Below are 72089 nucleotides of genomic sequence, written 5' to 3' on the forward strand. Positions count from 1 at the left end.
TGTATTATATACATAATATATTATAATACCTATAATATAATACATATAATATATTATATATATCCAGGTGCTTCTCACAAAATTAGAATATCAAAAAGTTAATTTATTTCAGTTCTTCAATACAAAAAGTGAAGCTCATACATTATATAGAGTCATTACAAACACAGTGATCTATTTCAAGTGTATATTTCTGTTAATGTTAATGATTACGGCTTACAGCCAATGAAAACGCAAAAGTCATTATCTCAGTAAATTAGAATACTTTATAACACCAGCTTGAAAAATGATTTTAAAATCCAAAATGTTGGCCTACTGAAATGTATGTTCAGTAAATGCACTCAATACTTGGTCAGGGCTTCATTTGCATCAATTACTGCATCAATGCGGCGTGGCATGGAGGTGATCAGCCTGTAGCACTGCTGAGGTGTTATGGAAGACCAGGTTGCTTTGATAGCAGCCTTCAGCTCCTCTGCATTGTTGGGTCTTGTGTCTCTCATATTGCTCTTGACAATACCCTATAGATTTTCTATGAGGTTAAGGTCAGGCGAGTTTGCTGGCCAGTCAAGCACAGTGATACTGTTGTTTTTAAACCAGGTATTGGTACTTTTGGCAGTGTGGACAGGAGCCAAGTCCTGCTGAAGAATGAAATTTCCATCTCCAAAAAGCTTGTCAGCAGAGGAAAGCATGAAGTGCTCGAACATTTCCTGGTAGATGGCTGCACTGACTTTGATCTTGATAAAACACAGTGGACCTACACCAGCAGATGACATGGCTCCCCAAACTTCACTCTAGACCTCAAGCAGCTTGTATTGTGGCCTCTCCAATCTTCCTCCAGACTCTGGGACTTTGATTTCCAAATGAAATGCAATGTTTAATTTCATCTGAAAACAACACCTTGGACCACTGAGCAGCAGTCCAGTTCTTTTTCTCCTTGGCCCAGGTATGACGCTTCTGGCGTTGTCTATTGGTTATGAGCGGCTTGGCCCAAGGAATGTGACACTTGTAGCCCATGTCCTGGATTCATCTGTGTGGTGGCTCTTGAAGCAATGACTCCAGCAGCAGTCCACTCCTTGTGAATCTCCTCCAAATTTTTGAATGTCCTTTTCTTAATAATCCTTTCACAGCTGCACTTATCCTGGTTGCTTGTGCACCTTTTTCTACCACACTTTTTTCTTTCACTCAGCTTTTCATTAATATGCTTGGATACAGCACTCTGTGAACAACAGCTTCTTTTAGCGATGAATTTTTGTGGCTTATCCTCCTTGTGGAGTGTGTTAATGACTGCCTTCTGGACATCTGTCAAGCCAGCAGTCTTCCCCATGATTGTGGAGCCTACTGAAACAGACTAAGGGTACTGTCACACAGTACCATTTTGATCGCTAAGACGGTACGATTCGTGACGTTCTAGCGATATCGTTACGATATCGCAGTGTCTGACACGCAGCAGCGATCAGGGATCCTGCTGAGAATCGTACGTCGTAGCAGATCGTATGGAACTTTCTTTCGTCGCTTGATCACCCGCTGACATCGCTGGATCGTTGTGTGTGACAGCGATCCAGCGATGTGTTTGCTTGTAACCAGGGTAAACATCGGGTAACTAAGCGCAGGGCCGCGCTTAGTAACCCGATGTTTACCGTGGTTACCAGCCGTAAACGTAAAAAAAACAAACAGTACATACTTACATTCCGGTGTCTGTCCTCCGGCGTCTCAGCTTCTCTGCACTGTGTGAGCGCCATAGCCGGAAAGCGAGCACAGCGGTGACGTCTGACGTCACCGCTGTGCTTTCCGGCTATGGCGCTTACACAGTGGAGAGAAGCAGAACGCCGGGGACAGACACCGGAATGTAAGTATGTACTGTTTGTTTTTTTTACGTTTACGCTGGTAACCAGGGTAAACATCGGGTTACTAAGCGCGGCCCTGCGCTTAGTTACCCGATGTTTACCCTGGTTACCGGGGACTTCGGCATCGCTCCAGCGCCGTGATTGCAACGTGTGACCGCAGTCTACAACGCTGGAGTGATAATCATACGATCGCTGCGACGTCACGGATCGTGCCGATTAAAATGGTACTGTGTGACGGTACCCTAAGGGACCTTTTTAATCACTTAGGAAGCCTTTCCAGGTGTTTTTGTTAATTATTCTAATTTACTGAGATAATGACCATTGGGTTTTCATTGTCTGTAAGCTATAATAATCATCATTAACAGAAATAAACACTTGAAATAGATCACTATGTTTGTAATGATTCTATATATGAGTTTCACTTTTTGTATTGAAGAACTGAAATAAATTACATTTTTGATGATATTCTAATTTTGTGAGAAGCACCTGTATATTATTTTTATTTTACTATGTAGTGGCAAACATGTTACAAAGATTTTTTTTTTTCTGTAGTGGACCTCATGCATTTTATTTTTTTCTCCTCAACTGTATTGATACAACTTTTAATTAATATGGGCATATGCTGTATATAATTTCACAGATGTTTTATATCTAGTTTCCATAATGGGGTCACTTGTGGATGTTTTCACTGTCTAGGTACATCAGGGGTACTTCAAACACGACATGGTGTCCTCTAATTGTTACAGTATATTGTTACAGTAAATTTTAAATTTAAGTGGCGCTTCTTCCCTTGCAAGCCCTGCCTTGCACCCAAACAGTAGTTTTCCCTCACACATGGGGTATCTCCATGCTCAGGAGAAATTGCACAACAAATTTTGTGGTCCATTTTTTCCTGTTACCTTTGTTAAAATATAAAAAAAGGGTCTAAAGTAAAAATGTTTTTGAAAAAAAAGTTTTTGCCTTCCACATTTCATTACTTTTTGTGAAGCACCTAACGGGTTAATAAACTTCTTGAATTAGCTGCCGTGATCATATGAAATGAAGAATGTTGGTCCAAGAAATGCACAGAATAAAAAAAGTAAATAATTTGCAATTGTATCAGCTGTGATAAAGAAAGGGTCTGACTAAGCTATTGAAATAAATAGGTTGCCAGCCCCTTCACACTGCTCTACGGTCATGTGGCAATCCAAGAATATGCTGTCTGCTATTGAGCACAAAACTGAATGGACAAGCTAATGACGCATCAAGGCACCTATCCCTTAAAGCTCGAAAGGTAAATTACATAGCTTAGTATTTACAGCTGATGTAGGCAAATTTTTCCCCATAAAACCCCATTTTAGGGTATGTGCACACGTCAGGATTTCTTGCAGAAATTTCTTGAAGAAAACCGGAAATTTTCTGCAAGAAATCCGCATTTTTTTTTTTGCGTTTTTTTTCCCATTTTTTTCGCTTTTTTTTAGCATTTTGCAAGCGAAATTATCTTGCAGAATGCTAAAGTTTTCCAAGCGATCTGTAGCATCGCTTGGAAAACTGACAGGTTGGTCACACTTGTCAAACATAGTGTTTGACAAGTGTGACCAACTTTTTACTATAGATGCTGCCTATGCAGCATCTATAGTAAAAGATAGAATGTTTAAAAATAATTAAAAAAAATTAAAAAAATGGTTATACTCACCTGCAGACAGCGGATCTCCTCAGCGGCGTCCGTTCCTATAGATGCTGTGTGTGTGCAGGACCTTCCATGACGTCGCGGTCACGTGAGCGGTCACATGACCGGTCTCACGACCAATCACAAGACCGCGACGTCATCGCAGGTCCTTCACAGCACACCAGCTATAGGAACCGAAGCGGCAGCATGCACCGGAGAGGTGGGAAGACTCCGGAGGCCATCGAAGGTGAGTATATGATAATATGACTATTTTTTATTTTAATTCTTTTTTTTTTACCAATTATATGGTGCCCAGTCCGTGGAGGAGAGTCTCCTCTCCTCCACCCTGGGTACCAACCGCACATAATCTGCTTACTTCCCGCATGGTGGGCACAGCCCCGTGCGGGAAGTAAGCAGATCAATGCACTCCTAGGTGTGCAGAATCCCCGCAATTCCGCATTTTTAATGAACATGTTGCTTTTTTTTCCGCGATGCGATTTTTTCGCGGAAAAAAATGCAACAATTGCACAAAAAATGCGGAATCCACTGTAAATAATAGGAGGCATATGTAAGCGTTTTTTTCGCGTTTTTATCACGTTTTTATAGCAAAAAAAACGCGAAAAATACTGAACGTGTGCACATGGCCTTAAGCCTATTTATAAATTCTGGACAATTCAGGGATACTCCAGAAAAAACCATACTGTGTTGGGGTTGGAGTCATGATACTCCTCTTTGTGCCCCTACTAAGCGGTGTCTTCATTTTAAGATATCTTATTAGAAGGACTTGTTTCTAATTAAGCCACATGGATACAGTCAATCTTCGAGTTACATGCAAACAAACAAAATAACTTACGAGCAGATAATTTATAGACAAAAGCCTCAAGAACATCACAACCAGGGTCAGAAAATGAAATATCTAGTCCGACCTTTCATAAAGAGCGGGCTGGTGTAAACTAGTAAAATCTCTTTTTATTAAACATCTTTAAAAGATCACCACCACAGATGCGAGCTCCAACATCTACTTTTCCTGTGTATTACAGCCCACCATCTGTAACTGTGATTTCTTAAAGATGTTTCAAGTGATTACAAGTACATTCATATTTGGGCGTTTGGGAACATTCTACCCCCAGTGCATTTACATGTGTTCACCACAGGGTGATCACATAATTCATACATCAGGAATACACCATGTGGTGAAGGCCAGCAAACAAATCACGTAAATGAGCCCGAGTTTCCTCTTTTTTTGCTTTCCTTTATGTGCCTCTAATTTTATTTCGAAACAAGTTATAAAGTTAAAGCATTGATAATAAAGATGTAAGTAAATGAGATACTAATCTCAACTATCAGTACAAATCTTAATTCTATTTTTACTTTCTTTTATGTTATTATTGTTACATGTTGTAACGGTAGACCACAATTTACAGATGAAGACTTCAGTGGAGTGACTATTGCCACCTGCTGGTAAATAACCTGGAAGCAATATAGACTGGAAAGGTTATATATCATAAAGTAAATGTTTCCTGTACTTCAATGACACACTCATAAACCATGTATTATTATTTTGTTACACACTTGGGATTGTTTTTGCTTTTTTATGGCTGTATATATGGTTTTCTCCATTTTTGCACTGGTTCATTACAGAGTTGCCTACTGAATTGAACCCAGATTATTTCGTTTTTGGAAACTTCTATAGAAAACCCATTATAAAAAGTACTAGTAAGTAATTTAGATTTTAAAAAGGGGTAATCTCCCATGTGGCATCTCAATATATTCACCTGGGTAGATAACCGACACAGTTCATCAAAGCTTTTATGCCAAATAACTGTTATAAGAGTCTTAAAAAGTTAAAATTTTGCAACTGTTGGCATTTTAGTTTGAATTAGCTCCACCCAAATGGAAAAAGCTGAGGAGGGAAGCCCACCCGTCATATTCATTATAAATGCAGGTGTTTTATAAGCCAGAAATACTACTCCAGTCTCTGACTGGAGTAACATGTTTAGCACAGTGCATGGAGGTCCACAGCTTTGAGAAGATGCACTGAATTCATAAATTGGCGTGTGCCTCAATGAATTCAGTCCAACATTTTCCAGGGAGCCCTTCATTGAGGCTGATGTACGCTATGCCATTCTTAATGACTTGGCCCCAAATGATCTTGAAACTTGTGTTTTGAATGAAGTGTTCATTGAGTTGAAAGTGAATTGTGAAATGCTTCCTTTCATCTGGTGGTGACACTATTGGAAAATTGCTGGTTTCCAGCTCTAAAGAGTGTAATTAAGTGTAAAAAAATATTTATATATTGGCACTTTAATGAATGGGCACCAGTGGCCCTTATAATCTGAGCTGGGCTCTAAAAACTTTGGAGCCATGATCATACACTAGACTGCAGAATAGTGTAGTTAGACACTGTGAACTTAGACTAGATCATTTTTAATATGCACAAAATTTATCACAGATGCTCATGCTGGATGAAAATGGTGAATTTTTTTTAGAATGTCTAGTCCAAGTTTACACCACCTATTAGTTGACTTATTTTTATACCATTTTTTAAGCCAAAGACAGGGTACACCTTTGGAAAATGTGTGCATAAAGCCATCACTAAACATGGGACACGGCAGAATGCTGGTTTTACGAGGTGATCAGGAATGCAACTTAATTCCTATCTATTGAATGCCATAATCTAAACTATTTTCTAATATACTAGAATTACAAATTCCCTATCCTCCCCTAATTACACTATCTAACCACTTTAGTTTTTTTACAACTCACCTTTTGATGATGCTTCTTTTGAGAATCCTAGTGCATGCTGGGATACTCAAACAAATCTTCATCAGAGGGCAGGGGTTGCGGCAGGGACCCCTCCCTGAAGTGAAGCATCACTAGTGACACTCGTTTTAGGGGCTGGGCTTGTACCTGCACTATGTGCACAAAGACAGTGTGCTCCAGGGTTGCCTAATGTCCAGACATTCCAGGACAGTCTGTAAAAATAGGTGCCCTGTCCATATAAAACATATACAGCATCTGTCATTTTTTTTTACGTTGAAGAAACTTTCAAATTGTTTTAACTGTCATTAGGTGATAGAATTCTGGGCTGTAGATATGGATCAGTTATAATCTTAATAAATGTGTCTGTAAAGAATTTTGTCTGTCCGCTTGGCACCCCTGGTGCACCTTATCACTAGCTCTGATCAGTAGTAATGAGCCAGCATCATGGCGCGATGTTAGTGTGTGTTGTAAGATGAATAATCGGCTTGCAGAGACCAGCACCGCCGCTTTAAGTGACATCACTTGTGGGGGTTGTGCTGGTCTCTGCACACTGTGTATACTGACAGTGCCCTTTGGTTCCAGCTTGTACTGATGATCTGAGCCAGAGAGAAAGCATGCTATCTTTGTGCACATTACGCAGGCACTAGCAGACAGAGCCTCTGAAACAAGTGTCACTGATGACGCTTTGTTTCAAGGAGGGGGCAGAGGCTGGAGCAGCCGCTCTGTGGACTAACAATGCGCTCTGCGTTACCCTAAAGTGACTTTTACAGTGTAAGGGTACTGTCACACAGTGCAATTTTGATCGCTACGACGGTACGATTCGTGACGTTCTAGCGATATCGTTACGATATCACAGTGTCTGACACGCAGCAGCGATCAGGGATCCTGCTGAGAATCGTACGTCGTAGCAGATCGTTTGGAACTTTCTTTCGTCGCTTGATCACCCGCTGACATCGCTGGATCGTTGTGTGTGACAGCGATCCAGCGATGTGTTCGCTTGTAACCAGGGTAAACATCGGGTAACTAAGCGCAGGGCCGCGCTTAGTAACCCGATGTTTACCCTGGTTACCAGCGTAAACGTTAAAAAAACAAACAGTACATACTTACATTCCGGTGTCTGTCCTCCGGCGTCTCAGCTTCTCTGCACTGTGTGAGCGCCTGCCGGCCGGAAAGCGAGCCCAGCGGTGACGCGGTGACGTCACCGCTCTGCTTTCCGGCTATGGTGCTTACACAGTGGAGAGAAGCTGAGACGCCGGGGGACAGACACCGGAATGTAAGTATGTACTGTTTGTTTTTTTAACGTTTACGATGGTAACCAGGGTAAACTTCGGGTTACTAAGCGCGGCCCTGCGCTTAGTTACCCGATGTTTACCCTGGTTACCCGGGGACTTCGGCATCGCTCCAACGCCGTGATTGCAAAGTGTGACCGCAGTCTACGACGCTGGAGCGATAATCATACGACGCTGCGACGTCACGGATCGTGCCGTCGTAGCGACGAAAATTGCACTGTGTGACAGTACCCTAAGTCTATAGAACATTAGAACGCAGCTGCTTAGACTTACATTTCAAAGGAGACTTCTTGCTCACGCATAGAATGAATAGTCTAAAGAGCAGTAATGTCACTGAGAAGAGGAGCAGGCCGGTGCTGGATCCTGGAGAAAGTGGTGGTAAGTGAGCATATTAAAACATTTTACACTACACTATATGCACATATACACTGATTTAAAGAGGTTGTCATGGACTTAAAATAAGTCATCAATTTCTGATCAGTGGGGGTACAACACTCAGAACTCCCGCCGATCAGCTTTTCTCACTGTCACAGTGTGCTGGAACTACTTAGTTATTACTTAGCTATGGAGTTGCACAGTACAGCTCCATCATGTGAAAAGTGGCCACGGTTGATTTGAATAGGGAGTCATTGTGCAGTACCAGACCATGGCCATTATAGAGTCAAATGAGCTGTGCTGTTTGGCGAAGGTGTCGGGCGTCGCACCCCTATCGATTCTACGCATAGGCCATCAATGTTAAAAACCGTACAACCTCTTTAACCCTTTCACCCCAAAGCCTACTTTGACCTTCCTGACCAGGCCAATTTTTTCTATTCTGACCACTGTCACAACTCTGAAAAGCTTCAATGAATCCCACTTTTTCGGAGACTGTTTTTTGTGACTTATTGTACTTCATGAGAGTGGTAACATTTCTTTGGTATGAATTACGTTGATTTGTGAAAAAAATTGAAAAAATTTAGAAAATGTTGCAGTTTTCAAACGTTGAATTTTTATGCCCTTAAATCAGAGAGTCATGTGACACAAAATAATTTATAAATAACATTTCCCACATGCCTACTTTACATCAGCACATTTTTTAAAACTTAATATTTTTGTTAAGAAGTTAAAAGTTGACCAGAGATTTCTTGTTTACAACAAAATTTACAAAACCATTTTTATAGGGAACACATCACATTTGAAGTGACTTTGAGGGGCCTATATGACAGAAAATAAGACAGAACATACCCCAAAGTGACACCATTCTAAAAATTGAGCCCCTCAAGGTGCTTAAAACCACATTCAAGAAGTTTAGTCACCCTTCAGGTGTTTCACAGGAATTAATGGAATGTGGAAGGAAAAGATAAACATTTAACTTTTTGTCAGCAAAATTTTCCTTTAGACCCATTTTTTTGCAAGTAGGACAGGAGAAAATAGATCTCCTAAGCATGTCGATACCCAATATGTGGGGTAAAACCACTGTTTGGGCACGTGGCAGTGCTCGGAAGGGAAGGAGCGTCATTTCACTTTTTGAAAGTAACATTTTCTGGCATAATTAGTGAATGCCATGTCACGTTTGGAGAGCCCCTGATGTGCCTAAACAGTGGAAACCCCCCACAAGTGACACGATTTTGGAAACTAGACCCCTCAAGGAACTTATCTAGATGTGCATTGAGCACTTTGAAATCCCAGGTGCTTCACAAAAGTTTATAACTTTGAGCCATGAAAATAAAAAAATCACATTTTTCAAACAACAAATGTTTTTTAGCTCCAAATTTTGCATATTTATAAGGGTAACAGGAGAAATTGCACCATACAATTTGTTATGCAATTTCTCCTGACTATGCCGATACCCAATATGTGGAGGAAAACTACTGTTTGGGTGCATGACAGGGCTTGGAAGGAAAAGAGTGCCATTTCACTAATTTAATGTAAAATTTCCTGGCATAATTAGTGGACATGTCGCGTTTGGAGAGTCCCTGATATGCTTAAACAGTGGAAATCCACCATAAGTGATACTATTTTGGAAACTAGATCCCTCAGGGAACTTATCTAGATGTGTATTGAGCAGCTTGCCCCCCCCCCCAGGTGCTTCACAGAAGTTTATAACGTTGAGCTATGAAAATAAAAAAATCTAGTTTTTCCCACAAAAATTTTTTTTAGCTTCAAACTTTGCATTTTCATAAGGGTAACAAGAGAAATTACATCGTCAAATTTCTTCTGAGCAAGCCGATACCCCATATGTGAACGAAAACCACTGTTTTGGCACACGGCAGAGCTCGGAAGGGAAGGAGTGACATTTGACTTTTTGAATGTAAAATTTGCTGGAATAATTAGCACATGCCATGTTGTGTTTGGAGAGTCCCTGATGTGCCTAAACAGTGGCAACCTCCCACAAATGAAACCATTTTGGAAACTAGACGCCTAAGGGAGCTTATCTATGTGTATTGAGCGCTGTGAACTACCAAGTGCTTCACAGAAGTTTATAACGTTGAGCCATGAAGATTAAAAAAATCACATTTTCCCACAAAAATGTTTTTAGCCCCAAATTTTGTATTTTTACAAGGGTAACATGGGAAATGGACACCAAAATATGTTGCTCAATTTCTCTTGAGTTCACTGATATCCCATTTGAGGCACAATGCAAAGCTCAGAAGGGAAGGAGCGCCATATTTCAATGCAGATTTTGCTGCACAGGTTTGCTGGTGCCATGTCACATTGGCCGAGCCCTTGAGGTGCCAGAACAGCAGAAACCCCCATAAACTACCCCATTTTACAAACTACACCTCTCAACAAATTCATCTAGGGGTACAGTAATCATATTGACACCACAGGTATGTCACAGAATTGTATACCATTGTGGAGTGAAGAAAGTATAATTACATTTTTACCACCAAAATTTTATTTATCCCCAAGTTTTGCATTTTCAAACAAGAAGTGGGTAAAAATGGCACCACAATTTGTCCCACAATTTCTGTTGAACGTGGAAATACCCCATATGTGGCTGTACAGCACTGCTTAACCATACGGCAATACTCTTGAGGGACATAGTGCTATTTGTCTCCTGAAGCGCAGATTTTGCTGGAATAGTTTGCAAACTCCATATACGGAACCCCTAAGTGCTAGAAAAGCAGAATCCTCCCTCAAGTGACCCCATTTTGGAAATTATACCCCTTTGGGAATTTATCTACAGGTGTAGTGATGATTTTGACTCCATGGATGTTTTCCAGAAACAAGCAGTAGTGGATGTTGCTAAGTGAAAACTGCAAACTGCCGTTGTAGTGACCAGTACGCTATAGTGACCAGTATGTTGCAGTGACCAGTGCGTTATGCCAAGCTCATGCTTCTGCAGACAAGCACCCATAAATTAGACTAGCTCTCATCACTACTGAAATGCCAAACATGTGGGCCTTAATTGTGGTTTATACACACTGGGGCTCAGAAGGGAGGGGGCATTTGGATTTGGGAGTGCAGAATTTGCTGAATTTGTTTTGATGGGCGAGGTGCCACTTTGCTTTTCCAGAACCTTTGCGCTACCAGTATCGTGGAAGACCGCTTGATTTCAATTAACAGATGACGAACCCGAGTGGGGACTTTTTTTGTGGATTGAGTTGAAGCTTTTGCTAAGAACATTTTACATAACATTTAGGATCACATTTATCTGGCGCTCTGCACTGAGCACTTACACAGGGGTTTACATCTAAATCTTTTAGGCCGGCATCACACTAGCGAGTTTTACGGACGTATGAGAGGCGCAGAAAATACGCATTGCACACGGTACAATGATCCTCTATGGCCCAGCTCCTATCTGCCGTATTTTACGCATCAGTATTTTATGGTCTTGTACGGCCGTAGAAAATCACAGCATGCTGCGTTTGTCAGCGTATTGCACAAAAAATACACCAATAAAAGTCTATGGGGGCGAGAAAAATATGGAATGCACACAGACCATGCGTGTGACTTGCGAGAAATACGCAGCGGTGTTCTATAGAAAAGCGGGTAATTCAGTGCGGTGTACAGTAAAATCACACTGACATGTTAGAATAGAATAGATAGAATAAATGTCTACACATAGTATAGGTATACATATGTCATTGAGACACATATATATATATATATATATATATATATATTTATGTTTAATACAGCGCAAGATAGCTTAAAAGCCGGTAATTCAATTGCCGGCTTTTGCTATCTCCTTCTCAAACCCGACAGGATATGAGGCATGGATTACATACAGTAAACCATTTCATATCCCTTCTTTTTTACATATTCCTCTTTACTAATGTTAGAAGTGTATGTGTGTTAAATTTGGGGGTTCTAGCTGTTTAAATAAAGGGTTAAATCACGGAAAAAATTGGTGTGGGCTCCCGCGCAATTTTCTACAGCAGAGTGGGAAAGCCAGTGACTAAGGGCAGATATTAATAGCGTAGAGAGGGACCATGGTTATTGCCCCCCCGGCTAAAAACATCTGCCCCCAGCCACCCCAGAAAAGGCACATCTGGAAGATGCGCCTATTCTGGCACTTGGCCACTCTCTTCCCACTCCCGTGTAGAGGTGGGATATGGGGTAATAAAGGGTTAATGTCACCTTGTTATTGTAAGGTGACATTAAGCCAGGTTAATAATGGAGAGGTGTCAATTAAGACACCTATCCATTATTAATCCAATAGTAGTAGATGGTTAATAAAACACACACACATTATGAATAAGTATTTTAATGAAATAAAGACACAGGGTGTTGTAATATTTTATTATACTCTCAATCCAACTGAAGACCCTTGTCACTTTCAACAAAGTTAAAATAAAAAATCAACAATATCCCATACCTTCTGTCGTTACAGTCAAGTCCCACGATGTAAATCTAAATTCTTCTCCAGCTGCAGTGGAGTCTGCTCAGCGGAGACATCGGTCCCAGCATCTTGCTCAGTCTCACTCTGTGCATAGGGTTATTGCTGCTTTTCCAGCTTCTGCCATTGAAGCCAGTGCTGGGCAGCGGCGAGCAGACGCTTTTGGGACTAAGTCCTGCTTTTCCCCTTCTGAGCATGCCCAGGGCAAGATCTCCCATTGGAGATCAAGGGTCACATGCTCAGATACTGCAGCAGATCCCATTGGTCCTCCAGGAAGGTCCTGAAGGTGCTCAACTTCTGTGGCAGCCTCCCATTGGTCCTTCTGGGAAGGTCCTGTACATGCTGCAGCTATAAAAGGTTTGCATGACAGACGGCCATGCGCTAGTGTAAACGTCATTCATTAATTATCCCCTCCCTTGTGTATGACTGCTCGCGTAAGGTGGATGATTGCTATCTAGCGCCCGACTTAGCCATCAGCAGCACGTAACACACAAAACAGCGTCTAATTGCTGTGACCGCCATTGCGGCGCCGTGCGCTTTCACAGCGCTTTCCTAACCCAAGCCTGGGTGGTTAGTGGGGTCCGCCAGTGCGGTACCGCACACACTCTCGTGCATCTTTATTATAATTATTTCTTTCACTCTGACACCCCAGTTGCGGGATCGAGCGCAAGAGGTCTATATGAACTCAAATCCTCTGTCTTGGGATTGAGTTCTGAGACTCCTTGCTTGCGCTCTTGGTGCAGTACCGCGGCCCTGTGGCGCAACAGGGTTCGCTTCCTTCACACAGGGTGAAGTTAACCCGTGTGTGTATCCACATTGTACCGCCATATAGTCCGTCATTACTTGGCAGCAGGTTCCATTTCTGCACGGTAGACCCCGGGCTGCGAACGCACCTTACTCTATCTTTCTTATTATTTGGTACGTTCCGCTAGCCCTAACACATTGTATGTCCGTTTTGCAAGCCGGCGAGAAAATCTTGCCGTACAGATGCCATACGGATTACATACGGAGGTTTACATGCCCAAAATACGCTGCCACACCCTGCCTACGGATGACATACGGATCACTATTTTGGGAACATTTCTGCGTATTACGGCCGTAAAAATCGGACCGTATTTTCATACGCCTAGTGTGACGCCGGCCTTAGTGATGTGACAGATGAAACTCCCAAGGTATCCATTCACTATGATGAGACAGTAGAGTTTTTCTGGGCACTGTCTGGCCTCTGTTCATTGCTGTCCTTCTTTTCAAAAGTGCACAAAACTGTGGTCGACCGTGCTTTTAGGCATGCCTAAAAAGACAGACACCACAGGATGACAGGTCCTATGGCGTCCACCGTGCCAGTGGTTTCGTATGAATCACATATATCAGAGATTTACACGGAAACCCCAGTGTAAGTGCTCAGCGCAGAGCGATCTTTGGGAGGCAGAATGAAAAAATCAACAGCATGTGAAGAATTGGTTATATTTATTTTTTATGTAGTTCTTTGTGCGGTATAAGTGATATGGCGACTTTATTCTTCGGGTCGGTGCGATTACAGCAATACCAGATTTATATCGGGTTGTAGTGTTTTGCAGATGTCACACAATAAAAGATGCTATTTATTGCAAAAAGTAGCTGTTGCATCCCCATATTTAGACAGCTATAATTTTTCCATATTTTGACAGTCATGTGAGAGCTTGTTTTTTGCCAGATGAGATGATGTTTTTTATTGATACCAATCTCAGGCACATGATATTTTTTGATTGCTTTCTATTCCTATTTTTGAGAGGCAAAATGAACCAAAACCAGCAATTCAGGAATGTTTTTTTTTTTATATATACTGCTCCGCTTGTGGTAAAATTGATAAAGCATCATTTTATTCTGAGAGCTATAACTTTTTCATTTTGATTGAGCTGTATGGTGGGGTGTTTTTTGCAAGACAAGATGACATTTTCAGTGGTACTATTTTTATTATCATTTGTCTTTTTGATTGCGTTTTATTGCACTTTTTGTTCGGTGGTATGATGATAAAGCATTGTTTTTTGCCTTGTTTTTTTATGGTGTTCACCGAAGGGTTAACTAGTGGGACAGTTTTATAGAGCAGGTAATTCCAGACATGGCAATACCCAAATATGTGTACTTTTTTTGCTTGTTTTTTTTTTTTACATACATACATACATACATGTATATATTGGATTAGTTTTTTGGGGGGGGATTTTAAAAAAAACTATTTTTACACATTTTACATTGGTCCTAGAATGGGACACCATCCTTATACTGACAGATCGCTGATCTGATACTCTGCACTGCAGAAGCATCAGAGCAGCATCTGAAATGGAGGGAATGGGGCGTGTCAGCTCCTGCTCTTAGCAAGCACTGACAAGCCACCATCCCTGAGGGACCCCACAGCCATCTTCTGGCCAGGGGTCACCATGGAAACCATCAGCACAACGTAATCTCCTCGCGTTGTGCTGGTGCAAGCACACAGGGAGCCCACTCCCTATGCGATGACCCGTGATGTCGCTGTCACTATTGCTAGCACCGATAGTGGGTGTTGCTGCAGGGTGTCAGCTCTCACATTTAGCTGACACCCGCACCCGATCGCAGCGGCGCTCAGAGTGAGCACCCACGATCACGGCGCTGCACATGTACTGCGGTTTGTGGGAACGCAATGCAGTACATGTAGGCTGCTTGTCGGGAAGGGGTTAATAAATAAAAAAATGTATGTATGTGCTTCTTTACTAGGTAGGTATCCATTCACAACCGGAAATTAACAGTTTGTTTATTGTGAAATAAAGAAAATGCTGTTTTCTAGATCCATGTTACTAAAAAAGCTGAGAAATGAAAAAAAAAATTCTCCCACATAAAACAAGGTTTCCGTCAATGACAAGTTAAAAGATGTGAGTGAAAAGCAAAAAAACTGGAATGATTAATGTACATTCATGTCTGAGCATAAAGGGGTTAAAGCTTTTCATATGGACTGAACGAAACGTCGTACCAGATTGTTAATCAGACGCATTTCTGTTTGCACATAAAAAAAGTAGTGTATGAAAAAATAGGCAGTGCATGTAATGGGAAAAGTGGCATAATTGCCATACTGCTGAGAGGTTTGCACTCTTAAGTAATAAAAACAAATCATTAAGCTAGCTATGCACTGTCAGGAAGTATAAAACAGTTCTTGAAACTCTGCAGTTACTATACAAAAGCTTTTCATAAACTTTGTTTCCTGATCTTCAATAAACATTAACATCAAGCTGCCACATGGCAATTAGCTGCTCCTTGAAATCAATAAAAATACAACAATTTAGAAAAGCTGAACAGTAAAAACAATCCAATAATTATTCCTTCCCAGTAGTGTGTCAAAACATTCTTAGAGATTCATGTGCTCAAAAGGCAAAACACCGCAAAAAAAAATCCTTTAAGGAAGGTGAACTATGGAAACTGTTTTCCTATTTCAGGTTTTGCAGTAATAGATGGGAAGAAAAGGGTATTTTTAAATATTTTGGATAGTCATTTCTTTAAAATAAAAGATAAGATCTTGAGCTTTAGAATTAGGTCAAGTGAATAGCTTAATCAGTGAAAATACCAGTCTTCTCAAAGGGAAGTTGTGGGAAGAAGGAATTGTGCAACCAAGCAATCAGCAGGATTAAGATGGGGGTTAAGACAGGGCACAGTGGCATAGATAACAATAGGATTCACTATCTCAGGGGAAGTGATAAAATGTTGTGTATAAAGGCAGCAGAAAAGTTGTATTGTAAAACAACTCAATTCAATTCAAATGAGCTTTATTGGCAGGACTAAGTACACTTTAGCATTGTCAAAGCATATGGTAAAAATACGGGGGTGGGGGACAACTCACATGGTCTGAAGAACTTTGCGAGAACTAATGGTGCTGATAGGATATATAGAAATGTAGGATATTATCAAGATCCTGGTGGAGGTACTTAAACATCGACTAGCTAGGTTTTAGAAACCATCTTAATCTTTAATGCTCTAATTAGCATTATTGGTTTTCATGGCACTACATTGATCAGCACATAATATAATCCATGGAGGTCACAACTCAGCCAATATGACCAAAAGTGTTCTTTCAGCATTAAATGACTGTTCAAACCAAGCACACACCCAAAGTGCACCCTTGACATGGATGAGCAGATCAGTGCTTATTCCCCTCTTGCTTATTTTTTTCACCCATCTCTGGCTCCCGGAAAACCATAGCTGTAAATTAAAGCAGAGTATATCAGAAAAAGGTGCAAAACCAGAAGGAGGAAAAATGCACCAAATTGATCATACAATTGATATCCCGACCACCTCTGCTTGGTTTGTACAGTCATTTTGTGATGACAAATTGCTTTTATGGAATTGTCAACTATTTTTTGTTTTTGTAAAAAAGGTCTCACTTCACTGATAAGCTGATCACATTATACCGCCCTCCTGGAACATTCAGCAGTTAGGTCAATGGTAGACACAGACAGAAGAGAGGCCAGTATATGGGCCCTCCGAAGTCTAATCACTCATAATAATGCAGAATTCCACCTGCTTTAGGAGTATAATTGAGCCCTGTTACCTCTTGGGCCCCTCGGCAGCTGCACAGGTTTCACCAATGATGTGTCGGCCCCGGCTCAGGTATAACCCATGGGGAAACCCATCAACAAGTTTAATTTTGCCGCAGAGCTACGAAAGGGGAAATTAAAGTATGACTAGTTTCATAAAACCTTCTGGCTGTGAAGATCCCGTCAATCAGTAAAATGAAGAGTCAGAGTCATCAAGCCAAGTGCTAGCCTTCTCCACGACTGAAGACAGGATCACAGACTTTGTATTGAGCCCATCATCTTCAGCGTGGGAGGCGAGCACCAGACTTCAGCAACTGGACCAAATCCAAACTTCTGACATGTTTCTACACAGTTTCTATTGAAATTAATGTACTGTCTATATAATGTGAGCACATATGTGTCTCTTCTTACTTTTCCTCTTGGCTAGATATATCCTGGGTGACACAAAATGATAAAATAATCCAATGATTTTGCAATACTCTGTCCCATGAGGTCTATGCTATATGTGTATTTGTATTTGTGACGTGACAGTTTTGATAGTAAGTTGTGATATTGTATTAAACTTGTTTTGCGATAAATTATAGAGCGTGACCCACCTAAAGCACAGGTAAGGGTGGGCACATTTATACAGTCTGGATCCTCCAGACAGGAGCTGCTTACACTCTACAAGCTTTATGTAAGTTATCTAGCCATATTTATCATGGATAGAACACATACCCTTCATAATTAATAGTGCAATTGAAATGTCCGTGTTTTTACAAGGACCATGTGTCTGTGCAAAACTCAGGAAGACATGTCTGTTTTTGTCTGGGATCACGGATGAAAAATGCTAATATAAATCTATGAAAAGCGTACAGGATGTTATACGTAATCTGTGTGCTGTCCTTATTTAACATTACAAAGGATAGAAGCTTTGTAATTTGTCTCTTTAAAAGGGAATCTGTCAGCAGGTTTTTGCTATGTAATCTGATGGCAGCATGAAGGAGGGGTTAAAACACTGAATTAAGTAATGTGTCACTTATTGGGCCATGAGCGGTTTACTTACAATGAAGGTTTTATCACTTGGAGATTATCAGTTACTGGACTAGGTCTCACACTCCTGCTAGACGAGTCACGCCCTCTCGTTTGATTAGCAGTTCACTGTCAATAGACAATGTACATGAAGAGCCTCCTGTGGGTGGGATTAGCATTATGAGCTCTGCCACATGCTACATCTAAGAACTCTGATTGTATGGCAACCACTGCACCCAGTAAACTATGTGATACACCCTTGGGATCACTTTGCCTACATCATGCTGCTCTCAGATACGGTATCAAAATCAATGTCAGATTCCCTTTAATCATCCATCGAAAACACTGATGGTAAAAACAGACACACGGACCATAGACAGATGACATACTAATCCAAAACATTGATGACATCAGTATCACTTTTTAATGGATGTGTCAATAGGACCTAACCCAGTATGTGAAAATCATTTTATCTTAATCAAATTACATCCTAGTACTTACAAGATGTCTTCTTGGAGCAATACATGTCTGTTTATTAACGGAAGTATCCAGTTTACCATGCTCCTCAAGAAGTTGAAAAATTTTCCACAACTTTTCTCGATTGGCAGCTGTAGGTAGATATTTATGACCTTTAATGCTGCAAACCTCTGACTTCAGTTTGTTTTCCACTCTTTTTGGTTGTCAAGTTTAAATAGTGCATTGAAAATTAATTTAAAACAAAAATCACAAATCTTATGTGGAAAGGCGATTTAAAGAGATGATATTGAATATTTGGATTGCTATATCTAAAGGACAGCACTACAGATACAGTGGGGGAAATAAGTATTTGATGCCTTGCTGATTTTGTAAGTTTGCCCACTGACAAAGACAGGAACAGTCTATAATTTTAAGGGTAGGTTAATTTTAACATTGAGAGACAGAATATCAAAAATAAAATCCAGAGAAATCACATTGTATAAATTATATAAATAAATTTGCATTTTGCCATGAGAAATAAGTATTTGATCCCCTACCAACCATTCAGAGTTCTGGCTCCTACAGACCAGTTACACACTCCTAATCAACTCATTATCTGCATGAAAGACTCTGTCTTACATAGTCACCTTTATAAAAGACTCCTGTCCACAGGCTCAGTCAGTCAGACTCTAACCTCTACAACATGGGCAAGAACAAAGAGCTTTATAAAGATGTCAGATACAAGATAATAGACCTGCACAAAGCTGGAATGGGCTGCAAAACCATAAGTAAGATTGTGAGTGAGAAGGAGGTGAAATAGTAAGAAAATGGAAGAAATACAAAATGACTGTCAGTTGACACCAATCTGGGGCACAATGCAAAATCTCATCTCGTGGGGTATCCTTGATCATGAGGAAGGTGAGAGATCCACCTAAAACTACACGGGGGGAACTTATAATGATCTCAAGGCAGCTGGGACCACAGTCACCAAGAAAACCATTGGTAACACATTTATGCCGTAAAGGTTTAAAATCCTGCAGTGTCCACAAGATCCGCTTGCTCAAGAAGGCAGATGTGCAGGCCCATCTGAAGTTTGCCAATGAACACCTGGATGATTTTTTCAGTGATTGGGAGAAGGTGCTGTGGTCAGAGGAGATAAAAATTTAGCTCTTTGGCATTAACTCAAATCGCCGTGTTTGTAGGAAGAGAAATGCTGCCTATGACCCAAAGAACACCATCCCCACTGTCAAGCATGGAGGTGGAAAGATTATGTTTTGGGGGTGTTTCTCTGCTAAGAGCACAGGACTACTTCATTGCATCAATGGGACAATGGATGGAGACATGTACCGTAAAATCCTGAGTGACAACCTCCTTTCCTCCACCAGGACATTAAAAATGGGTTGTGGCTGGGTCTTCCAGCAAGACAATAACCCAAAACATACAGCCAAGGCAACAAAGGAGCAAAAAGATGCACATTAAGGTCATAGAGTGGCCTAGCCAGTCCCCAGACCTTAAACCCATAGAAAACTTAAGGAGGGAGTTGAAGCTCCAAGTTGCCAAGCAACAGCCTCAAAATCATAATGATTAATGATCTGCAAAGAGGAGTGGACCAAAATTCCCCCTGACATGTGCGCAAACTTCATCATCAACTGCAAAAAACGTCTGACTGCTGTGCTTGCCAACAAGGGTTTTGCCACCAAGTATTATGTCTTGTTTGCCAGAGGGATCAAATTCTTATCTCTCACTACAAAATACAAATAAATTTATACAATGCGGCCGGAAATGCGCTCACCGCCGACCTCCGTCACATGATCGGGGGTCAGCAATGCATTGGCATAGCAACCAGAGGTCTCCTTGCAAAAAATAAGCCATCACCCGACCCCAGATCACGAAAAATGGAGACGCTACAGGTAACGGAAAATGGCACCATTTTATTATTTTATTTTATTTTTTTTAAGCAAAGTTTGGAATTTTTTTTTCACCACTTAGATAAAAAATAACCTAGACATGTTTGGTGTCTATGAACTTGTAATGACCTGGAGAATCATAGTGGCAGGTCAGTTTTTAGCATTTAGTGAATCTAGCAAAAAAGCCAAACAAAACACGCATGGGATTGCACTTTTTTTGCAATTTCACCGCACTTGGAATTTTTTTTTCCCATTTTCTAGTACATGTCATGGTAAAACCAATGATTTTGTTCAAAAGTACAACTCGTCCTGCAAAAAATAAGCCCTCACATGGCCATATTGACGGAAAAATAAAAAAAAGTTATGGCTCTGGGAAGGAGGAGAGCGAAAAACGAACACGGAAAAACGGAAAATCCCAAGGTCATGAAGGGGTTAAAATTATAGACTGTTCATGTCTTTGTCAGTGCGCAAACTTACAAAATCAGTAAGGGATCAAATATTTATTTCCTCCACTGTGCTTCCTCTTCTCTGAAATGGCTATTTGCAAAATTAGAAATACTGATAGGCAGCATTGAAAGTAACCTTTTTGTGTTATGGTTTTAAGATCAAAGACAGTATCTCGCTTTAAATCATTATTATTGCTATAAATCATTTATTTTATCGTTTCCTCCAGAGCACAGATGCTACTACTTGATTGTGAAATTAAAGCAATAAGTTTTAAGGGGGACTTTTGGAAACACTGTACATTTTTAACCTAAGGACGGAGTGTTTGTGTGTAAATGAAATAAAAATGGTTTAATATGATGTATAATTAAAATTGGTTGAGGCCTCAGCTGCCTGGTAGAGAAGTAGTGGAGTAGGAGAGTTCATGCTTCATTAAAAGCAGTGGGAAAAAGTGGAGCATGCTCATTCAGCAGTTTCATATCTTCCAATGAATAAAAGTATAACTATCTTCACTGTTCTCTGGAATATAATTGCAGATTAATTATCTACAGTAAAAAATAAAACAATACAAAAATAAATATGTAAGAAAATTGAAAAAGAACCTTACAGAAAGCATGGCCATTGAGATAAAATGAGTTTTATTTCTCCTGGGAGTCCTCAGCTTTCAACCAGAGACGTGCCGAATCGACTGTAGTTACCGATTAGTACATAGTAAATAGCAGCTTTAAGCATACCCCAGCACTTTGACAGCCATTCGCAATGCTGTGAGATGCCTGTAGCCTTTTTTGTGCATCTTTCTATGACTGAAAGCTGACAGCTTTAACTTAATTTTCACCCTGCAGCAGTCCTTTCAGTCAGGTGGTGGGGCAGCATTGTAATGCCATCTACCTGCAGGTTACTAGCATTTGGAGGACATGACCGGTTTCCTTTAAAATGATCACTATCATTTCTACAAACATTACAAGCAAATATAATTTAATAAAATATCATATTAGAAAAAGTAGCTTCTTTCTCCACTTAGGAGATACTTCTACTCTATGACTCCTAAATGCATGATTCACAATCAGATGGCTGTATGAAATGGGAGTCACATTGGAATACAGTGGACAGACCGACCGGCGGCTCTCCCAACCAAAGTGTGAGAGGTGTATAGAGCTACATGCAGCGGTCATGCTCAGGGAAAGCCGCTGGCCAAACTGTGCACGGTGTTCCGATCCCACTTCGATTAATATAGCCATCTGACTTTGCCCTAAAACACAGCTACAATCTGTCTTGGTCAAATAACTACACCAGCAGCTTGTAAAGGTCTATGGAGATGATTGAGGTGAGGAGTAAAGAGATGCAGAATGAAAGAATGACATAAGCAAACTAACTGTGCGGCTTTCTAAACAGTGTTATAGCTCACTTCAGAGATGCCTTCACAGTTACTCTACTTAGTAATAGTGGATGATGTTCTTCATGCTGTTACTTTTCAAAATGTGCTTCATAAAAACAAGAGAACGCAAATTCTAATTGTGTTTGTGTGTGGAGACATAAGTCTCCACCCAATAGCTCAGAGACAACTGATACGAGAGCCTGCAGAGAGATCAAGGGTGAAAAATTCAGGATACAATTCATAAGACAAATTGGACTGCTTATTCTGAAGTCGCCTGAAATGACAGGTACACAAGTGATCCATAGTGAAAGGAAACAAATAGAGACTTATTTTACTTAAGAACTGAAGTCAGAACTCCATCATTTATTTATCAAATTTCATTGACACTGCAAGAACTTTTTTGTGAGACAATTCCAGGATTTAAACTGGCAAAAAAAATGAACAATATACCAATAACATGACTGGTGTCTGGAGCTTAGCGAGAAATCTAGATTCAAGGACCTTTATGTAGTAAAATTAAGTCTACTAAACTATATAACTTAATTGGCCTTAGAATGTAAAAATTGTGTAAATTAACAGGCTTTCAAGTTTGAACTGATTCTTAATGATTTTCTTTATATACCAAACTTGACTTAACTTTAATAAACTATAAGTGAACCTGTAACACACAACAGTCAAGAAAATGCCTGACTAACAGTACCACCATCGGCTCCCAATAATTAAAATGTTTTTACTATTTTTGTTCAGTTTTTGGAGAGTGATATTTTCTGTACAGTTTATTTCATCAGTACTTTGTGTTCAGTTTCCAAAAATACTATGGTGCATAGAACAGACAGGGAAACAGCATAGGGATATGGAAATTGTAGAATTCTCAATTATAAATGTACATCGACATGATAGAGAAAACAAGGGAAGTAGAGTGTCCTGTTCACAAATACCTGCTGCGTGGGCAAAAAAAATAAAAAATAACATCTTGATATAACTTGAAGAGACTGTCCAAATTCTACATGGCTAACTCCTGAGGGAATGTAGAGGTCATCTAATAAATATCTCGGAATAATGAAATTATTGAATTTGAGAATGATGAAGTTTGAATTTGAGATATTTTGGAATAATGGAAACTGATGAGAATTTAAAAAAAATAAAAATTACTGGGAAAGAAATCTCATAGTACAATTACTAAGCACGTTAAGTGGTTTACCATGGAAGCCATTCAAAGTACACCAACCATTAAATGAACTTTATCAAAACATGTGCTATTTTGTTTTTCTTGAGAGTCAGAAGTTTTTCGAAAGGAGTTTGCCTTCAAAGCTGTATCACTAAATATAAACTTTTTTTTTTCTTTTCAAAGAAGCACTGCCACTAAATTTTTTTATGCTCTAAATTTGTCTGAAAGTAAATGTAATGAAGTGTAAGTGTGTGAATTGGTTTCCACATCGCCATCTTCCTAGGACAGGAATTTTAGTCACCTGAGTGAGAAGAGGACCAGAAAAGCATTGGAAACAAGAGAAGATGGCAATCGGTAAGTATATTAACTAAGGACCAGGCAATTTTTTGTTTTCTGCACTCTCATTTTTCCTTCATCTTCTTCTACATGAGGGCTTGCTGTTTTTCTGGTATAATTGTGCTTTTGAATGACACCATCAATTTTAACAAATTACTTATTAGAAAATGAAAAAAAAAAATCTAAGTCAAGTTGTGAAAAAAAAAATTATTCAGTTTTTCAATTGTTATACAATTTTTCTTTGTATTTAGTTTTTTTTTTTTTCAGTGTTCATTCCACAATATAAATGACCTTAAATCAGTACGATTACAATGATACCAAAACATGAGAATAATTGTTTATATTTAAGTGGTTAAAAAAAAAAAATGCCCGAGTTGCCAATTTTGAAGACCCCTAACACTTTTATTTTTGGGTCGATTGAGCTGGTGTGTAAGCTTGTTTTTTCGCATGATGACCTGATGTTTTTATTGATACTATTTTGGAATATGTGGAATATAAATGACGCCTCATCACCAATTGTATTTTTTTTTTTTACATGATGCCAAATACATGTATTTTTTTCCCCCCACTTCATTATTGAAAACTGAGGAAGGAGAGAGGGGCGTGATACAAAAAGTTTTTTTCTTTATTTTTCACATTATTTGTTAGTCTCCTTAGGCCACTTGAACCAGATTTAATCTCTTCAACTATATACAGCGAAACTACAGTATTTCTTTATATAGTAAAAATCACTGTTTTCTATGACGGCCAGACTGGGGGTGGAGGGTGTCACAGAGGAGATCACATGACAGACAAGGGGCGTTCTTTCAGCCACCAGCTGTCAAAGCAATCCATTGGTTCACTGAGACCGCATAGCATGTAAGGAGATTGCCACCCGAACTACAATCCTGGTCAGATTGCAGGACTTAATTGCCACTTTCAGCAATTGACAGCAACATTTAAAAGGTTAACAGTGCCAATCGCTGCTGCTGGAGCCCATGCTGGCTATACAATATAGCTAGCATCTGCCTTATGTGGAGTGGGCTATGCTTCTCAGCCCACTCCAAAGCCCCGACGCGCTTCATGATAGGTATTTTTGTCATGCAGCACTAGTGATAAGTGAGTATACTCGTTGATCGAGATTTTCCGAGCATGCTCGGGGGGTCTCCGAGTATTTTTTAGTGCTCGGAGATTTAGTTTTTGTTGACGCAGCTGAATGATTTACAGCTACTAGCCAGCATAAGTACATGTGGGGGTTGCCTGGTTGCTAGGGAACCCCCACATATACTTATGCTGGCTAACAGATGTAAATCATTCAGCTGCGGCGATGAAAACTAAATCTCCGAGCACTAAAAAAATACTCGGAGGACGCCCGAGCGTGCTCGGAAAATCTCGAGTATTATGTATACTTGCTCATCACTAGTTAAACACACTTACACGACATAAAAAAAAAACATCTAGACAAGTTTAGAGAAGAAAGTATTTCATGGGAGTGCTTCTTTAAATTGAATAGTGAACTATAAATGCAATTTCCCATAGAAACCATATAAAGATTGTGCACAGCAGCTCTTAACAAAAAGAACCAGAACTTGGGAATGGATAATTCTTTTACTTAGGAAGGACATAAAGGGAATAAAATAAAAAACAAAATAATTTATAGTCTTAATTTGGAAAAATATTCATCCTAACAGAGAATATCCTGTACTAATAGGTTGCATGCTATAGTACGTGTTAAGCAATTAGATGGACCACAACCTTATTTGCATTTTACTTTATAATACTTTTATTGTTCAAGTCCGTCCTGCTGAATGAAAATGAGGTGAGAATAGCCATTTTAGGATATTTTTTTTTTCTAAAGATTGAGTTTTGAAAACCAACACTGCAGAATGCCTGAGAATTGCACAATACTATTATCCGTCCTGGTAATTCTTCAGATTAACCTTTTTCTTGTGGGTTTAAGCTAATGACTTAACAGTAGCATATAAGTAAAATATATTTTCTTATTCTTTCCCTCCCATGTATACCTTTCAACTTAAATACAACAAATCAGTTTGTTTTTTTTAAACGTATGTACAAACCCTATATTTCTTTTGATTACATATAAATACAAAAAAAAACAGCTATTTTTTGTTTTCTAAAAAGTGGTTATAATGAAAAATAAATACAAAATAAGAATCTGACCATTATACTTCATGTGCAGGGTAGAAAACCCGTATAAAATGTACAACTTAAAAAAAAAAATGAATAATTCTCTGACTAAAATATTTGCTTCCCAATGTTCTCGTACACATAAATATATTTTCAAAAAAACAGTTTTTAGCATCTCTTGACATAAATAAAGTCTCTATTGGGAAATTTTTAAAGTGTCAACTTTTTATGTGTTTGTGTCTTTATCTTGCAAGTTATACTCGTTTCTTAACGGCACCCACACCCTTCCACAACCATGTCTTGATAATTTTTCAAAACTACTTTTTCATTTTCATCAAGGTAGAGCATAGAGATGGCGCTGAGTTCTGTCGGGACACAACAAGCTTTTGGGATGTTCGAATTCACAGAGTTCACCAATGTTTGAACGATAGCATGATTTGTAGAGTTAAAATGATCTGCCAAAGGAAATGGGCATTCTCCGTGACAATAGAAGGCATGGTAACCAGGTGGCGCAACAATCCAATCATTCCACCCAACATCACTGAAGTCCACATATAATGGATGTCTTCTACAACTTGATTTGAGCCGTTTCCTCTGCCGGTGCCTTGCTTGACGTTTTTCTCTCTTATGTAAAGGGTGGCCTTTGCCATCATGGCCATAAGTTACTAAAAGTGGCCTTATCTGGGACCAACGTTTCTTGTCTGGCAATAATGATCTGCTTATCCTCACGTGCCTCTTAGTGACATTTTTCTCGTAGTCTAACTGAGTCACTTCAATAACAAACCCATGGTTAGGCTGTCTGTGTGCAATCCACCTTATAATAGCTGGTGTGACGTCAAAGCTTTCCCACCTGCTCACATTATGATGTATCAGTCTAGTGTCCAACAGTCTTGTAACAGGTCCCCTAGAGGCAGCAGCGGCTGGTTTGATAATATCATAAATATTAATACGAAGGGCTTTACTACCTTCATTTTCAAAGGACTCTTGAACTTCTTCTCGAAAAATCCGAAGTTCAGCAGATGTAATTAGCTCTTCGTTAGGAACTGATGTCAAATTAAAGAAGAAACGCTGAACAGTTTTTTCGTTAGCTTCTGGAAGATCTTCTAGAGAATCTAAGATGGATAAAAAGGAAAGAAAAAAAAAAGAAAAAAATTACTCTGTAGCCAAGTTGAAAGGACAAGAACTTTACACATTAAATTGAATTGGTATTTCGTCACATAATAAATATTTGCAGTGAAATAAAACATCAGCCTGTGATATAGTTCAGAGCTGCATTCACAATTTTTCTGGTTGTCATTGAAAATAGTCCACAAGATTGTTGTCAGACATGTGACATGAAATGTGTCCTGATTTTTTTCTTTATCCGATGTGTAGATTGTAGGGTCATGATGGCACTACCTAGAATACAATTCACGAGTAAGCCGTTAACTAGATTAGGGCTACACAGAGACTTTGGCCACAACACCTGTTGCGCTTCAAAGGTTCACTAATTACCGTTATTACATTGCAGTGCAATACAAGCTAATGGGGTCACATTGTGACTCTGAGGGTACTGAAACTGTGACAAGCAAGTCGCAAGAAGTCAACCCTCGTCAGATTCTTTTGTGACATACTTGTTGGGAAAAATTACTTGGGAATCTTGGTCCCAATATGACCATATCCACTTGTATGTCACTGTGATGTAGCAGCGGCACCAAGCAAACCTTGGGCTCACGACAGATGTTACAGCCAAAGACGCTGTAAAGCCCGAGCTCTATAGAGATTTCTACAAAATTTTATATGCAGCTCTGGAGTATATTATAGGATGTAACTTAGGATCTATAAAAGTGAAAAATGAATGACAATTATATAGTTAACTAAAGTTAATCAAGTTATGTGGGCTTAACCTTTTTTTTCCCCCCACATTTAAAGTTTCAAAAACGTCTTAGCATCTCAAAATGAAGGCATATCACTAGTACAGGCCATCACTTCGTGACCAGTGGAAGATCAACTGCAAGGACCTCCAGCACTACTGATAAGAAGCTGCAGCACTGGTTTAGAGCTTCATCCCCTTCACAGTTTCGCGTTCTAAAGTGGCACCTGAAACAACTCATTGTTCACAGAACTGCAACATAGATCTAGTCATGTTAGTGGAATTTTGCTGTAGTTCCTTCACAGTGTTTGTCTGAAAGTGGCATTGTGCAGAATGGAGTGATAACTTTATATTACAAATGAATTTTTAAAAAAAAGTTATACATCATGAATAACTAAATTTTTTCATTCAATATTTGGGCAAAAACTAAAGTATTCTTGAGCAGAGAATAATAATAATAATAATAATAATAATAATAATTTTATTTATATAGCGCCAACATATTCCGCAGCGCTTTACAACTTATAGAGGGGACTTATACAGACAACAGACATTACAGCATAACAGAAATCACAGTTCAAAACAGATACCAGGAGGAATGAGGGCCCTGCTCGCAAGCTTACAATCTATGAGGAAAAGGGGAGACACAAGAGGTGGATGGTAACAATTGCTTTAATAGAATGTTAATAACAATGACACGTCTTAAATACAGTCCTCGATAAGGTTACACACAAGATATCTTCCTTCCAAACTTGAGATAATAATCTATGGCTGGAAGATAATTTGTAGATATTCTAACTGTTGACTCATACGGCATTTTTTCTAACATATAATTGCACCTTGCTCATTTCTGTTCAAACCCAAAACATAAAAACCATGATTCAATTCTTAGCTATATGTTCCACCAAAAAAATGCAGTTGGAACAAAACTTTTTAATGGCAATTGATATAATGAGAAGTCCACTATATTCATGGGGGAGAAGGAAATGTTTTTCGCAAATTAATTGTGCAGCCCCACTCCTTATTGAATTATTCACTCTCCATGTACATATGCAGATGTGGTGCAACAGGGAAAAAAACAAACAAAAAAAAAACACTGGAGTGGTGCTTTAAAAATTGCTCTAAGTGTATAAACTTAAACATTTGTAATGAACAACACTAATTAAGAGAATGTTGTATGCAAAGTTTCGTAAAGGAGAAATATATAGTTTATGGGCAATACATGACTAAATTGTAAAACTTTCATAAAGGAACTTTGACGGTCACAGTTAGCTCTTACACGTGTCTTAAATAGTTTTTGCTCTTATTTTAATCATGCTGCTCCCTCATGGTTTTTTGTTTTTTTTTAATCCACCATACTGTCCCAAAGATATGGGCCTATTTATTTTGTGCAAGTTTTCATTGTCTCTACCAAGGAGGAGTGGCTGAAAGGCAATAATGCAGAGCAGGCTAAGGACATGCCCCCAAAGAACCATCTGAGCCACGCCTCCTTGGCAAAGACCATAAAAATTAGTAATAGACAAAAAAAAAAATCTCTCTTTCTGGTACTATGTAGCCGATTTAAAAAAAAAAAAAAAAGCCGGATACTCAGGAGAGATGCAGGAATGAATTAGGAGGAGTAAAAATGGCCACTTTGGCCCTGGTGACAGGTCAATAATAAATACAAGATTGGATTTGATACTTTATTCAATCTAAAACTATTTTTAAGTAGTAGACACACGCAGTGAGGAAACACACACATTGTGAATGGAGGCAATAATTTCACGTTTTAGGAATCACTTAAGCCACTTTAGTAGCCAACTTGACCTCTGCTGTGGTCAGGCAAGAGATGTTTTCTATTGGTATTTATGAAAGTAACTCAAGAATACAGGCGCCAGAAGCAAATTTCTAAGCACACTGGCTACTTGGTCTCTGTGATATCTCCAGCCATGATTACACACAAAAAAGCATAACATGCATACTAACCAGCTATACTTTACTTACAACACAAATAAAACATTGAGTTCATAATTCATTTTAACTAATAAAAAAAACACACCCTCATAAAATACATGTTAGTTTATATACGCATTCAAAAATCTCCCAGAATGCTTTATCAAAGCAAAAGATTATTAGCCTATAAATGTATATCTTGGCTCTAGGTAAAAAGACGATTAAGCACAAACTTTTAAGTCCGTTCTCTGTAAACCTAAACCTCCAAAGCAGAGCGAGCTGGAAAGAATCACACACCAAAAGAGACTTTCATACCTAGAAATGCACAAACCACATGAGAGCCCGACTTTTATCAATAATCTCACCCTGAATTAGGGCTAACCCATTTACTGGAACAATCACTTCCTTGGGACAACGCAAGTAAGAGCCAAGTACAATGACAAGATTATAAACTCCAGTCCAGTGTTTACAAAACTTCTTTATTATATCTGAAACATATTATTTAAATTTTAGGATGGGTTCTTACTAAAACCCATTAAAGTAAGCAGCATAAACAAAGCAATTTTAACATTTATTACAAGAATAAATATTAATAAAAGGACAAGATCAAGGATTTTCTAGAGAAATGCTAATCTTTGGTTTACAGTTTAGAAAAACAAACTAAGTTTACAGGGTTAAAAAAAAAAAAAAAAAAAAAAAAGCACAAAATAAAACCTTTTATTGCCAGAATGAAAATATATGCAGTGTTACAAAGCCGCCAGCCAACAACCAGGGAAGGGAGCTGCAGATTTCCTCAACGTGAAGAGAAACAGCAATCCAAACACCCTTAGGAAGCTGAGGAATTAGTGGTACATGTGGTAACAGACTTTAAAAGACATCCTGTGGTTTACGTAAGAAAAACCTGCAGCAGTATTCCTACTTCTGCTCATCCATTCATTCATTTATATGCGTTCTCCAGACTCACTGGATGACCACTTTCATGGGTCCAAATACATAAGAGTATGAGTAATGCTCTCAGTTCCAAACAATATTATAATGAAGAGTTCAGCAAAGAGGAATTCCCAATACTCATTCTTTTAGAATTCATGAACTCTCCTCGCAATGTGCTGAAAAGGTTTAAAGGGAATCTGCCACCAGGAGTTTGCTAGCAGAGCAGCATAATGTAGGAAAAGAGACCCGGATTCCAGCTACATATCACTTAGTCTACTCGGTGCAGTTATGAGATGTAGCAGAGCTTAGAAAGCTAGCCCCACCTACATTACAATTTTCTATGTACAATGTATGTTGACAGTGAGCTACTAATCAATGTTGGGGGCGTGGCAGGACTAGATCAACAGTCCAGGCAGTGATAATCTCTTGCTGATAAAACACTCATTGTATTGAAACAAGAAGCACACAGCCTAGTAAGTGACATATCACTGAAATCAGTGTATCAGCTCCTACCTTATGCTGCCCTTATACTAAATAGCAAAAACACGCTGACCGATTTTTCACAGGGTTACTTCCATACTATATAGTGACAGTATATCGCTAGGACATGACATTAATTTATGATTAGCATGCGGAGGTGGTGGTTGGCCTTCAGGACCCCCACAATTCTGAGAATGATAGGAACACTGCTAGTTTAATGCTGCATCCTTGTATTAGCTTGCACTTTACAGTAGCACTGTAATGATTGATCGGGGAATGGCTACACAAGGAAAATGATACAGGAGGACACAGAGCTAACGCAACCCCTTTATTCTCTAGATAGGAGGGTACACCCCACAAATTATAAAGTGATATCATATCCATCACTTTACAAGATGGCAATACACCTTTAACATTTTTAATTGATTGTAAAGTCAGATTTATTGAGCAATACTGTGACACGTGATTTATTCAGAAGTTGAAAACATTTTTTTATTTAGTAATGATTTTGAAATGATAAATGACTCATTTCTAGAGAATGCTACTCTTTATAGTAAAAAAAAAAAAGTGTCAATTCAGCTCCCCACTTCTTTGTTAGAGATAGGTAACCCAGGAGACCTCCTGGATAGACCATCTGTGGTCAGGTGAGGTGCACGGAGTACACACTGGTCTGGCTTCCAGGTCAAATAGCTCTCAGTGGTCCAAAGGGGGGGGTGTTCTCCCATACTAAAAAGGAAAATAGTTAATACTTAGGTTTTAATGATAAAAGGATTTAAAAAAATAAAGAAATAAAAAAAAAAAAATGGAAATGTGCACTTATTAAAAAAAAAAAGCAATGCTTATGCGTTTTGGGTAGAAAAACCCTTAATCTTAGCTGATGATTAAGGGTGTTTCTACTCGAAATGATTAAGCATTATGGATTTTTTTTTTTTTTTTTTTAAATGTGCGAATTCTGTTAATTTTGCTTATGATATATGACTAGAGGTTAAGGTTTAACTATTTTCCTTTGGTGCTGGAGAACATCTTTTGGTCCACTATTAAGAGCAAATTGACCTGGAAACCGCCAGACCAGCGAGTACTCCGTGCACCTCACCCAGACCGTCTATCCAGGAAGCTGGAGAACATCCCCTTTTAGACTAATGAGTACCCTTTAAATGCAATTCTGAAGTTTAAAGTAATATTATATATATATATATATATATATATATATATATATATATATATATATATATATATATATATATATATATATATATATATATATATATATACAGTGGGGCAAAAAAGTATTTAGTCAGTCAACAATAGTGCAAGTTCCACCACTTAAAAAGATGAGAGGCGTCTGTAATTTACATCATAGGTAGACCTCAACTATGGAAGACAAACTGAGAAAAAAAAATCCAGAAAATCACATTGTCTGTTTTTTTATCATTTTATTTGCATATTATGGTGGAAAATAAGTATTTGGTCAGAAACAAAATTTCATCTCAATACTTTGTAATACATCCTTTGTTGGCAATGACAGAGGTCAAACGTTTTCTGCAAGTCTTCACAAGGTTGCCACACACTGTAGTTGGTATGTTGGCCCATTCCTCCATGCAGATCTCCTCTAGAGCAGTGATGTTTTGGGCTTTTCGCTTGGCAACACGGACTTTCAACTCCCTCCAAAGGTTTTCTATAGGGTTGAGATCTGGAGACTGGCTAGGCCACTCCAGGACCTTGAAATGCTTCTTACGAAGCCACTCCTTCGTTGCCCTGGCGGTGTGCTTTGGATCATTGTCATGTTGAAAGACCCAGCCACGTTTCATCTTCAATGCCCTTGCTGATGGAAGGAGGTTTGCACTCAATCTCATGATACATGGCCCCATTCATTCTTTCATGTACCCGGATCAGTCGTCCTGGCCCCTTTGCAGAGAAACAGCCCCAAAGCATGATGTTTCCACCACCATGCTTTACAGTAGGTATGGTGTTTGATGGATGCAACTCAGTATTCTTTTTCCTCCAAACACGACAAGTTGTGTTTCTACCAAACAGTTCCAGTTTGGTTTCATCAGACCATAGGACATTCTCCCAAAACTCCTCTGGATCATCCAAATGCTCTCTAGCAAACTTCAGACGGGCCCGGACATGTACTGGCTTAAGCAGTGGGACACGTCTGGCACTGCAGGATCTGAGTCCATGGTGGCGTAGTGTGTTACTTATGGTAGGCCTTGTTACATTGGTCCCAGCTCTCTGCAGTTCATTCACTAGGTCCCCCCGCATGGTTCTGGGATTTTTGCTCACCGTTCTTGTGATCATTCTGACCCCACGGGGTGGGATTTTGCGTGGAGCCCCAGATCGAGGGAGATTATCAGTGGTCTTGAATGTCTTCCATTTTCTAATTATTGCTCCCACTGTTGATTTCTTCACTCCAAGCTGGTTGGCTATTGCAGATTCAGTCTTCCCAGCCTGGTGCAGGGCTACAATTTTGTTTCTGGTGTCCTGTGACAGCTTTTTGGTCTTCACCATAGTGGAGTTTGGAGTCAGACTGTTTGAGGGTGTGCACAGGTGTCTTTTTATACTGATAACAAGTTTAAACAGGTGCCATTACTACAGGTAATGAGTGGAGGAAAGAGGAGACTCTTAAAGAAGAAGTTACAGGTCTGTGAGAGCCAGAAATCTTGATTGTTTGTTTCTGACCAAATACTTATTTTCCACCATAATATGCAAATAAAATGATAAAAAAACAGACAATGTGATTTTCTGGATTTTTTTTTCTCAGTTTGTCTCCCATAGTTGAGGTCTACCTATGATGTAAATTACAGACGCCTCTCATCTTTTTAAGTGGTGGAACTTGCACTATTGCTGACTGACTAAATACTTTTTTGCCCCACTGTATATATATATATATATATATATATATATATATATATATATATATATATATATATATATATATATATATATATATATATATATATATATATAAAAAAAAACCTGAAATATACTTCCTCAAAATCACCTACAAAAACATTGGTGTAATGCCGGACCTGCTTTAGTAGTACGGTCACATCACAAAAATATAGGAAAAGTGGAGAGTGCTGAACTCCTTCACAGATTAAAAGAAATATCTATTTTGGCATTCAGAGAACGCTCTACCCTTGTGTCTTTGTAGGCAATTCCGAGGAATCCCCTTTTCCCTTCTGGCGATACACTCCCTTGATGAGAGCCCCAAGAAACACGTAGGGACTTGTATTTTTTAAGCACTTTATTGCTATGTTTTGCGTGATTATGTGCAGTATGTCTTGAACTCAGGTTCTTTTATTTTACATTTTAATAATAAGTTAAATTTTATTGTAAATAGAGATTCCTCTGCTTTACATTAATACTCTGCTCTGAAGGGAGAATTACCCCATGTATATTTATGGAATGGTCGCTTGTTTAATATTCTTTTTAAAGAAATCCAATATGCCAATGACTAGAAATGGTGTGAAAGACATATGCCAATCAGCACGCAAGTGCCCTGGAGACATCACAGGAAAGAAGCGGTGCATTGACACGCCTTCTGTGTACTGCCAGCCTGATTTACAAATTGTTTCTGAGCTAGATTTCTCATGAAGTTAGATTCCATCTGAAAAACTACTCCAAAGAAGCGTCCACTAGGTGTCTCCCTTCTGTCTACCTTACGGTTCACAACCTGCTGTAAAGTATAATCAGTTCCTCGCTGCCAAGGCAACAAAACAGATTACAAATAGAGAGATTGCAGGTGTAACAGAAAGATGGGAAGACAAACTAAAAAAGGCAATAACAAGGGCAGTGCATGCTAGGAAATCAAGGAAAGCAAATTCCAGTCTCTATAGTGTGGGCAAAATGCTGATGAAGAGGAACTGCCCCCTCAGTGGATGGCTAGTTACAAAGCATGAGAATCAGTTCCTGGACATATTAGCCTTTTATATATAGTCCAGAAGGCTTACTTTATGAAGGTTGGAGGTAGCAAGATGAAGGTTTTAGTAGTCTAGTGTTAGGCCGGGATCACACACAGCAAGATACGGCCAAGTCTTGCAGGTTAAAAAGAAGCTCTGGCACCGGCACTCCAGAGCGGAGCGTGCGGCCTCATAGCAATACATGGAGCTGCACGCTCCGCCCCGGAGTGCCGGTGCCAGAGCTTCTTTTTAACCTGCAAGACTCGGCCATATCTCGCTGTAGTGTGACTCCGGCCTCAGGTGGAAAAACAGGTACAATGGGTAAAGTGTCTAAAAAGGTTTATCAAAATAGATTAGACATTTAATCCCGTGTTTTGTGCCATCATTCTGTCCTACATAAAAAAAATATATTACTGTATAGCCTCAACTTGTCTCTACCATACGATCACATGTTGTCTGGGTGTTGCTGCCATACTTCCTCAGTCTGTTCAACGAGAAAGAATCAAAAGTGCTAGGGGGATTTTTCACATTCCCTTGAAGATAAGGAAGACATTCATTAAGAATGGTGTTTCGTAAGTCAGACTTAATGAGAGTCATGCAGGAATAAGACAATTTGCATTCAATAAGAGGTGCACAACACTAAAGGTACCGTTACACTAAACGACTTACCAACGATCACGACCAGCGATACGGCCTGGCCGTGATCGTTGGTAAGTCGTTGTGTGGTCACTGGGGAGCTGTCACACAGACAGCTCTCTCCAGCGACCAACGATCAGGGGAACGACTTCAGCATCGTTGAAACTGTCTTCAACGATGCCGAAGTCCCCCTGCAGCACCCGGGTAACCAGGGTAAACATCGGGTTACTAAGTGCAGGGCCGAGATTAGTAACCCGATATTTACCCTGGTTACCATTGTAAAAGTAAAAAAAAAAAAAAAAAACACTACATACTCACATTCTGACGTCTGTCACGTCCCCCGCCGGCGTCCACCGGCGTGCACTGAATGTGTCAGCGCTGGCAGTAACAGCAGTTTTTCCTGTGGACAGGTACAGAGGGGGAGTGCCTGGACTTCCTTAAAGAATTGAATCATAATGACCTGAACATCGTCTTAACGCATTCTCTTTCATACGCGACTGTAACCTTTTTGGATTTGAAGGTCCTCATCAACAATGGGCATTTGATCACGGACCTATACCGCAAACCTACTGCGACGAATAGCCTACTCAGGTATGACAGCTTCCATCCCTTGCATACCAGGAGGGGCATCCCCGTTGGCCAATTCTTGAGGGTTCGTCGAAATTGTACTTTGGACGAAGACTTCTATACACAATCTAGGGCTCTTACGTCCAGATTTAGGCAAAGGGGTTACCCGAAGAAAACTATTTCCCATGCCTTTAAAAGGGCCAAGGAAGCCAATCAGGATCTACTGATTTCCCCCAAGGCCCGTCATCAGGACACCGGGGTCCGTTTCATTACGGACTTCAATGATCAGTGGGATCAGATAAGAGGGGTTTTAACATCTCATTGGGACATTCTCACTGCTGACACGCAGACTTCCACTTTAGTTGCTCCCCGTCCTACCCTGACAGGTAAAAGGGCCCCAAATCTTGGTGATATTCTGACTAGGAGTCACTTCTCTCGCCCCACCATGAGTCTGAATCGGGGCATACGCTTGAGGGGATCATTCCCCTGTGGGGGCTGCAGTGTCTGCCAATATGTTCCTGCCACAAGGGATCAATTTATCAATCCCTTGGATTTAAAATCACACCGACTAACCTCATACATCAATTGCAAAACGGCTAATATAATCTATGCCATTGTGTGCCCATGCAATAAGGTGTATGTAGGCCAAACCTCCCAAGAATTCAGAAAAAGGGCACAAAAGCACCTGTCGACAATCCACTTGGCAGCATCTGACACCAGAAAGGGCAGGATGGTATCCCCGGTTGCATCGTACTTTTTAATGGTGCACGGTGGCTCCTCATCTCATATTTCTTTTTTTGGTTTACAGAGGGTCTTTAACAATATCAGAGGAGGCAACCCCAAGAAACTTCTGCTCCAAATCGAGTCCCGGTGGATCTTCAACTTGCGAAGCCTCTCTCCCACCGGACTTAATGAGGAATTACTTTTTACTAGTTTCCTGGGATGATCCTTCTGACTGGACACGTCTGTACCCTGATGTCAATGTGGATGAAGAGGAACTTGAGGATGTTGTTGGATTTTTTTTACAACTAACTGTGTCCGCGTGTAGCAATTTTGGTCCCCCTTTGCTTTGGACATTATACTCTCTAGGGGTCTTATTGTGGTTTAGTGACTACGGCAGTTTGCACACCCTATGTTAAGAGATTGTTTATACTTTGTTGGTCTCACTTGATAATACATATCTTTATATACACTTCTTTGTCTTAGTCTCAGAATCATCTGTGATATATGAGTACTTGTGCGTTTAGAAGTGCCTCTTTTTAGTCAGTGACACCTGCCACTTTGGCATTTGCAGCTTTCTATCTTGCACGTCACTATAATATTTATACGTGTATTTGTGTTATATATCTATCAGTACTATGCTGTGGCTTATACCTTATATAGGCATTTTTTCTACCATTTAGGTCCAGATATGTTGCATTTATCCATTACTCAAACTTGGCGATAATGTACCGTTGTGCGCACTTTGTTTGTCCTGACTTGGTACTATAAGCTGTTTGTGCGCCTGCGCTCTGTCCCCTGGCTCACCGGCTCTCCGTGCATTACATCAGCCCTATTTTTAGCAATGTATAGTGCGCCTGCGCTCCTTTGCTGGCCAGCAATAAGTGGTGTGCGCACGTGCGCACTTCCACTTTCACTTCTGTTTTGTCATTTCCGCCTGGTGCCAGTCTTTTGTTTTCGTCTCTCCTACCTTCACCATGATAATGGTCTGGATATCCCTCGTACACCTGTGAGTAATTAATACTATTTCTGACCGCTACTTAAGCTTTCCCCTGTTTACCCCTCACTACTTTCCCTGACGAAGCTGCGGTCGGCAGCGATACGCGTGGGGCTCTCCCCCACACCTCCTGGATCCCGGGATCATCTTTCCTCATTCCCTTATTCTGACAGTTTACGGACCACGTTATTGACCGGACTGCCTGGCTGGGTGACCTATATTTATAATTATTTTCATTTATTTTTCCTCTTTACCCATGCGTTTTTCTCACCATGGCATATGACCCTATTGATATGAGTATTACCTCATGATCCGGGTCTTAGGATTCTCTTACTAGGTTTCCTTTATATTTCTTTTACATATGCATTATGTCTATTGGTGTTGCTATGCCCTTTGATTTATAGGGGGCTCTGTGCAGGTTTGTCTGGGGACGCCCAGACTACGTGTCTTTTGATACCTTATACATCATAGGTATATATTTGGGTCATCAACTCTCTGAGTTATATTATATCCTACTCACCTAGGGTTCGAGGCTATATAATGGTATATTATAATCATTGTTGTATGGTATATTGCTTAATATTTTTTTCATGCATGGTTACATCATCTGCATATTTGTACTATTTATTGTTCAATATTTATCCTGGGACCAGTGGTGTGGTTATTAGATTTTAAATGTTTTTATTGTGGTGCATTGGTTCCTGTATTCAATAAACATTTGTAAATTTTCAACTATTTAGTTTATACCCTTCTGGGTGTGCATTCTTTTTACGTGGCCCTCTTTTCTTCTTTGGTTATATACGCTGGCAGTAACAGCGGTGACATCACCGCTGTGCTCTGCTTTACGGCCGGCGCTGACACAGTCAGTGCAGGGAAGCGCTCGGCAGCAGCACGTGCATATTAGCAGCGCTCCTGCCGAAAGCAGTTTTAACCCTGTGGACGCCGGGGATGTGACAGACATCAGAATGTGAGTATGTACTGTTTTTTTTTTTTTTTACTTTTACAATGGTAACCAGGGTAAATATCAGGTTACTAAGCGCGGCCCTGCGCTTAGTAACCCGATATTTACCCTGGTTACAAATGAACACATCGCTGGATCGGCGTCACACACGCCGATCCAGCGATGACAGCGGATGATCAGCGACCAAAAAAAAGGTCCTGATCATTCCCATCGACCAACGATCTCCCAGCAGGGGTCTGATCGTTGGTCGCTGTCACACATAACGAGATCGTTAGCGGGATCGTTGGCTACGTCACCAAAAGCGTGACGTTGCAACGATATCGTTAACGATATCGTTAACGATATCGTTATGTGTGACTCAGCCTTTAATGAATTCGGCCCATCTTCTCAGTGACATGCACCTAACCACAAATTCTACTCTAGTCAGAGACTAAACTAACATTTTTGGCATAAGAAAAACTATTGGTAATACTTAACCCTTGCCAATTTCCAAAACTGCGAAAATCTGTCACCTGGCTGCAGTTTGTTAAAAAAAAAATTAAAAATAAAATAACTTTAAGAAGGGGAGAGTGCAAAATAGTTAAAGGGACTGTATTAGGTTGGAAAATGGGGCTGGGGTCTTCCTAGTCTTTGGGCATTGTGTGTGGTTTTGAGGTGTGGTTTTGAGGTGTGGCTTTTTACAAGGTGGGCTTTTGGGGGGCATGGCCTAGCTTATTGTCTTCACTACTATACCCTACTATAAGGACAGTAAAGATGGAGGGAATGTCAGACAATTTCTTGTTCCACTTTTCATATTGGTAACCCATGTAGTCCAAATCAGTCTCCATAACTATTCTAGCCCAAAAGTGAAACCTCACAAATCCCACACTAAGCTTCAGACCATACTCTAGATGACATGATAAAATTATGTAACAGTAGACCACATGTAAGACCATACAAAACCCAAAAATGTAATCCTTAGTCCATACATCAGACAAGATCCTAAATTACAAAATTTAGAAGGGAAGTCAAAACATGTCATGCAAACAAGCGTAGCTCAATGAACGCTATGACGTTTTTGTTCCATAGATCAAACATTTTGGAATATAAGAGAAGACACAACTGTACTGGCTCATGGTAATGCTTTAATTTAAAAAGCGTTGATTCTCCCTTCATGGCCCTACAATACTGAATGAGGAAAAGGGCTTTCAAATCAATCCCCTAATATTGTGATCTTATAAGATCAGTTTCTGGAATATGAAATAATAGAAGAGGGAAAACACCGACAGCTCTTATTCCTTGCCACTGCCCTGAGAAGGTCACTGCATTCACTTTTTTTTTTTTTTTAAACCCAAAAAACCCCTAAGAATTCTATTTGTGTTTAGTATGTGATACTGGACACATGGTTTATGGTAGGTCGAAGGGGCACATTGGTGGTTACTGTATTTCATGCGATAATGCTGTGGTTCACATACTCACAAGTTTAACCAATGCTTCTTATAGAGTTAACTCAGCAAATATAACAATTAAAAAGAGTCATCTGATTTTGTTATTTTTCCCCCCAAAAAATGAAATGAATGCTAAAATATAAAAGAAACGTACTTCCTTCTTTCAACATCACAGCCGGCTCTCTGTTGCTGCCGCTCCAGGTCTTTGTTAGTATGGCTGAAGTTTGTGACGTCACATCGGCATCATGTGCCCACTTCATCAAATCACTGGGCTCAGCCGTGATGCCAATGTAGATGGTGCCAGACCACTATCCCGGTGACTGGCTGAAACAGTCACATGATGTCGATATGACATCACTGCTGCAGCCATACAAAGACCTGGGGCAACGGCAAACAAGAGCTGGAGTGGTGTAGGAGTAAGTAAATGTAACTTATTTTTACATACAGGAAGCTTACAGATTAAAAATAGAAAAAAATAATAATTTTATATTGTTATTATATCATTTAAGAATTAGTTGAAAGCTTCTAGAGATTGTGTAGAGCTGAACGCTCCCATCCAGTACCTTGCATACACTATGTGTAGTATAAACATCTGATCTACAGCCAGCAGCTCACCGAGGATCATGACTTAAGCCAATGATTGCCATACTCTGCACAAGACCTTTAAGCAGGAAAATAAATATACAATTTTGGAGCTCTGTCAAGATTTACACAGTATATCCGTTGATATTGTTGCGTCTGCTGATTACAGACCTCGAATATGTTCATCAATAACCCTCTGTTCACATGGGGCCTTCAGAAGGGATTTCACATATTTACCTTTTACACCAAGGAAGTAAATGTCCCCTTTTAAAATAATAAACCATAAAAAAAAGGATAAAAATAAACAAAGTCCTGAAACATTGCAGAGAAATCATAGGAACATTCGCGTCCCGGCGATCACTCATGGGCCGCAAGATTACAAAAGAGGATTTACACCTAATAAAATGAAAGATTCTCCTGCATCTATGTGCAATAATCATTTCATCTGTTTTCAGGGATGCACAAGAGCCAAGAAGCCAGCTGCTGGAAGTCTATTATCAGCCTGTTTGGGGAGATTTGTCTTATATCCACAGCCAGACTATCCAAGATTTACCAGGAGACAAAAAGGCATTGTAAAAACAACACAATTACAAGTTCTCCAGATATCTCACGAGGATTAGATAAGGATTAGAAAATTTTACAAACAACCTCAGATCAACTGTAAATTAGAGGATTTGGGTCGTATGGAGCAGTTAAAATGAAATCTATCTGTGGGAATTCTTCATTTGGACACAGTCGGAGGAACTCACAAGGGGAGAGGGAGTGGAGAAACTTCACAAGACATAAATCAGCAATGAATCTGGGGTTACACTAGTCAGTCTTGAAAGGTGCACAGGCTCAACACATGTAGAATTTGTTTAGAAACAATTAAGGATCAGCTTTATAAGAAGCCTATACTGACAAGCAGCACCGTGGCTCTGTCAGGGCACTTAGAGTAAATATAGAAGGACCTCAGCGCAAGTTTTCTAAATGGCCAAGCTGTCAAGAGGGCATGAAAGCCACATGTTACGCATTAACGATTATCAAGTACCAAGTTCTCCTCGTAGTGCTCGTTCCTACACATAGTAACCAAACTTAAGGGTAAAGTTAACTGAGCATTGAAAACATAAATAAAAAGGTCATTAATGGTAGAAAATACCCACTATAGTTTTTGGAAAAGTTTTTTTTTTACTTTGGTAAAAAACACCTATTTTTTACTCCTTGCTGAAATCACCATTGGCTTTGGCATAAAAAAATAAAAAAAAGTGTTTTTTAAAATAGATAAATAAATTACATGTGCAAAGCCACTGTAAGGTTATGTTCACATGTTTTTTACAGTGTTTTTCTGCATATTTTACACAACATATTTGGTGCGTAAAATATGCAGCATTTAAAAGTACCAGCGTATTTTCGACCCGGTCGCTTTTTGGCCAAACATGAAACACGTCATTGCTTTCAGAGTTTTTTTGTACCGTTTTTCATCCATTTAAAGGTCTGGGTGAAAAATGCAAATAAAAGGTATGTGAAAACATATATAAATGCACATATTGTATGCGGCCTTTTTCCTGACACCACTCAGGTTTCTGATGCAGAAAAAAAAAGCAACGTGTGAACATACCCCAAGGCCACGTTCACACGTTCAGTATTTTGCATCAGTATCTGTAAGCCAAAATCAGGAGTGGAACAATCAGAGGAGAAGTATAATAGAAACAAGTCACCACTTCTGGATTTATCAACCACTCCTTGTTTTGACTTACAAATACTGATGTAAATTACTGACCAAATACTGAACGTGTTAACATGGCCTAAGGGTGTGCTCACACAGTTATTTTTAAGGCAGAAACTCTATAAAAAAATTAAAAAAAAAAAAAGTTTTGATTGGAGAGTCAGGCTAAGGGTACACAGTCTTTCTGCTGAGCGTTTGGAGTTTCCGCTCAGTTTCTGCTCCAAAAACTCAGCAAAAAAATAACCTTAGTGTGAACACAACCTAAGGGTATGTTTAGTTATGAGGCAGATTTTTCTGCCATGAACCCACCAGTGGATTTGGCTGCAAATATCATTTGCAAAATCTGCATGCACATAGCTGCCCCAAATTTGACTCCAGGCATTGACATGCTACATACATAAAGTTTGCCCCAATGTTCAATTTCCAAGCGGGTTAGTTTTCTGCAATGTGTAAGATTTGCTGAAACCTATTAAAATAAACTGCGCACTTTGATTGACAGCTCATTTTTCAGTGCATCTCTGCAAAGCAGGCTGTCAATCAATGTGCCGGGGAGGGATTACAGCCGCAGCTCTTAGTATAGTGAGGAACCACTTTAAAAATCGCTCAATGCACCACCCGGAGGACTGAAACCCAGCAGATCCTGGCATTACACAAGTGCAGTTCCTCCCGGTAACAGTACTTTTAGTAAGGCAGCATTTTAACAGTATTTACTGTAAGGTTAACCCCATATCTGCAGATAAATAGCATTTTTGCACACTGCAGGTTCCCTTTAAAGCCATGGCGTTATTCACATTTCAAACAGCCACAAAAAATGAGACTTACTGCAGACATTTCTGATGCTGTCCCAGAAATGCTGAAATCACCATTCAACATCTCATTAAAGGGGTTGTCCAGGATTAGAAAAACATGGTTGCCATCTTTCAGAAACAGCACCACCACTGATCATATGTTGTGCTTAGTATTTCCGCTCAGTTCTATTAATTTCAGTGGGGCTGAGCTGCAGTACCAGACAAAATCCATGGCCAAAGGTGACGCTGTGTCCACGTAAAGGCAGGCATGGTTTTCTAAACCTGAACAATCTCTTTAATAATACAAGATTTCTCACAAAAGAAGCTTTCATACTGATGCATCAATGGTGTAAACTGTTGGTGTTGCCAAGTTATGACTTGGGTCATGCTTTTTCTATATTTTTGGCTCCTATGAATATGGCTATGTGCAGAAACGTGTCACATCTTACATTTTACAGCTATAAGGTGTAGCTATATTTCCCTGTTATAGGCCATGTTCACACATTCAGTATTTTACATCAGTATTTGCCAAAACCAGGAGTGGAACAATTAGAGGAAAAGTATAATAGATACACGTCACCACTTCTGTATTTATCACCCACTCCTGGTTTTGTCTTACAAATACTGAGGTAAAATACTGACCAAATACTGATAGTGTGCACGTGGCCTTAACAGGAAAATGTCACTAGTTCTGAGTAATCTAAAATACTTAACCACAGAAAAATGCAATTCACTGGAGGGAAGTGTTACATTACAATAAGTCGTTTATTTTTTTTTACCTTCGTGATGGAAGCTCCTTACTGTATTTGCTCGACTGGCTGCCCGTTCCTTCTGATAATCCATGGGGGGCTTGTCTTGGTTGTCAGCCAGCTGGGCCGAGTGCAGATGGTACAATTCCAGCATGTAGTGAGGGATTACCACATTTTTGCCAGGGGTTGGACGTCTCTTCAAACCGAACATATTAAGCAACCGAAGTTCAAACTGGTTGAGGATGCCCTGTGACTCTTCAGGAGATGTGCGGCCAGACTCCGTGTACTTTCTTCTGCCAACCTCTGGGATAAGGCCGGTGCAACCACTCAACAACACCTGATAAAGCAGCAGAAGGAGCAGAGACCGAATCCCAGCTACCATTGTCGACCTGAATGAGACCAGAGGTAGAGAGACAGAAATATAAGTAACCTACGAGAGGAGATGTAGGTAGTGGACATGTAAAATTGTCTTTCAATGTGTAACATAACACCGAGAATGCGGCAGTAATATTGTATACCACAGTGATATTATATTAGGTCATATTCACATGGTCAGTATTATACATCAGCATTTGGAAGCCAAAATCAAGTGCACCACTTCTGTATTTATCACACACTCCTAGTTTTGGCTTACAAATACTGAATGTGGACTTGTAAAGAGTCATCGATCTCAGTATAGATAAGATGGTGTCAGAATTGGAGAAAACCCTCAGTCTTCAGGTTATTCCTAGTTTGTATACATACCAAATTAACCCTGGTTTAACCTTTTAGTATCTCACACACCTTGTAGGGTAGCAACTGTGACATTAAAGGACCAGCACAACCTAAACCCTTGATTACCCAAGCTTAACACCTAACTGACCACACATTCCAATCAAATGCAAAATCTCACAGTTCACTCAGACAGTCAAGGTGTGATTACTTATGGCCAGCAGGGACAAGGTAAATACAAAACACATTGCCCTAGCACTGGGTCCTAATAATAATCCAGAAAACAGCACTGTTCTCGATTCCTTACAATCTTCACAATCTGTTTACCTTCCTCTGAAGGTGTTGTGTCTGCAAACCCCGGTATAGATCACAAGGATGGACAGTATGACACTCTACAGGTGTTAGACTCCCAGTATAACAGGAGGATCCTATACTGGGAACAGGAATATATATATATATATATATATATAATCAGAGAAGGAGGAGGAAGAAAATATGAAACAACTTCCAGTAGGAAGAAGTTTCTGATCATTTCTGTCTCTATCAGAGGACAAGTACAATTAGTAGGAAATCTATTCATGTTTTGTAATCAGCAGAGAGACAGTAAATCTTATTGCACTCAGTGTCAGGCAGAGGATGACAGAGCAGAGGAGGCTCCCGGCTGCACAGCTGTGCTGAATACCTGTGTGCAGCAGAGTTTGTATCTGGAGGAGAGTGTCCACATCACTTGCTGTTGCACTGTGTCCTTCCTGGGGCTGCTGGGCAGAAGTCTAGGCTTATCCTGAGCACAGTCCTCCTCTTTTTGAACATACTTTATAAATGTAATTGATTTCCTCCTTCTCTGGGAATTCAACGAATTCTTGTACTTTTCCTTGCAGGCTACAATGTGAGCAGAGACTGTATGCAGCTGTGGATGTGAATGGGGCAATGAAGATGTAAAGTCATCTCAACGTATCCAGGGGCTGCAGTCTGATGCCCTCCAGTATCTCCTCTGTTCCATGTGCAGCAGAAGCCACTCTCCATGTATCCCTCACCGGTGAGCTGGTTCCTTTCTCCACTGGCAACTTGCATTTGTCTTTTAGGTTTTTTTTTTTGTTTCTCCTCTGATGTCACAGGAGCTCTGCCAATCACCAGAGAGCTGAAGGTGAAATCAGTGCGAAGAGAGCAGCACTCAGTGTTCCTGCACTTCAGGCACCCCTCCTTCCTCTTCCTAAGTTTTTAGCTGGGTTCTACATCTTTATAGATGATATGCGCCACCTAGTGGACTACTTTGTGAACTGGCCCTCTAATGACAGCTAAGTATAATGATAATAAATGATTCCGTGCAATACTCAAAGCGCAATTTCAGCTCTTAGCAAACTTATAATATTTTAAGTGCAATTCCCTGTATAGTATTATTGGAAAAACTCCATTTTGTCTTCCATTAATATACTTTTTTGTGGATTTTGTCTTGTATAAAAATCAATGCATTCTAGGCATTTTTACAAGCTTTTATGTGTCATTTTTCAGTGTTGTTTCTTGTCTCTTTTGGCTGTGTGCCCATGATAAGCTTTGGTGAGTTTTTGACCCTGTGAATTTTTGCTGTATCAGAAACGCAGTGTCTAAGGCTACGTGCCCACAATGAGCTTTTGGTGAGTTCTTGACGTTGTGTATTTTCGCTGTGGGATGGGATTTAAAGAAATCTCTTGCCCACTGAGCTTCTTTTTTACTTAGTGTAAACTGACCTGTGGTGTAGTTTTCTGTGCGGATTTTCTCCATAGACTTGCATTAGATGCGGAAAATCCGCAGGTAAAAAACACGCATGCATTCTTAGTGCATTTGTGGAAACACATCTAATCCACACATGACTGTATCAAAAAGTGGTTTGTCAAAGCCAAATACCAGGAAATATCACAACAAAGAAGCCTTATTTAGAATCATAGAATGGTAGAGTTGGAAGGGACCTCCTGGGCAGGCTCGGACTGGCCCACAGGGTAACAGGGGAAACCCCCGGCGGGCCCCTGTGCAGATCTGGGCCCCAACCCCACTATATGGGCATTATTTGGCATAATTAAATTGATTCACTCTGTACATAAAAAGGCAGCATCTCATCATTCATTAACCAAACTACCCAGTTTATTATTATACAGAGATATAGATAAATTTGTGAAGAGGATAGTATATTTGTATGCATGTGAAAAGTGGGCCCCCACAGTCAGTTACGGGGGGGGCCCTTAGCACCCCAGTCCGACACTGCTCCTGGCTCATCTGGTCCAACCCCCTGCTCAAAGCAGGATTCACTAAATCATACCAGCATAACATATCAAGAAGAGACAAAAACAAGATAAAACCACATGTAAGAAAAACGCAATGAAAAAAATGCAAGTAGCCTAAAATAGGTGCAGCATCAAAAAAATCACCAAAATCTCATTGTGAGAATGCAGCCTTATACAGAAACATATTCCTGCAAAAAAAAAGCTACCATAGAGCCTGCAGCATTTTGACCAAATAATTAATCAAACATGCACCCAAAGGTAATATCCCACAAGGATTTAATGTCTGTCTTCTGCTTCTGCTGCACCAGCAGCAGGATTCTGTCAGTTCAGTAACTGAACGTGCGTCTTCAGACAGTTTCCCACACGGTAATAGTTAACAGCCGCCAGACATTTAAAGGCTGGCAGCTGATGTCGGCTCACACGTCGCCGGCGCATGGCAGTGACGTATTCACGCCTCAGATGGATTAGGGATAGGACACCGCTAGACCACGGGCAGGTAAGGAGAAACTTTTTTTTTTTACTTTTTGTAAACCGCACTATGGGGGCAATATAGGAGATCATATAGGGCAGAGACATGGTGGCAGAGTGGAGACAGATGGTGGCAGAATGGAGACATGGGGGCAGAATGGAGATGACACATGGGGCAGAATGGAGATGACACATGGGGGCAGAATGGAGATGACATATGGGGCAGAATGGAGACACATGGGAGCAGAATGGAGACACATGGGGGCAAAATGGGAGAACACAAGGGGCCAGGAATGGGAGAACACAAGGGGACAGGAAAGAGATATGTATTTTATTTTTAAGGATACTGTTTTCAGTGAGGGGGGAGGTCCTGTTACTATGCAGGGTGACACTGTCTCTTTATTTTTTTCATCTGGTGTAGTGTAGAAGTTGGGGAAAAATTGGGGAATTTGCTCTGGAAGCAATGCTCTAGATAACTATGTATTATTTTCTGCAGAGACAAATCCTGGCTGGAAGACGTGATGGCAGTTTGTGCTGGATGAAGAAGAAAAGCGAAGATGAAGGACTTCTCAACTAGAGATGTCAACAGTGAGTGAGTGTGTTTCCTGTTCTCTGATGCTATACACTATATGCTATGTACAGAGCTACTGTGAATAATGGCACTTATGGTAATATTAGTATTGTGGTTTTTATTGTATTCGGTCACTATGTGGGGGTAATATGTGGTCTGGTCACAGTGTGGTGGTATTTTGTCCCTGCATGTGGTATTATTCGGTCACTATGTGGTGGTAATATTTGGTCTGGTCATGGTGTGGCGGTAATTGTTCCTTGTATGTGGTATTATTCAGTCACTATGTGGTGGTAATATGTGGTTTGGCTATGATTTGGCGGTATTTGTTCCTTGTATGTGATATAGCTTTCAATGAGAACTGTTAGGGTATGTTTCAACATTCAGTATTGGCAGCGCTATCGACACAGCACATGTTCGCTCTGTCTAAAGCGCTGCTGGCTTTCGTACGTTCGGTGATTCCGCATGTGTTCATTGAACCATGCAGAATCATCGCACCCTATACATTGGACTGTGATATTTATCTTGCGGAGACTGAGCATCTCCACAAGATAAATTGACATGCTGCGGTCTAGAAAGACGCTCCGCATGTGCGTATACAACTACTGGCCACTACTGATTGGACGATGCGGCTGTATGCAGCGTCCAATCTGCAGCGTTTACTGACCGTGGAAATATACCCTTAATGTGTTATTGGTGAGAATGTGAGGCAGAAGTGGAGTTTTTCCAAGAGTGGATGGTGGGGCTGTGGAAGGTTCAAAGGGTGGAGGAGGAGCTGGAGTAGAGGCGGAGCTGGGGTATAGCTTTGGTGAAGTCTCGAGGGGGCCTGAAAATTTTGCCAGTATGAGGCCCTGAATTTCCTGGTCGCAGCCCTGTGCTCGAGTATGCACAAAGTATCACTGGTGCTCGAGGGACACATTTGAGTCCACGCGGCCGTATGTTTTGCAGCTGTTAGACAACCAGAAAACATGTGGGGATTGCCTGTGTTTGTAAGGCAATCTGCTCATGTTTTGTGGTTGTTTAACAGCTGCAAAAGATGTGGCCACAGGGACTCAAACATATCACTCGAGCACCCGCGGTACTCTTTGCATACTCGAGCACTTGCGCTCATCACTAATGTACGTCTATTGTACTATTAAAAATTTGAAAATTACGAAATTTTCACCAAATTTCCATTTTTTCCACAAATAAATGCAAGTACTGGTCACTACAGCATTCCGGTCACTACAATGGCAGTTTGCAATTTTCACTCAGCAACATCCACTGCTGCCTGTTTCTGGAAAACACCTATGGAGTCAAAATCATCACTACACTTGTAGATAATTTCCCAAAGGGGTATAATTTCCAAACTGGAGTCACTTAAGGGCGGATTCTGCATTTCTGGCATTTAGAGGCTCTTTATATAGAGCCCGGAAATTATTCTATAATAATTTGTTCATACGGAACAAGAGGTTCTCTCTATCCTGGAGGACTTGGAACGTGAGGGCTCATCCAACTCCTCAGGTACCTTTCCTGTCTCTGTGGTGCCAAGGTCTACTGCGTTCCCCCCGTTCTCTTTGTGTCCATCGATTGAGATCTTTAATAAATTAGTCTTGGATGACCTGAAAACAATATCTAATACATATAGGGGTGACAATTTAACACGGGCACATCGTTCGGCGTTGAGGGAACTCAAGTCCATGAAAGATGTTGTAATTAAGCCGGCAGACAAGGGGGGAAACGTGGTGATCTGGCCCTCGCAGAGTTATGAAAGGGAGGCTTTACTGTTGTGAATTAGACTTTTTGGCTCCCTCTGGTGGTTACTAGTGATATGACTCTGGGATTTTCTTCCCTCAGTTTGCACCCACCTGGGTCGTTAGTCCAGGGGTGTTGCTATATAAACCTCATGGATCCTTAGTCCAGTGCCTGGCATCGTTGTAATCAGATCCTTTTTGTTTGCTCCTATCTGCTGGTCCTGGTTCATGCAAAATTAAGCTAAGTCTTGCTTCTTTGTTTTTTCAGTTATTTGCTTGCTCTCATTTTTGTCCAGCTTGTACTAAATGTGATTCCTGACCTTGCTGGAAGCTCTAGGGGGCTGGTGTTCTCCCCCCGGGCCGTTAGACGGTTCGGGGGTTCTTGAATTTCCAGCGTGGATATTTTTGATAGGGTTTTTGCTGACCATATAAGTTATCTTACTATATTCTGCTATTAGATAGTGGGCCTCTCTTTGCTAAATACCTAGCTCATTCTTACGTTTGTCTTTTCCTCTTACCTCACCGTTATTATTTGTTGGGGGCTTGTATCCAACTTTTGGGGTCTTTTTCTCTGGAGGCAAGAAAGGTCTTTCTTTTCCCTTCTAGGGTTAGTTAGTTCTCTGGCTGGCGCGAGACGTCTAGAATCAACGTAGGCACGTTCCACGGCTGCTGTTATTTGTGGTGCTAGGATTAGATATATGGTCAGCCCAGTTACCACTGCCCTATGAGCTGGTTTTTGTGTTTGCAGACTTGGTAACTATTTCTGAGACCCCCTGCCATTGGGGTCATAACACTTTACGCCAATTGAGGGACCGTACATCGTATTCCGTCCTCTCACAAAATTCCACTATTGGTTTTTCTAGTGACATATATGAAATCTTGGATCGAGCTCACATGCAGGGAATAATACCCCAAAAGGTTTTTGAGGGCTTATATGTCAGGAATCCGGTGGTCCCTACCTTCTATCTTTTACCAAAGATCCACAAGAATCTGGTGGATCCTCCGGGGTGTCCGATTGTCTCTGGCATAGGAGGGCTATGTGATTCTATATGCAAATTTATCGAATATTATCTTCACTCCTTGGTGGAGACCTTGCCCTCCTATGTCAGGGACACTACGGACACCCTCAAGAAATTGGATGGTCTCCATCTTGAATCTGATATGTTTTTCGCTACAGTGGATGTCGAATCCCTTTATACAAGCATCAGTCATACTGATGGATTGGAGGGGGGTGGGGTTTTTCCTTGGCATGAGTAACATTGATTCCGCTTTATGGTCTTTGATCTTGGAACTTTTGGAGTTTATTCTAACTCATTATTACTTCACCTTTAAGGATAGATTCTATTTACATTGCCGCGGCACTGCGATGGGCGCGGCGTGCATGCCATCCTACGCTAATCTCTTCCTAGGGTACTGGGAACGCGAGATTTTCGGGGATGGCGCGGATGCCGCTTCCCAAGCGCAGTGCTGGTACAGATACATCGATGATGTTTTCATCATCTGGCAGGCTCCTGAGTCTGGCTTTCTGGACTTCATTCGTGGATTAAACCGTAATAATCGAAACATCAAACTGACGTACAAAACAGCTGTAGAGGCAATTGATTTCTTGGACATTAAAATCATGCCTTGTGCGGATGGTAGCATTCATACTGACATGTTTCGTAAAGAGACGTCGGTTAACTCGTTACTTCATGCTACATCCGCACATACAAGATCAACTATTCGAGCGGTCCCTACAGGTCCGTTTTTGCGGATGAAGCGTTTTTGCTCCATGGATGTTGCCTTTGAGAGCCAGGCTCGGGACCTAAAACACAGGTTCCTTGATTGAGGCTACAGCACTAGGACTATCAAGGAGGGGTACACACGTGCCAGGGGGACCCCTCGCCGCCAACTCCGCAGTAAGAGCAACCACACTGATGCAGGTAATCCACCACTTAGGTGTATTTCAACATTTAATAACCAGTGGGGCAAGATTCGACAAATCATGGAGAAACATTGGCCTGTTTTACAAACGGATAGAATTCTTAAACAGTTCCTACCTGATAGACCACTCCTAACTGCAAGGAGAGGCCGCAATCTTAGGGATCAATTGGTTAGGAGCCATTACGTTGCACGGCCACCTAATCCCTTTGGAGCAGGCCAACAAAGATGGGGATGTTACCCTTGTGGATCATGTGTGGCCTGTAATAACATAATTCGAGCCACTGGTTTTACATCTGCAGATGGAGGTAGGGACTACCGGATTACTTGCTATGTGTCGTGCAGCACTAGTTATGTTATTTACTATGCTGTATGCGCATGTAATTTAATCTACATTGGCCTTCCCGTGAGCTTCGCATCCGAGTTAGGGAACATGTGAGAGATATCAGGGCAGCCAAAGATGTCACTGATCTCTCTGTATTAAAGACTATCCCGCGGCATTTTAAGCTGTGTCATAATTGTGACCCGCGGACCTTTAGGGTCCGTGGCATTGACAGGATACATATGGGCATTAGAGGTGGTGACCTTAAGAAAATTCTGGCTCAGATGGAATGTCGCTGGATAGTCTCTTTAGGTACCATGTCACCATACGGGTTGAATGAGAAACTTTCTTTTGTGCCCTTTTTGTAATCTTATTATGGCCCCGTTGCTGTAGTGGTTTCACTTTGTATTATTGTTTTCCATTTAGGTTTTATTTTGTATCATATTTTCTTTTCCCTGTTTTTTTTTTTTTCTGTTATCCTTTGTTTTTTGGTCTCTCTTGTTTTTAATTTTGGTTGCAGTCACTTATTTTAACCTCTTTATATTTGCAGTATATATGCTTTGAAACTTCTGTTGAGATGTTTTGCATGGAGGGACTTTTTTCTGGCTGGCTAATGAGCTTCAGGATCACGGTGGCACATTTGCATATTCATCTTCTCAAGTGCATGATTACGAATCAACGAAACTAAAGATCTCCTTTATATTATTATTGTATAAATTAATCTTATTATTGGTACTAATTCTTTTTATTGTTAATGTGTTATGACATATTTGTTTGAGCACTTGGGTGATTTGGTGGTGTAGTTCAGTTTTGCCCTCTTACTTTGTCCTACAGCCAGGCATAAAGATGGCGTCTGTGCTATGCGCAGGCGCGGTACATTCTTTCTCTTATATATGTTCTTTTGATGGCACTTCATTAACATCCTCTTGTTTTTCTATAGAGTTAACTGTTCTATACTTACCTGTCATCCGGGCTTCTTGCCTGCGCTTTTCGGTCCCTTTTCATGCCTCTGTATCCATGGCCTTCTTGCCCTGGCCTCAGCCAGTAAGCAAGATGGCGATCGCGGTACGCGCATGCGCAATGGACCCGGGCTTTGCACACGTCCTCAGATGGCGTCCTATCAGCGCTGTGGGGAATACTGACGTCACGGAGTGTTTTCCTCCTCTCCCCTTCAGCGCTAGGACGGCCGGACGTTACGTGTTGCGGTTCGGGGACCGCCCCACATGCGCGGCATAGAGCGACGCCATTCATTGCCTGTTCGGTATAAAAGCCCCCTCATGTTGGCAACCTCACACAGGCCTCCCGAGGAAGCTAACAAAAGCGAAACGTACGTCGGGGCTACGTACCTGGCAGGTACCCTCTCCACATGGGTAAGCACCACAGATAGTATCGACCTTATGCACTTGGCACTTTATTGTGGGGCGGCAGCACATGGGTCTCTTGGCAACCGTTTATATAATGTTTAATTACTTGAGGTAATGCCGGTTCTTCTGTGCTCCGCTGTTTAGACACTTGTCTGTATGCTATAGGTGTTAGTTCCTTTGTAGTGAGGACTGACACCTCTTTGGTCTATACTGTCATTTGATTGCTTGTAATTTTTCTATGGTACCGCCATGGTTTCCTATTCTGTCATCACCAAGTTTCTATCATTCTACTGTGTTTTTATGATTTTTTGTATTTATTAATAAAATTATTTATATTTTTCACTATATTATGTACAGTGTCGTATATTTCTTGGGGCGTCATACTCCGTTGTTCTTTATAGGTTCTATTGTTAATGGGAGTTGTCCCATGGTCCGGAAATTGTTTGGACATTTTTCCATTTTTGGATGTTAATAGATGTCTATGATATGTCGGTTTCTGTTGAAATAATTTGTTCTCCAAGAGCCAAATAGCGCTCCGTCCCTCCAGAGTCTGGCTGTGTGGCTAAGCAGTACTGTACAGGCACATATGGGGTATTGCCAAGTTCAGAAGAAATTGTGTAACACATTTTGATACAATTTTTACCCATTTTCCAGTGTGAAAATGTAAAATCTGGGGCTAAAACAATTTTTTTTGTGGTAAAAATGTAATTATTTTTTATTCACTGCCCAATGGTATCAAATTCTATGACACTTGTGCTGTCAATGTGATAACTGCACCCCTAGATGAACTAATTGAGGTGTAGTTTGTAAAATGGGGTCACTTATGGGGGTTTCTGCGGTTCTGGCACCGCATGGGCTCTGCAAATGTGACATGGCCCCCTCAAACATATGCAGCAAAACCTGCACTGTAATATGGTGCTCCTTCCCTGTTCCTCAAAAGTCGTTTTCAACCATTTATGAGGTATTGATGTACTCAGGAGAAATTGCACAACAAATTTAGGGGACTATTTTGTTCTTGCTACACTTGTGAAAATAAAAAAATTGAGGCTAAAATAACATTTTTGTGGAAAAAAATTTGTTTTTTTTAGTTTTCACGGCCCAACATTATAAAATTCTGTGAAGCCCCTGAGGTTTCAAGGTGCTCACCACACATCTAGATAAAGTCCTTGAGGGGTCTAGTTTCCAAAATGGGGTCATTTGTGGGGGTTTCTACTGTTTAGGCACCTCATTCAAGCCAATTTAGTATTCCAAAAGTCAAATGGTGCTCCTTCCCTTCCAAGCACTGGCGTGCGCTCAAACAATAGTTTTCCCCCACATATGGGGTATTGGCATACTCAGGAGAAATCTCACAACAAGTTTTATGGTACGTTTTCTTCCGTTACCCTTGTGAAAATGGAAATTATGGCGATGAACATTTTTGTGGGAAAAAGTGACATTTTATTTTTTTTCCTTCCACATTCCATTATTTCTTGTGAAGTATCTGAAGGGTTAATAAACTTCTTGAATTTGGTTTTGCGCACCTTGAGGGGTGCAGTTTTTAGAATGGTATCACTTTTGGGTATTTTCTTTCATATAGACCTCTCAAAGTGACTTCAAATGTGAGGTGGTCCCTAAAAAAATGGTTTTGTAAAATTTGTTGAAAAAATGAAAAATCGCTGGTCACCTTTTAACCATTATAACTTCCTAACAAAAAAAACGTGGTTCCAAAATTGTGCTGATGTAAAGTAGACATGTGGGAACTGTTATTTATTAACTATTTTGTGCCATATGACTCTCTGATTTAAGGGCATAAAAATTACAAATTTGAAAATTATGAAATTTTCACCAAATTTCCATTTTTTTCACAAATAAATGGAAGTCATATCGAATAAATTTTACCACTATCATAAAGTACAATATGTCACGAGAAAACAAACTTAGTCATCATGATCCATTGAAGCGTTATTACCTCATAAATTGACAGTGGTCAGAATTTTAAAAATTGGACCCGGTCACGAAGGCAAAAACAGGCTCGGGTGTGAAAAGGGTAATTGGACTGGAATTGCTAAAATAATCTTATCTTCTCCTCTACTTAGCCATCCTGCTGCTACCGATTCTTCGATCAGCTCTTGTATCTTCTGTCTTCTATCGCCTATCTTTTATATTCTATCTTCCTTCTTTCCTGGTCTTCCACTCACTAGGCACTATGATATCACGCCACTTGCAGTCACTTAGGACGTGATGCACATCATTAAGATGTGTCACATCCCGCATGATGACATGGGGTTTAGAGAATGAAAGAATTGGCCAGGAGGAGAATAGAACAGCCCATCAGAGGGCCAAAGTGGACTGAGAGGTGAATATAAGAATTTTTTATACCTTTTCCAGACTTCGATAATTGAACCAAAGGGTGGCTGGTCAGACACCAGTTTGCTTGATTCAAGCAAAATAGCAAAAACATTCGATTCTAGTGAATCTGAATTTTTTTTGTAAAATTCAATGCAGATTTGATTTGCCTCTAATTGATTCACTCATCTCTACCTGCCATTCATTATTATACTAATCTTCTCAAAATTGCTCCAGCTCCAACCAGAAATGTGAACGTAGATTACATCTTTGCCAGCTTGACCTTCTGATTGCTCCTTCTTGCTCCAAACTTAATAGATTCTAATATTAAGGCTTTATTAACATGTCATTGATCTATATCCTGTGGTAGATTGGCTCACTGGGCTGTTCACGGAGGTAGACATGGGAGCACTGTAGCTTTTGGAATGTCCTTGGTTTATTAAATGTTGCTTAAACCAAGGTGAAGTGCAAAGTAAACACAGTCCTCTGGGCAAAGCCGCAAATCAAAACAAAATGGTAGCACTAGGCACAGTTCTTATATTAGCAGTGATCAGCCTGCTCAGGGTTGGCTAAGGTTCAGGTATCGGCAAACCACAAACGCTTCTCTGGAGTGTTCCTCTCCAGACACTGAACCATTACTTTCTTTAGAGGCCAGCTACTTAAGCTCCATAATTATGTCTGTCAAAAAAAAGTCCTTTAGTTCCCATGTATATTTTCACCATTTATGTGCCATCTAGGTTGCCAGTGTGCAAAAAAAACGGTTTGTGGTTTCCCAAGCCTCTCCTAGCTGCCAATCAGTGTTCACAAAACAGACCACAGTAGAATGTTTCCATGTTTTTAAGCAAATCAACAGCCATTAAAAAAAACCTGTTATGTGATTAGCCACATGGAAAATAATATGTCATTGTTTCCAGTCTAATCTTCATAGCATCCGCTTTTAACGGATTACCTATAGATATCAGTTTGCCACATTTTAAGTTATGCACTTATTGAAAAAAATGAAAGAGACTCAGTGCAGGAACTATCTGCCAAGTTAAAACCTTCACCCTTTGTGATGTATTTATCCATCATGGAGAGGACGCTGAGCTTGCTCCACATAAGGCAGATGCCAGCTGTTTTATATAGCAAATAATTGACTCAGCAAAAATTAGAGCTTAAAACTGCTATCAATCTCTGACAGTGGCATTTTAGTGGGGCAACTCTGTTGGGACACCCTTTTGGGTGCACATTTCTCCTCCACCCCCTTTCCCCTGCGACATGATTATGTTCTCTGCCGATGGGTTGTTTTGGTGGCTGTGGGCTTACTAAAGATATTTCTGCAAAGACCAGCCACAGACTGGGCTTGCTAGGAAGCTATAACTTTTAGTTTATACTGAATTATTGCAGTTTATTGCACAAGCTATCACAAATTCAAGTGTCCAAAGGTGATAAAAAGATAAAGTGAAGAGTTAAAAAAATAATCACCCTCCCTCACTTGTATATTTTCCTGATACAAAAATAAACAAAAGTCTGTCATCAAAATATTTTATTATTTAACCCAAAAAGTAAACATAAAAAAATCCAAACCGAATTGCCTTTTTCAGTCTTTGCACCTCCCCCAAAAATTGCTATTAAAAGCATTCAAAACATATCTGCCCTCAAAAGAATGATACTTCAGAGTCAAATTTTTTGGAAGCAATACTTGTTCCTTTTTATTCTTATGTGGATAAGCCTTTATTATTTGATTTTAATATAGCGAAACAAGACAACAAAAGCAGTGAACAGTAATTTCAGGGTTGTCTGGGAATAATTGGGTTGTCCATGTTTGGGGTTTTTTTTTCACTTGTTTTTTATTTTGGGTAGGAAGGAGCAGGGAAAACAGTTGCTTTGTTACAGCTCTGGAATTACTGGTGAATAATTGCCTTTCTAAGAAATTCTGAGAGACAGAGCGAGAGAAGGTTAGGGTGCACTCAGAAGGTAGTATGAATCGGACCGAGATAGAAACAAAATGCATTAACTGGTCAGCAGTCCCAAACTCCTGCAGCTCCCTGAAGAACTGAGGTCCAAAAGTGAGATATCGATGGGACCAACAGAGGTGATCACTAACCCTGCACAGTGTATTTAGCTCGGGATGTGCACTCAGCTATATATGTACAGGACTCAGGACCCAGAAGAAAGACTTGGAGCCAGAAAAGGTTGTGTGGTGCCCATTGCACCTAGCATCAGGAGCAGTTGGATGTCCATGAGAGCCTGCGTATTCGAGGCTCCCCTGTAGTGATGGCCGTGGACTGCCAGAAAGTTGAGTTTTTCCCCTTCCCAGTTTGTGCTGTGCTCGTTGCACATTCCACAGCTGAATTTCAGAGACGCCGCAGCCACTGGAGGGACCTCCACCCTCAGCCGAGGACTGAATTCAAGCAGATGAGGGAGGAAATGCTTAAAGGGTTGTGATCCTCATGGATGATGTCCTTGACTCAGGGACCAATGTTTTGGAGGATGAGGGTTAGATGACCCAATGTCCCTACCGGAATGAATCTTTGTAGATGGTTTGTGGACCTTGGTGGAGCAAAGCCAATATCGACCCGGCAGTGTGCTTCACCGACCCTGGAGTAGACTACAGTGGAAGGAAACTGTAATTGAAATGTCCATAAGACTTTGTACCCGCTACCCTATGTATATAATCCTTACCAAGTTACCATTCAGTAAAGACTGTGTTTTAGAACGGGAGTCTTTAATGAACTTTGAAACCTATGGTTTTGGACTGCACGGTCAAGGCTTTCACAGCACCACGCCAACACCTAGCCAAGACCCACTCTTTCATGTAGTGGGCCAGGGCGTGACAGAAGAAGAAGAGTGCCTCGCCCCCAGCTAGCATACCGTGCTACACTTGCTTGTTTCAAGCGACTGTACTAAATTGTTACAATTCTTATGCAGTAACTTTTGAGAAGAGAGGATATTTTTTTCTTTTTTAAATTGTGCAAAAACATTTCCCTAAAGTCCAGACAATTATCTGCAAGTATCTACCTCCCAAAGTAAGCATTCCGCAAATAATTTGCACATCTGTTTTGCTAGTCAAATTTTTTGAGGCATTAGGGAATATGGCACATTACTCATCTACTTCACAGCAGGATAATGTTACCTCTAACAGCGACACTGTTGGTTTGAGTGACTGTTCTCCAGAGAATAATCTGAAAGATTACAAATGAAAATGAGGGATAATTTATGGAACCTTTTTATTTTCAACAATCATGAAAAGTCTGTCAGTACACTGTGTTATTAATCAGGTTGTTGGTTACTACTGTGTTGCAATCCATATATATATATATAATATATAGCCTGATTCTAACGCATCAGGTATTCTAGAATATGTATGTAGTTTATTTATGAAGATTTCAGAATAATGCACTGACTACACAGGATTCGGCCTGCCGGACACGGCCAATTAGCGAAGCGTGGTTCAAATCCCGCCGAAATTCGCAGCCGGACTGCGCCTGTCGCTGATTGTTCGTGACCAGCCATGTAGTATATAGCACAGCTACGTAGTATATAGCACAGCCACCTAGTATATAGAACAGCCCACATAGTATATAGCTCAGCCCACACAGTATATAACACAGCCCACGTAGTATAGAGCACAGCCCACGTAGTAAATAACACAGGCCACGTAGTATGTAACACAGCCACGTAGTATATAGCACAGCCACGTAGTATATAGCACAGCCCAAGTAGTATATTGCAGAACCATGTAGTATAGAGCACAGGCCATGTTGTATATAACACAGCCCAAGTAGTATATAGCACAGCCCACGCAGTATATAACACAGGCCACATACTATATAACAGCCACTTAGTATATGGCATTGCCACGTAGGATATAGCACAGCCCACGTAGTATATAGCACAGCAAGGTAGTATATATACACAGCCCACGCAGTATATAACACAGCCCACGTAGTATATAACAGCCCACATAGTATATAGCAATGTGGGCACCATATCCCTGGTAAAAAAAGAATTAAAATAAAAATTAGTTATATACTCACCTTCCGGCGGCCCCCGGATCCAGCCCAGGCCTTTAGCGATGCTCGTTGCGACGCTCCGTTCCCAGTAATGCCTTGCGGCAATAACACTTACAGGGTTAATGGCATCGTTAATGGACTGCGTTACACCGCGTTATGCCGCTGTGTAATGCAGTCTGTTTAACGGACTTCTGAAACGCTATGGGGGCACTGACTGGAGGGGAGTATGGAGGGGGCGCTGACTGGAGGGGAGTAGGGACGGGCCAATTCGCGGACTGTGCCTGTCACTGATTGGTCCGTGCCCTACCGGCCGCGACCAATCAGCGACGCAGGATTTCTGTTACAGACAAACAGACGGAAGTGGAAAACAGATAAACAGACAAACAGCCGGAAGTGGACCTTAGACATTTATATAGATAGATAGCATATATACATATATGCTACTCAAAAAAATAAAGGGAACACTTAAACAACACAGTGTAACTCAAAGTCAATGACCAGTTATGATGCAACACTGATTGTGAATCAATTTCTACTGCTGTTGTGCAAATGGAATATACAACAGGTAGAAATGATAGGCAATTAGCAAGGCAACCCCTATAAATGAGGTTCTGTTCTCATTCTTTTTGGCTGTTGTTTTGGTCACTTTTGCATTTTGTCACTGCTCTCACCCCTACAGGGACTGTATTGTAGTTTGACAATAAATTGCTTCACCCAACCACTAACCATGAATGGAGAAACAGTTTTGGTGTTATCATTCATATTTTCTGAAAAAAGGCCTAGAAAGCAAAAATTCAGCCGGGGTAAGTGAACTTTTCAGTATATATATATATATATATATATATATATATATATATATATATATATATATATATATATTCCAAAATGTTATCATGGCTGAATTTCATATATTCAGCAGACAGCTGGGGCTGGTATTCTCAGACTGTGAGAGAGGTCAATCATTGTTCTCAGTGGCACATCATCCAGTGAAAACTGCAGATATGCTGCTGATAGCATGATACAGTACAGGGACAAATTGATCTACTGGTGATTGTTCTTTGCCCATTATTCTTCCTCAGCCAGTGAAAAGAGGCCAGGAAACAAGCTTCAAATGATTTCAATATTGTTCATCATGCTCGTTTAACAGCCTGAACTCAGTGCATGTAAATATAACAAACATGTTTCTATGTCATGGTGCAATGTTAGCATTTGGGGCCCCACTTTAAACTTTTGCCCAGGGCTACACTTTGTCTAAAACTTGCCCTGCCACCGGTCACAGCTGCTGTGTGGGAACCACAGTGCTCTGACTGGAGGTAGCGAACTTACCACCGATCAGAGTCGATGTTTCTCGCGCTGTCACACAGATGGCAGCATGGGAAACATTGGATGATCGGGCCTCCCATTACTTTGAATGGGGTTCAGGTTCGGGTTTGAGTTCAGGTACTGTTCTGGAACCTTAACCTTTTATTATTGTTCAGCCAAACCTAATGGACCTGAACATCCATGGGTTCGCCCATCTCTAGTGGTAGTGCGTCCTTGCTCTGTCTTAGGACATAGCCAGTGTCCATGTGAGCATGAAAATATAGATGATTGAGTCCGGCATTGGAATAAAAGCCTTCAGTTTATTTAAAGTGCATTAAAATCCAAGGTACATAAAGACAAAAGAAGTGGGCTAGGCATCGCTGCATACATGTTTCACGTTCGCTCAGCTTCAATCAGATTGAAATATGTAAGCAGCCATGCGTAGCCCAATTTCTTTGTCTTTGTACACCATAGATTTTTATGGACTTTCAATAAATTAAACATTTTATCCTGATTCCGAACGCAATCATCTATATTTGCTTCCACATAAGTCCTTGCATAACATGGTCTAGCCCAACCAATTAGAGCGGACTTTTACAGCCAATATAAAAGATGGTGGTCAGCCAAGTAGCACCATTTTAGGCTTTTCAAGCATAGGTATAGGAAATGAGAGTTCACATGAGAGTGCCTAATCTGATTGTTGCGTACTAATTAAGTGCTGAATCACATTGAAAATTGAAGTGGTAATCTGAGTCTGTGAATAATAATTCAAAGATTGAAGTGATATAGGGAAGCGCTGTACCTGTATAGTCACTCAATGTGACTGCGAAATGAGCGATCTGAGATATAGTGCAGTTGCAGCACCATAATAACAGCCTTTTTTATTCTTCATACATTGCAAGCAAGGAAGGGCAATGTTAAACCCCTTAGTGATAATTTACTACTAAATTAAAATTGTGGAAAGAAGGCTTGTGTGTCACAGAAAATGTGCTTCCTACATTATGAGACTAGCAAGCCATAATTTTTTTTTAGGCCAAAATTGATAGTGATAGCCTATGGTGACTACTGGTATACACGTGCAGCGTTGTGCTCTGGAGCCTAAGTCCAGATTTCACCCTACTGAGCATGTCCGTTATGTGGCACCTTCTCATTGGTGCTCAGACGTCAGCTGCTCTGGTGATGTGGCATTTTCAGATTGGTCCACAGGCAAGGTCCTCTCTGACTGGACTTGAGCTTAAGATATAAAAGGTTCTCAATGGCGCACACCGGTGCACTAGTATCAACCTCTTTGCGTGTGTGAATGAGACATTGCAAAAGTGTGGTCTTTGTCAGCATGTGCTCAGGGTCGGCGGGAAGCTGTTAGAATTCTGACATCTCCGGAGAGGAGTTTGTATGGATTCAGGGCTGGTGTCTAGCCATTAGAATTCTGGCACCTCCGGAGAGGAGTTGATTGAGTGCTTCTGCTGACTGTGTGACCACTGTTTGCTTCTTACCCCATGAGCAGGCTTAACAGGGATCGTATCTAGTGTCATTTCTATTCTGTTTCTGTGTGCGAGTGACACAGCTCTATAGCAGAGCTCTGAGTGACATTTAACTCCGTGAGTGCAACCAATCGCTTGCTGCGTGTTCTGCCATTGCTCGTATTAGCTGCAGTTTAACATCTCTGCACGGTGGATCCCAGGTTGCGATTGCACTTTATTAATATATTTATTTAGTGCCATCTGCCAACCCTAACAATAAGTGTATATGTTATCACACTTACTTTAATTTCTGCATGGAATGCTTGTTGATTCATTGTTTTTAAATAAGCCATCATAAATGTTTCTGATTCCAACAGTTTGGCATATGCATTACAGTAGTGGTTTACATATACAGCTATAAAACACAGACTCACTTGTATACATTTTTTGTACTGAAAATGGAATATTGCTATAAATAATATCATTTTCAAGATTAATTTAAACTATTTGTTTGCCACTTGGCAGATTGATTACATTGTTTTTAAAACTATTTTAGCCACCTTGCCATATGCAAGTATAGGTCAACAAATAAATGCATTCTGCACAATCCCAGAAACCAGTAGCATTAGTTCATGCATTTTTTTGATAGTCAATACTTCTGCAACATTTGTTTCTACAAATAATTATTTATACTAACCATTTGTTCTCATTTTTTTGCTTCAAGGAAAATATAAAATTCAGTGTCTCAAATTAAATAAATTCATTATCACATATGAGTAAACATTAAATAAAGACTATTCATGTGTGAGCACTACATAATCCGTAACCATCTGTAATCTCATGTCTTTTCCACTAGCTTTCTATAAAATAGGACTTGAACCTACTAGTAGTTGTGATGTGACAAGGCTAGGATTCACACTTGGCATGACAAGTGGAAAAATCCTACTTTCATTCCAAGTATCCTCGAAGCAGCTATTTTCCCAGATTTCATTATATAGTTGTAATTAAACTTTCCAAACATTAAAGTTCAATTTTATTAGATTGTGGCATTTGTATCTGCATCTGGCTACTGTCTGCAGTATAATTCTATAGATGCTATAACATTTTAAACCAAAATACTTAGATACATTTTATATCACATTATTTAACTCTTTTTTTTTTTTAATAACAACATGGAAATTCTGAATTCTTCTAGTATTTAAATTGTTACATCCAGAAAAAGATATATTGAAAATATAGTTTAAAAAAGGTAAAAGTTTACTACATCTATTTACTCATCTAGGCATACACACAAGCTATTTATAAAAATAGAGTTAATTTTATGCTTGTATTATTATATAAATTATTTACTTTAATTCTTATTTGCTTTTTAATGTTAAATGAATATTTAATTGCATTCAGACTTTTCTAGATATCATTAACTATTTCACCATTAATATAATTAAGGAACCCAGGAATTAAATATAAACTTAAAATAAAAAGTGCAATTTTATTAACAAATTTAAAAATTCAAATGATGTATTTACCAATGGATTAAAAAATGCCATCTCACTCAAAAAGAAAACTTTGCAGTCGCAACTTGCTACTAGTTAAACATTTGAAGAACAAGAACTGCTTCCAAAATTAAATTCTGAATTTAATCTATTCTTAAAATTCAATTTACATTAATTTATCCCTTTTTATTTAGCAGTTCCTCTTCATTTTAAAAGTTAAAGTTGATGTAATTAAACATATAAATATCTATTTACCTTGGAAGCAGATGTATGGGATGAGATGCTGCACTTCAGAATTTCCTTTCCTTACCCCCGTGTAATCATCCCTTATTCCTATGCTTATTCCAGATATATATATTATGTGTAATGGGTGACTTCACAAGAGGTCGAGGTACAAGTTTATGTCAAGTAAATTTTATCCAAGTATAAAACAACTTTAGAATACATCACAGAAACAGTGATTCATAGCAGGTGTTATAATGTCACCTCTGCCCAAAGGAGGTTGGTAGACTCTGACCTACTCTAAAACCATGCAGCAGGTCAAGTGAAATTTATAGGAAAGTATTCAGCACTCAAAGAATCTCTAAAAAACCCTGATTATTATATTCGAAATAGCAGAACTTTCACATTTTACCCTTTCACTACCATAAACGTTACTATTTTGTGGCACTGCTCAATGGAAGATGTTAATAGCTGAGTGATTTTCCAGTTTGATCATCTTTCTTTAAAAAAGTGATAAAACAATCATAGCAAAATTACATGTGTGGAATTGGTATAGCATATGGTCTAGTAAGAAGGAAAAAAAGGCTCATTCAGACATCCGATTTCTGCATACGAGTGCTACCTGCCATTTTCACAGATAGCACTCGTACCTGTGATAGTCTATTGGACATGTCTGACTATTTCCTTTGACCAAGAGATCAGTGTAAAATCATGGACATACATCTGATTTTCATCCAAGATTTGGATCCAAATCAACAATGCAAGTCAATGGGTCAGGGAAAAAAATCGACATCCGAGTGCAGACCGATTTTCATGGACTGTCAGAGTAGAGAAGATGATGAATTTTTTCCTTTTTAATTTCTCCACGTAAGAATAAATCGGATGGTTGTCACTCTGATCATACTATGATCATAGTTGGATCAGAATAATCAGTCTGTCTCAGATGTGGAAAATCCAACGTATGAAAATGTTCAGACATAAAAATGTTCAGATGAGATGGGGGCAACAACATTGACAACTGTGAGTCAACATTGTGTACTATCCTAGAAGCCATGCATCTGTATGCATGTAGAAAAGATCTGTAATGCAGCAAAAGATGGAAAAAACATGATTTTCCATATTTTACCATTATGGAATCCGACTAATATAAGTTGCAAATGGTCCCATAGACTCACTTGTGGTGAGACAATACAATAGGTTTCAGATTTTCTTAAACAGACATTTTTATCTTTCCCAGCATAACTATTGTAAGACTACGGTCTTTCTAAATAAATATTTAGTTTATTATAATCATTAGTCGCCTAAGAACCACATTCTCCCTATTTATTGACTTCAAAGAGAATATATACGCACACGAAATGTCGTAACAGTGCGTTTTATGAATACATGAATTCTCCTATTGGTACACACATAAAAAATGTAAGGTACTTTTTCTTCAAAAAATTAAATTGCAATCCAACCGTTACAACGTGTACCTTCAATTTGAATGGTCCCCAAAAAGGAGTTATCCGAGCATGCTCGGGTGCTAATAGAGTGTCTTCAGTGTGCTCTAAAAATATGTCCGAGTCCCCACGGCTGCATGTCCCGCGACTGTTCAACACCCCAGGGGCGGACACAAGCAGCAATGAGCCCCTGTGCAGGAAATACGTCGAGGCCCCCCTCATGCATGTACACTGTGTATAAAATGCCTATAATAACATGCGTATGCACAGCGGAAGATACACACACACACACACACACACACACACACACACACACTAGCCCTATATACATAGCAGCACACACACACTAGCCCTATATACATAGCAGCACACACACACTAGCCCTATATACACACACACTAGCCCTATATACACACAAAGCAGTACACACAACACACTAGCCCTATATACACGCACTAGCCCTATATACACGCACACAGCAGTATACACACACACACACACTAGCCCTATATACACACAGAGCAGTATACACACACACACACTAGACAGACCAACATACATCACATGGAATGTGTACCTACAGAGAGTGCAGTTGCAGGGAGCTGGTCCGTCCCAGAAGAACACAGGAAATGAGCAGGGGAGACATGGAGCCTGTCCACTGCTCTCAGCCTTACAGACTCCTGGCGGGCCGGCCCTTCACCTACCTAGAGTAGTGATTCCTCCTCCCCATATTTTCATGTGTATCCCAGTCCCTGAGTCCCGCGGATCACTGAGGCTCTGGGAAGAGTGCACACGTGCACAGCAGCAGTCAGTCACAAGCAGAGCCGCAGCTTCAGTGACTCACTGAGGGACCCTCCCCCTCCATTCCTGCATCTGCTGTCACCGCGAAGCACCAGTGACAGCCGGACAGCAGCGAAATGTATGCTAACAGGTGAGGTCAGGAAGGGGGCCCCTTTTGACCGTCATATCACATGTGCGCAGCAGAGCGGGCCCCCTGCTTCTCCTGTTAGCAATAATACTGCCGCCGGCTGTCACATTCACCGCATTGCTTTGTATCTCCGTCTGGGCCCCCTCCCAATCTGGGCCCCGGTGCAGTTGCACCGGTTGAACCGGCGGTATGTCCGCCCCTGCAACACCCGCAACACATGCAGGGATGGCCTAATAAACAGGCAACCAATGTATATATTGTGACCAACAGTCGGGAGACATGCAGGCAAAGGGACTCAAACATATTTTTAGATCACGCCGAAGACACTCTATTAGCACCCGAGCATGCTCATATAACACCTTATCCGAGCACATTTGCTCCTCACTAGTCCCTAACTCTAATAACTCCCCTCTCAATATGGCCAAGCTCACCTCATGTGAACTAGGGAAGAGATGGTATAGGGGCTTACACTTAACTAAAACCTTTCTGAGAAAGTTGGTTAAATAATGGGTGCTGAGCCCAGGAGGGGGTCACACATCCCAATACATGTTGCAAAGAAAGGGTTTGAATAATTTAGTATAAAATTAATATACAAGTGCACATAATGCTGTGATGAATATACAAACCTTTACACAATATGTATCAGCACACCGCGATTAATGAAAGCATGAAATCCACTGTTGCTATACATATAAAAAGGTACTTAGTTAAATGGAATTTTTCAGCAGGTTTTTGCTATGGTTTAGTGAAGCTGGATTGAGTAGGTGATCGGACAAGATGACCCGTGAGGTCCCTCTCAACTGTATCATGAGGTTGGGGCTGAGACACTTAATTCAGCGATAATTCACTTATTAGTCTGTGTGCTGTGGTTTCAATACAATGAGTGTTTTTTCAGCAGCATAATGTTGGGTGTTGAGTTCCCGACGCTGCACAGGGGGAATCTCGAACCATGTCCACTGCGGTCTCCCATTCTCATCCAGTCACGGTGGAACCTGCTCAGCGGAGATGTTGGTCCCAGTTTCTGGCTCAAGCTGATACTGTGTGAATGGTTACTGCTGCCTTTCCAGGCTCTGCCTTTATAGCCAGCACTGATCGGCAGCGAGCATGCCTTTCTGGGACTAAGTCCTGCTTTTCCCATACTGAGCATGCACATAGATTGACCTCCCATTGGAGGTCAGGGGTCACATTCTCAGGTCCTGTTGCGGCTCCTATTGGACCATCAGGAAGGTCCCGGAGCGCTACTGCTATAAAAGGTTCGCATGGCCGCTCGGCCATGCGCTGGTGTAAACTTGCTAATGTGTGTGTGTGGATGTATGCCTGTTGATGGATGAAAGCTTTGAATCATTCCCATCCCTAGTGTTGTTGCCTGCTCGGGAATGGTGGAAGCTACCTAGTGCCAGACAGTGCTACTCTGCACATCCAGCACACAATTCAGCATCTCTCAGCAGCGACCGCCTGTGCGGCGCCATGCACTTTCCTGGTTAGGGTGGTTAGTGGCGTCTGCCAGAGCGTCATTGTACACACTCTTGTGCAATAAATTATTAGTTCAGTTCTATCCCTGACACCACAGTAGCGGTGTCGAGCGTAAGAGGTCTAGAGGAACTCTTTCCCCATGTCTTGGGACAGAGTTCTGTGACTCTTTACTTGCACTCTCTGTGCGGTATCGTGGCCCTGTGACACAACAGGGTTCGCTTCCTTCATACCAGGTGAAGCTAACCCGTATGTATTCACATTATACCACCATCTAGTCCGCCATTAACGAGCAGCAGGTGTCCTTTCTGCACGGTGGACCCGGACTACGAACGCACCTCATATCCTCTCTAATTATTATTTGGTGCGTTCCGCCTGTCCTAACACATATTATCACTGACTGGGGCCTATTTGAATCCTGGTCTAACTCCGCCTCCCACACTGTGTCGCAACTTACTGTCAATAGACAGAAAGCTGTGGTGTGGATCGGATCAGCTTTCTGTACTCTGCTACATCTAAAAACTGTCATTGTATCACAACCTCTGCACCCACTAAAAGTTATTGATACATCATTGGAATCAGGGTCTATTTGCCTAATTAATGCTGCTCTTAGATGAGGTAGCCAAAATCTGGTGACAGAGTCCCTTTAACATTTTTTATTCAAGAAATGAAAAAGCCATCCAGCCATGACAAGTTGTACCTTGCATTTGGATGGTCCCTAAATGTAATGAATTTCCTCTTAAAGTGCTTAAGTAGACCTTTGTTTTTTTCTCTAAGAGAATATATTACGTATTATTTATTTTTGTTTTGTTAAGTTAAAGGGAACCTGTCACCAGATCTGACCTGTAAGAGAAGAAAAATAACTTTTATTATACTCACCTGGGGGGCGGTCTGATCCGATGGGTGTCCATGGTCTTGGTTCGGCGCCACCCATTTTCTTACAATCCCCGTCCTCCTGCTTGCTTCATGTGGATGACTGGGCCTCTCTGACCTTTCCCGGTGCCTGTGCATTACAGTACTTTGCTCTGCCCTCAACAGGGAAGATAAGTACGCCTGCACAGGAGCGCTATTCCGTCATCCACATGAAGCAAGCAGAAGGACGGCATCACAAGAAGATGGGAGGCATCGGACGAAGTAGAGCGACACCCATCGGACCTCCCCGCCCCCCAGGTGAGTATAATAAAAGTTATTTTTATTCTCTTACAGGTCGGATCGGGGGCTTAACTACAGCATTATAGAATGCTGTATATCAGTCCTGAAAGGTGGTGGCTGTAACTCGTATCGGCCAAACCTGCTGACAGGTTCCCTTTAAACAAAATAGGGAAGCATATTTATTTTTATAAAATAATTTTATTGCAACAGCCACATGGACCATAGGAAACAAAGGATTGGAAATTATCATTCCCTTTTATAGGAGAGCACTATCATTGTGCAGAGAGAGGAGGTGGAGGTGAGCTGTCGCCATCAACTATTGTAAATGGTATGATTGTTTGCTATCTATACTCATGTGTCACCTTCCATAGCAATTCTGCCGGTGATGATAATGAGATGACTTCTGAGAAGTGATCCCCGAAGAACAAGAAGTGTCAATCTATTATTAGACTTAGAATTTGTACTATATTCATAGTCTAATATAAGGTAGATAGTTTTTCTACATCTATTATTAAATATTTAGCAATATTTTACACTGGTCTGTGATAAATAGAGTAGTACCTCTAGAGCCGTTTTTTCTTTCTTTGTGATCTATTTATTAGACTTAGGGGCCAAATTGAAAAAAAAATACCATTAATTCTCAAAACTATTTTTTAATATAAAACTTTATTTCAAAACTTGGTAATATTGATAACACTATATAATTTAAAGCACAAAATTACACAAAATACATAGTTCAGGTTTGAGTTTTTAGGTTTGCTTATATTTTTAGGTATAAAACAATATTGTACAATTAGTACAGATATTCCTTGTTTGTTTGTCTTTTTTTGTCATTTAATAAAAAAATAGAATAATGGTAGACAGCAGGTCAAAACTCTTTCACAATTTAGTTTTTCAAATGAACTTTGTTTTTTTATCTCTTCTTTTTCTCTTCATAGAAAATTTGAAATCTTAGGATTTTAGACATAAAAGGGTGACTAATTCATATTCATCCTGGAAAAGTTATATAAATCTTTCCAGGAGACACTAGAAGTAAATCCCTGGCAATAACTTACCATACATCTGTATTTTTTTCTTTAATGAAGACTGGTTTCACAGAGCCGTAATGCAGCCACATTACGGGTGTAACAGCAGGACCTCATAGTGCTTTAAGTTCAGGTCAACAGAACAACAGTGGTTTTGAGTTTTTCCATATTACAGACACTAAAATGTGTCCATCACACGTTTACAATTTGGCAATTAAAAAAAACATTTGTCCTACATATTAGCACAATGTAAATATTACAGTTTGGGAAATAAAAAAATTCAAAATTGAATAAAGATTTTCCTTTATATACTGTACTATTATACTATTATACTATTAAGCAAAGAGGGTTCTTTTCCATTGATTGTGAAAACATGGGCCATGAGAAACTTAGAACTCCTGATTTTTTAGTTCTTCAGTTTTATGCTTTTTTACTGGATTGAATAGCATTGCATATTATGGACAGTGATTTTGGGTCACATATAAGGAGTATAACTACAGTACCAAAAAAAACATTAATATTATTCACATAGCATCCATCTTCCTGCTGCTGCTAGCAACCAGATGTAAGCCGTAGAGCTGAGCAAATAGTTTTGCAGGACCCTGGTCAAGCAACTATATCACTAATTTGAGGCTGCCAGATCAGAGCACTACAGAATTTGAACCCGCGACGTCCCCAGCGCATCTTCTAATTAATAGGCCAAGATATTACATTTATTTATTTTACGCACTTATATAGCGCCATTTAATTCCACAGCGCTTTACAGACATGATCATCACTGTCCTCATTGAGGCTCACAATCTAAATTGCCTTTCAATCTGTCTTTAGAGTGTGGGAGAAAACCGGAGAACTCAGAGGAAACTCGCGCAAAGACGGGAATAATTTACAAACTCCTTGCAGATGTTGTCTTTGGTGGAATTTGAACCCTGGACCCCAGTGCTGCAAAGCTACAGTGCTAACCACCAAGCGACTGTTGCAGCATGGTGCATGGAGGATGTCGCAGAGGCCAACTAATCAGAAAAGGCACTGGGGATGCACAGGTAGTAGGAGGTTTGCGGTGTTCTGGCCTGGCACATATAGACTACTGATATGGCTACTGGATCAGGGTCCTGCAAATCTTTTTCTGAACTGTAATTAAAAATGTACAGAGTAGGATGCTACATCTCCATCACACTGCTTAGTAACCACTCCTTGGCATTGCATATCAGCTCCTATCCATTTGCAATACCCAGGAGTAACTAGGCAGGATGAAAATGTAACATAAAGCCTATTTATATATAACATAGGTTCAAGCAGGGGCATAACTGCAAAACATGCAGGTGTTCCAATCGCATGTGGGCCCTGGAGCCTAAGAGGCCCAAAAAGTCATTTAGGCCTATATGACCATTACCATGACCATTAGTTTTCGAGACTTGCAATAATTGGTGGCCCCATTAGAGCTTTTGCATTGTGTCCCATGAGCTTCACGTTACACCACTGGATGTGATCATTCACAATAGATGATGGTCACGGCTCACCTGTTCCCTGCCATGCACAGGTAGGGTTATCTCATAAAACTCAATGGACTTTTGTTGTCTATGGTCCATGTAGCTACTGTAAAGGAAATCTCTAAATGCTGCTAACAGCAGCTCAGACAAAACAACTGTCTCAATCATTATGTACAGACAGGATTGCACTGGGGTATCTGGGGTCCATAGGGAGAATGGACACTAGGGACCCACCCTACAACTATATGAAAATATATGTAAGCCGTTATCCCCATTTTAGTGGAGCATCGACTGTAAAACACAGGCTGCTCCCGCACATCTACTGTGCACCACCATAACTGGGATGTATAATTACAGTAGTTTACTTTAAAGGGGATCTTTGGTTGTAACAATTTATCACCGATCCATGGGCTCTACAGGATAGGGGATCACTTAGGTCCGACCATTAGAAACTGTACTGATCGGAAGAATGAGGAAGTTTTACCCCTGATAGG

At 40.4% G+C, this 72089-nt stretch overlaps 1 protein-coding gene and 1 long non-coding RNA gene across 2 annotated transcripts; one reads left to right on the forward strand and one right to left on the reverse strand.

Moving 5' to 3' along the window:
* Positions 1-22430: 22430 nt before the first annotated feature.
* On the reverse strand, positions 22431-45899 carry BMP2 (bone morphogenetic protein 2). The gene is made up of 3 exons (XM_077282637.1): positions 45347-45899; positions 43984-44342; positions 22431-26837 (listed from the first exon to the last, which is right to left on the reverse strand). The coding sequence occupies exons 2-3, from the start codon at positions 44333-44335 to the stop codon at positions 25993-25995; spliced, it is 1197 nt and encodes a 398-aa protein (XP_077138752.1). The 5' UTR covers positions 44336-44342; positions 45347-45899; the 3' UTR covers positions 22431-25992.
* Positions 45586-53639, forward strand: LOC143804496 (uncharacterized). The gene is made up of 3 exons (XR_013221034.1): positions 45586-45700; positions 47884-47975; positions 52481-53639. It is a non-coding gene; the product is annotated as an uncharacterized LOC143804496 (long non-coding RNA).
* The last annotated feature ends 18450 nt before the right edge of the window (positions 53640-72089 follow it).

The sequence above is a fragment of the Ranitomeya variabilis genome, chromosome 2 (assembly GCF_051348905.1).
Source record: "Ranitomeya variabilis isolate aRanVar5 chromosome 2, aRanVar5.hap1, whole genome shotgun sequence".
Taxonomy (NCBI): Eukaryota; Metazoa; Chordata; class Amphibia; order Anura; family Dendrobatidae; genus Ranitomeya; species Ranitomeya variabilis.

What these genes read in the sequence shown, in the direction of transcription:
- BMP2 (XM_077282637.1), bottom strand. Translation starts at nt 44,335, where the DNA reads ATGGTAGCTGGGATTCGGTCTCTGCTCCTTCTGCTGCTTTATCAGGTG. An exon ending in AAGGAGCTTCCATCACGAAG is followed by an intron (nt 26,838 to 43,983) that starts GTAAAAAAAAAT and finishes TATCCATCTTAG; the next exon opens with ATTCTCTAGAAGATCTTCCA.